Source organism: Hyperolius riggenbachi, chromosome 2, assembly GCF_040937935.1.
Source record: "Hyperolius riggenbachi isolate aHypRig1 chromosome 2, aHypRig1.pri, whole genome shotgun sequence".
NCBI lineage: Eukaryota > Metazoa > Chordata > Amphibia > Anura > Hyperoliidae > Hyperolius > Hyperolius riggenbachi.
In genome coordinates, this window is record NC_090647.1 from 153,232,162 (window position 1) to 153,304,250 (window position 72,089).

General features: G+C 43.7%; 1 long non-coding RNA gene across 1 annotated transcript; it reads left to right on the forward strand.

The window, feature by feature from the left end:
* Window positions 1–13,975: 13,975 nt before the first annotated feature.
* LOC137544134 (uncharacterized) lies at window positions 13,976–53,230 on the forward strand. The gene is made up of 3 exons (XR_011025732.1): window positions 13,976–14,018; window positions 44,084–44,289; window positions 53,162–53,230. It is a non-coding gene; the product is annotated as an uncharacterized lncRNA (long non-coding RNA).
* Window positions 53,231–72,089: the final 18,859 nt, after the last annotated feature.

Below are 72,089 nucleotides of genomic sequence, written 5' to 3' on the forward strand. Positions count from 1 at the left end.
GAGCCATAGCTCACAATGTCGTGATATCTACTGGAAGACTCCTCCATTATATGGTTCTGTGTTGGACCTGTCATAATGTAAAGCCTGGTAGATCTCTCGTCTTCCTTCAGCCTCTACACCCCAATCTTAATACCACGCTCTTCACCTATACACCAAGCTTCCGCATGAACGGGAGACCAGTACGCCTACTCAACTACGGTTACCCCGCAGGACTTCAGCGTGGGTATAGGGACTGGTAAAAAACGGGGCTGACCAACATCAATCTGCACAGGCCTGTTGCTTTCACTGTCCATGGCGCTCTCCCGTCGCTGAAGCTCACTCGCTCTATTATCGCTATGACAGCAGAGCGCCGTGAGTCGGTCAGGAGCCGATTTCATTGGCTCCTGAACCTGTGATCACTGTGAGCCAATGTGACTGGCTCACAGTTATCACAGGGTCAGGAAAGCCAAATAAATTTGGACAATGATCACAGGGTCAGGAGCCAATGAAATTGGCTCCTGACCGGCTCATGGAGCTCTGCTGTCATAGCAATGGCAGAGTAAGTGGGCTTTAGCGGTGTGCGAGCAGTGCGATTGGTGGTAACGGTGGGAGCGTGCGGCATGGTATTTGAAGTCACCCTGGCAGGGATAACAGTTCTCAAACACGGCATAGATTTCAATTACCAAGGTCCGGGAGCAGGCTTTTTTACGCTCTAATCTTGTAGTTGAAATTTTTGTCTGCAGATGGATTTTAACAATTACATATACTTCTATGAAGGTTTATTCAGGCCATGAAATCGCGAAATAAAAAATAGGGTAGCTTAATTCTTGTGTTATAGACACAGAACATATAGAAAAGTGTTTAGGCTGCCTTATTGTTATCCCTGAATGCAGCACTTGTACACAGATATTTGGCAGTTGTTTGGGGAGCTGTCGAAAGTAGTTGAAAGGAAACATTTCCGATTCATATACTTTCTGCACTTAGTAAAACTGTGAAACTTTAGAGTACACTGTTGTAGTGCTGCTCAATAAGGTTCAGTGGGTTCAATGAATCCTAAAGCCAGTGTACAAGCATAGCCATGTAAAAAATATAACAATAGTTCTGAACAAACTCCTGCATGCTCTTATCTTTACTGAGGAGTTAATGCAGCTTCCCCCTGCCTGTTAGTGCCGAAACAAGTAATGCCATGAGGATCCAAGGTGAGCATTACTTAGCCACACAATCTTACTGTATTCACAGTAAACCATCAAACTATGTACAGAATATAAAACCTATTTACACCTAAAAAAAAATGAAAGGTAGGTTCTGACTAGTCAGGCACTGTCCTGTATTGCTGTCCTTTCCTGCTGCTTTTTCTGTGAGTAATATAGCCACTAAATAAACCTTAGGGCTGGATCACACTTGTTAAATAAATTAGACGTTCTGGATGTTTTTTTAACCTCTGCTCAGCGCAGAAGTGGATCCAAATGTTAAAAATAGTATTCACTTCCACTTGTTAAAAAAAGGATCCCTTGTGGGAAACAGAGCACAGATTCTGCACTTTTGCACATTTTACTGCACTGACCGGAAAATGGATGCAATGAAAACTGTCCTTTCTTCCTAGGCTAGTCGCCGCGTTCACTTAGATCACCGCCGTGATGTCAATACTCGAGTGTCTCCACGGTTCCGATGCTAGTCCTTTGTTCAGTCCCAGGAAGCAGATCGGTGGCCAGCAGAAGCATGGGGATCTCCATTGGGTTGCAAAAGACCAATGAGAATCGTCAGCAATAGAGAGAACTCTCATTGGTTCATGGTGGACCACTAAAAGGTCTCCCTGTTGCTAGGGAGAAAAGGTCTGTTGTATCCTATAAAGAGCCCCAGGCACCTACCAGCCTCCGGGCTGTGTACTGAGGGACTGAGTGGCAGCGATCGGCGCCACGACACGTGAGTGGCGATCATGTGAAAAGCAGATAGGCGGACAAGCAGATGCAAAGAGGATGGAGCAGATTGCTACAAGCCAATGCAAAATGGCCAGAGTGGATGTGGATACACTTACTGTGCCCATTTTGCATCCGCTCAAGTGTGAACCGGCCCTAAGGCTTGGTTCACACATAAAAAGGTGCCCAGTTCTATCCCGTCAGTTTTCATAATTTTTGTATGTGTTTTTATGGAGTGTTCACACATAAATCTGTACATTTCCAGGCGAGTCCTGTCAGTTTTGTATCAGTTCTTGCAGATGCCCACTGCCCAGTACAGAGAAGCTCGGTCAGGAGCAGAGCCATGAGATACATATTCAACAAGTCCTTGTCGAATATGCTTAGAGGGACTATCCAGAGGCTTCCTACTACTGAGGTAAGTATCTAATTTGTATTTTTACTTTTGCTTCAGGTATGCTTTAAGATATAAGTGCATAAGGCCATGCACAGCTCACTACCTATGATGGGAGTGAGCAATGCCGAGCAGTGCTGAGTTAGAAATTTTACATTTATTAGGACTTTAAAGCGGACCCAAACTCATGCACAGCATGCAATAAAAAGCCTTTATTCCACTTATAGCTGAAGAAATTCACTTGTCTTTGTTTATTTAGGAAGATCATTGTGTCTAATTAGTTCTTAGTTCTTATCAGCAGCTGTGAATAGGCTGCAGGAGAGCTCTGCTGTGGCAGCTCACCACACAGTAAACACTGAGGCTTAAAGGGATACTTAAAGAGAACCAGAGACAAAAACACATAGTAGATTTATACATACCTGGGGTTTCCTCCAGCGCCCATCAGCATGGATTGCTCCCAAGCCGCCGTCTTCTGCCGCCTCTATCAGCGGTACCGGGTCCTGTCACTTCTGCCAGACGTGGCCAGTTGTACGCATCCACAGGGACTCCCTCCGTCTCCCCGACACCTGCTTTACGCATGCACTTGCGCAGTACGGAGGGAGCGCACTGCGCTTGCGTCAACTGGCCCTGACTGTCCAAAGTGACGGGACCCGGTACCGGCGATAGAGGCGGTGGAGGACGGTGCCATGGGAGCAATCCATGCTGATAGGGCTGGACTAACCCCAAGGTATGTATAAATGTATTACGTTGTTCGTCTCTGGTTCTCTTTAAAGAGAATCTGTACTCTAAAATTCTTACAATAAAAAGCATACCATTTTATTCATTATGTTCTCCTGGGCCCCTCTGTGCTGTTTCTGCCACTCCCTGCTGCAATCCTGGCTTGTAATTGCCAGTTTTAGGCAGTGTTTACATACAAAAGACATGGCTGCTAACAGCATGTGATAGGCTGAGAGTAGCTCAGTGTGTGAGTCATACAGAGCTTGGAGAGGGTGTGTATAGCTTCTATCCTATCACAAGCAGACCAGCACATTCCAGCCTGAGTGTCTAAGCCCGACAGAGCCGACAGAGGAAAGAAGATTAGATTATATAACAGAGATAACACAGCTACTGTGCAACTAGGAAAGGCTGCAGTAAGCCAGAGCACATTAGAACAGGTATAGGAACTTATAGGATAGAATAAATAAGGCTGAACATTTTGTTACAGAGTCTCTTTAAACCTGGTGTAAAAAAATTCAGTTTTACTCACCTGGTAGAAACCCTAGGTGAGTAAAACTGATTTTTGTATGCAAGGCTTAAATATCCTTTAATGCTTTCAGTGTTCCCACAAACAGTGAAACCAATTAAAATTTCAGAATTTTTATTTTTTTTAGGATTTCCATAAATTGTAATGAATAAAGAACAAGATGTTGTGGCTAATCTTTTAGAGCAGAGAGGAAGTTCTGAGTTTAGTTTCACCAAGTACATCAGCAATCAGGATAAAAAAGCACACACAGAAATGTCTGACGCCAGCTTATGAGTACTGTTTTGTTCTTTCCATGTTATTGTGAAGTGCAGTTGTGCATACTCTGAAGGTTACAAATTTGTCTCCAGAGCTGAGATCAAGCTTCTGGGCATTCTGTAGATGGAAGGAGGCTTCACAACATGGTGCTAAATATCTTTAGCACATATTTTTTGACTAAATTTCGCACATTTTCAGAATTAGCCTTAAGAAACACTTTGGCTCTCTCTGTGGAGTTCTAACACCAAAACCAACATGCCATGTCAGTTTAGCAGTATCTTCATCTAGAAACCTTTTATCTTCATCATTGAAAATGTGCGACAATAACGTCTGCTTGGTACCAAAACTCCCCCAATTAATGGACCATGTAACAAACAATAGTGCAATAATCCTTCCCATACCTGCAATGACTGCAATAACAACATTCGTTATTTCCCCATTATGATTATAACTGGAAAATGATAATGAACTTTTTTTTATATGCTGTCTGCTTCCAGGTTTAACATTAGGACGGTATGTATTGCTCTACCTCCTGTACATAAGAAAACTAACCTTATACTGGAAGGATCAAGTCTGGATTAAAGGACAGCTGAGAGAGTTATATGGAGTCTGCCATTTGTTTTCCCTTTTAAGCAATACCGGTTGCTCGGCAGCCCTGCTGATCCTCTGCCTCTAGCATGCAGCAGATTAGAGGTTTCAGACATTTTTGTCAGATTCAAGATTCAAGCACTTTATTGTCATTGTCTAACACAATGAAATTACTTTTTATGACAGCCCCATGGTGCATATAGGGAACATAGCGATAGTAACAAAGGTAGAAATAGAGGAATTATATAAGTATGCCAGGTATTTCAAATATTTAAACAATTTGTATACAGCGTTAATTATTTCAGAGAGGATTCAGAGTTTATCAAGTTTATAGCAGATCGGGAAAAAGCTGTTTTTCAAGATTAGTTTAGCTGCTTGTTTCGGGTGTGTGGTTCAGACACTACCGATGCCTAAATGATCAGCAGGACTACCAGGCTACTAGTATTGCATAAAAGGAAATAAATATGTCCCTCTCAGTTCAGTTGTCCTTTAAGGGCTAGTTCACAGGTATTAGAATAATTCTGCATGTCGACATAACTTCTCACTTGATTCTATGGGGCTGATAACAACAGTACTGCGCTGTAACGCATGCAGACTTTGTATTAAAGTCTATGTCCGGTCTCCTGCAGTTCACACTCATAACGCAGTCATTATGCAACGGACCACTGTGAATCTTAGGCCACCTTATGGCGCTCCTTCTATGTGCAGCAGCCCTCCTATTCCAAGTACAGCCCCCTTTTCCTTGTGTTACACTCATATACAGCAGCTTCTGTCTTTCATGTATAGCTTCTTTGGGCAGCAGCTCCTCTCTTCCTTGTATTGCTCCCAGTTAGCAGCCCCCCTTTTCCATTTGCAGTCTCCTCTTCCAAATACAGTAACCTGCTTCCTTTAGGTCAGCTAGTTGTTAAACACATAAAGGATTTAAAGATCTGTATACCCGCTTTTCTGTCAACATTTGGCAAATCGATGTAATTTGACTTCTTTGCGTATTAGCAGTCATAAACACGATCCAACTTTGTGAGTTTTCACATGTGAGTCACAAGCATGTGTGGGCATATGACAGTTAGGCATGACCTTTAAGTGCTTCCAAAGGCTATAGGTCATCATTCACCTTGTTAGTTAGAAAGAATATCTGTCCTGCACACTTGCCTGTTCATTAACCTTTAAGTCAAGTCACATCCTTCTGCTCCTTTCAAGTTTACTACCAGATCAGGCTATTAACAGATTATATTATTTACAAAGCGGTTTACATCACACCATTGCAAGGAGATCTTCATACACCAGACTTGAGATATTGCTAAGGAGAATCTGGCCTGGGAAATGAGGATACAAGATTCTATTGTTGTACAGAACTGGACTACACGATTGGTGCATGTGTGAAATGAAAAAATGCCGCATACGTTTTTTAATTAACTTTTACTTAATCGGGAAAGAATTTCTTACACTGTTTACCCGCCATCTTCATAGCTCCAAACCTCTCCCTTGGAGATCCCCCGCATGTGTCCCTCTCCTCACCTCTTAGATTGTAAGCCTATATGGCAGGACCCTCCCTTTGCGCTCTTCTGCACCACCATATGGACTCAGTGATTCATCTGCCTGATATAGATGGGAAAAATTGTTAAAAGTATGGCCACCTTTAAACACATTGTTTTACTAATGCACATTGCCAGTCTGATCTAGCTGGCTATAGATGGATAATGTATTGTCTTTGTATCATGAGAGCTGCCATTTTGAGCGATTCAAATTCTAAAAATGGCAATATGTCACAGGAGCCCTAGTGGCTGACCGCACTTAGCCTTCTAAACGGTGCCAGCGCACGGATCGTGCGAACTCTGGTCGCAGTCAATGCGCAGGAACCGTTAAGAATTAGCCGCAGACAACTCAGAAGGGAGCCTGTGAGACACGGGTAATTACAACGTACACACGATTCCACGGTATCTGCCACCACCACTGGTATGGACCAGTGGACCCGATTTACTGACTGACTAGTCCTGCGAATAAAACGGTTAAACACACGGTATTCTGTCTAGCCAACAACAAACAAACAGTAGCGTATCTTCAGAGACCCGGGATCAGTTCTGTGTGTGCTGATAAGCAGGGTAGCGGAACAGTGAATGACTTGGAGGAAGTCTTTTATTCACAGCAATATAAATAATTAATATATACAGGCAATTATTAAAATCAACAATTATTAAAACAGTAATAGCCAGTATAAAAAATAAAAGAAGGGAGAAAAATACTTAGTTCCTGGAAAGATGTCCTTTTTGTGGGAAAAATCAGAGTTCTGGGTTTCAATCAAAGTTCAGAGTTCAGACCAGGTGGATGCCAGCATATCCTCAAGCTGGCACCGATGAGTTCAAGATGTTTTCAGGGTGGAGGACTCAAGCCCGCCTGCTGGCTCTGTGCTTTTGATGAAGCTGTTTTGGGGGTGTGGCAATGCCGGCCCCCTCTGAGCTACCAGCAAATGACAGTTCATTCCCTCTGAGAGATTTTAGAGCTAAACTTATGAATTGCTGTAACTCCTGAACCATACACGTTACATTTAGGGGGGTAACAGCTTCATACTTGGAGGAAAATACAGATTAATATGATATCCGACATGGCTAGTGCAGCAGATCAGGGTTCTGGGTAGATTCATACCTGGGTTGTAGGGGCCCCGGGCCCCTCTCGACTGGTATCAAGAGATCCAGCATGACCCTACGGATCCAATGATACCGCTCTTATAACCACCCTATTTATTGTATTCTGTAAATGGGCAAAAGATTATATAGTACATTCATTTCTTCCTGCTAAGGCTGGAGTCAGCCTGACTGGAGTCCAGCTGTGTCTGCTTCTTGGGATCTCCGTCTATGAAAGGCCCTGTTGACTCCTTCAATTAACATCTGAATGTGAGATCTGCTTAGACAAACTTTGAGTTTACACCTCTGGCTTAATCAGCAGTCACAGGGCCAGTCTTCCTGCCAGCTGCTAACAGGGGAAAAAAAACTTCCTATTTAAAAAAAACCCGGAATGTCAATCTCTAAATCGCTGGCCTGACTACCATCCAGGGCGATCGGCGCAATAAACCGATTGCGTTCTAGTTTCTCACGGCTGTTCCGTGACACAATACTTCCATCAGACACTATTTTCTAAGGAAGAATTCACACTTGTCTGTATTGTAATGTTCGGACACTATGGGCTCGATTCACTAAAGCGTGATAACACATTTATCACGTGTTAAAGCTTTTTACGCGCAAACAAAACCATTGTGCGCGCGTGTTGCGCGTGAAAAGTTTAGCGATCGCGTGATAATATTTATCATGTGTACGGCATTGTGCTTCATGCAATAAGTGCGCTTTTCACGTGATAATTAAGCAGATAGAGTTTGTTGCTGAAATCAGCAATGGTGCTGTGAAAACGTGAGCTAATTCAATACGGTGTAATTCATTGCGTGCAATATTCTTTACGCGCAGTGTGTAATTTAGTTTCCTACTGTTTTCAATTGGACTATTTAGCGTATGTATAAAAGGTTTTTTTAGTTATCACGTGCAAACTTTGCACGCGTGAAATCGCGCGCAAAAGCGGTTATCACAGCCATGATAAGCGTTATCACGCTTTAATGAATTGAGCCCCTTGCGTGTCCATTTGCATTACAACATGCACATTTTCCAACACTACCTAAATGACTGTTAATGAGAAAATGTGCACGGTGTGCCGAACTATGCTGCAGACTGTACGTTTTCCACCAGCATGACTTATGTTGGTTGTAAGTTCTGATGTGAATTTGCATGCAGGAAAACACATGAAAACCAGCCAAGTGTGAACTCTGCATCCAAACAGTTAATTGCCACTTAGGCCCCGTTTACACTTAATCAGTTAGTGTGCGTTAGTATGCGTTAGTACGCTTAGTATGCATTAGTCTGCAGCCTTTGATACAGTTGACCATGACATCTTGATAAACAGGCTACAGGAACACTGCGGCATTGATGGCATAGTTCTTCAGTGGTTCCAATCCTTCTTAAGTGGCAGAACCCACAAAGGATCTATGGGGCCATTCCTGTCCACCCCTGTATCACTTAATATGGAGTGCCCCAGGGCTCAATCCTCTCTCCCCTGATTTTCACGATTTACATGTTACCGCTTGGAAAACGAATCCAAAAACATGGCCTGACATACCACTGCTATGCAGACGACACCCAACTATATCTTTCCTTCAAGCCTGGTGTGACAGACCCAACTCTAACTATAAACGCCTGCTTACGTGAACTACAGCAATGGATGAAGGACAACTGGCTGAAACTAAATGCAGACAAAACTGAAGTCCTTCTGATTGGAGGGCAGAGCATGATAACAAAACAACTTAACTTGCAGTCTTCACCACTGGGAATAGGAGGCACGGATCTACGCAGCTCTGACCATGTGCGTAGCCTGGGAGTTCTTATTGATGGAGAGTTAAACTTCAGAACTCAAATCTCCGCTGTAATGAAATCATCCTATTTTCACCTGAAGAACATTGCAAGAATCAAGCACCTCATCCCCCCAGAAGATCTGCCAACCTTAGTCCATGCCTTCATCACATCCCGACTGGACTACTGTAATGCTCTCTACACTGGCCTTCCAAAAAAGGTCTTGCACCGCTTACAGCTGATACAGAATACTGCTGCCAGACTGCTAACCAACCAACCCCGTCACTACCACATAACGCCAGTCCTGCACTCCCTTCACTGGGTACCTATAGAATGGAGGGTCCTATTCAAGATCGGGCTACTGACATTTAAATCCCTGAATAATCTAGGCCCTGGATACATGAAAGATATGTTGCAGCTACGTAGCCATCCCCACATTCTCAGATCCACAGGTTCTAATAATCTAGTCATACCCAGAGTCCACTTGGAATCTTTTGGTCCCAGAGCCTTCTGTCATGCTGCCCCTACGTTTTGGAACTCCTTACTTCAACAGATCAGGACAGCTCCATCCCTGGACGTGTTTAAATCCAGACTGAAAACCCACCTGTTCAGCTTGGCATTTGCAGAAATATAACTTTTGTTGTGTGAATACTTCATCCTACTACCAATTACTGAATCTGAGAGAGCCTAAGCGCTTTGAGTCCTATGGGAGAAAAGCGCTATAGAAATGTTATTGTATTGTATTGTATTGTATTGTTAGTGCGCGTTGGTATGCGTTTTCTCCATAGCAGTGCATTGGGAAGAAGATTTCAGTTAAAACGTGTTAAGTGTGAAAGGTGCCATAGGAAAGCATGGGCATTACATTGAAAATCCGTTTTCTTTCAGTTTTAACTAAGAGCAACTGATTAAGTGTAAAAGGGGCCTAAGTGTCTCAGACATAACAATGTTTACACAGGAGGGAGGGGCCAGTATAGTGAGCTGGCTTCTATTGCCAACTGGAAAGGAATCACAAGACAGGAAGTGATCATATCTGAAGAATGATTAACCATAGCCATAAACTAAAATAAGTACTGTTTATAATCTTGTTTCAGAAGAGAACACAAGTGGCTTTTATTTTATTTTTTAAAAATCCAGAGTTGATTTTCACTTGAACCATGTTGATATGATTAGCTGTACAGGTAAGTTATTACTATTCTTTTCACTTACATCACATGACTATTAATGACATGGATCTTTGCTCCAAAAAGCAGAGCAAACAAGGTTCCTTCTTTCAATCTTGTTTAGAAAAGGAAATCTATACTGAACTTTGTTCTCAAGTGTGATCACCTCCAGAGATTGTTATTTGGATACAGTAATTTTCTGCTGCCTCCTGTTCTGCACCACAAAACTTTTTATTCTTAATGCAAGGATCCACCATGCCCATCCATCTGTATGATGTACTGTAAATATCTGTTTTGCTAATGTACTCATAAATTATATTCCTTCAAATGTTTGTAATTGACAAATGATCATCTGTCTATTTTAAATCACACAATTTTTCTTATTTTTGTCCTACTAGTCTACTACGGTACTTTAACCGAGGTTGCCAATTGCCATAATAAAAGTACGAAGTTTGGATCCTTTTTCAATCCAGATCACCTGTGAGCCCTGTTTATGTTTCCGCTCCCTCTGATAGACATACAAATATTGGGTGAGTTTAATCTATACAACAATAGTTACAAAAGTCAAAGTAATGTATATCCACTAATAGCATAACTTCTTTATAAGTATTTGATTCCATCTCAGTCCATTAAATCATGCTTGAATGTTGTTGTCAACACTAATTTTTATAATAAAATTATAATCAAATGTCAATTGGCTGGTCTTAGGGAGAAGAACCCGACCACAGTGGGATTGTTTTTCTTTGCCCTATTGGACTTATCTTTATGAAATAAAATAAAGAAGCAGAGTAGTAATGCTGCCTGTTCTTTCTTACATCTTAACATTCACACTTATTTCCTGATTCATGATTGCACATGAAAAAATGTAGTAAACAAGTGAAGCATACCTGAACTAGGACATGATGAGATAAACTTGGGCACATTTAGTACCAAACCTACTTAGAACTTGCCTGTGTTCACTTATTTCTGTTTTTACATTGCATGGAGTTTGAATGTTCTCCCCGTGTCTGTGTGGGTTTCCTCTGGGCACCCTGGTTTCCTCCCAAATCCCCAAAACATACAGATAAGTTAATTGGCTTGCCCAAAATTGGCCCTAGACTATGATAAACATATGACTATGGTAGGGATTAGATTATAAGCTCCTCTGAAGGACAGTTGGTAACAAAACTATATATACTCCGTAAAGCACTGCGGAAGATGTTGGCTCTTTATAAATACTAAATAATAACAGTTAATAGACCAATTTTATGTACGTTGGTGAGGCAGTCAAGCTACAAAAGAATTCGGACAAGGTTCTTCTGAAAAGTAAACAGAAGCCAAAACACTTTTATCTGGCTGTGAAACAGCCCTTATCCAGATCTGCAACGGTGTTTCATCCTTATTCTGCTGGGTCTTGATACAGGTGCCATAACATATTGCTAAGAAGGTTACTGTGATATCGATGGCTTAGTTCTCCAGTGGTTGCACCAAAAGATAACGTTTTCATACCAATTCTTTTTGACTGGCAAAACCACTCTGTAACCACTAAAGTACTGTATGCCCTAGAGCTCAATCCTGTCCCTATTGCTACTTACAATATACATAGTACCATTTGGCAAACTCATCCAAAAATATGAACAGACAATGCACTACTATCCTGATGACTCTTCTTACCCGAAATGTCTTTTGTTAAACCATAAATGTCTGCTTAGTCAAGCCACAGGAGTGGATGCAACAGGCTAAAACTAAATGCTGACAAGATTGAAGTTCCTTGTCATTGTGATTTATGATCTGGCAGCAAAACAGGTCCACTCCCATGTTCACTCCCATAAGGAGAGGTTTGGTCAAGCTGCCACTCACCAATAGTCCTAATAAGGGATGAGGGAGCATGGGCAAGTCCACACTTTGGCTTCTAATTACATTTCAGGAGAAGTGCTACGCATTCAGCTTCAGTTTTACTGCCTTATCTGCATAGATAATGCGCTGTTATATTAACCCTTACAATGAAGAGCAAATAAAAGAGTCACCTGAGAGAGGGCATAGACGTTAACCCAACCCCCCTTGGTGTCTGAATTCTGTAATTATAAGCACAAGCCAGGGCTGATCTCGCTGATGTGAGGTTTGGTATCAAAAATTGGAAGTAATAACACCAGCAATGACTATATGGCAGGGCAGGCTTAGCACAGTTTTGCACAATGGATGGAGGAGTGGGAACTTCTTTCGTCGGACATGGCCAAAGCCTCCATCAACAGCCTTACTACAGAAAGAAGTTATAGAATCTTATATGACTGGTATAGGACTCCATCTCTCCTCTTATCACCCTCTGAAAACTGCATTAGGGGCTCCTGAAAACTGCTTTAGGGGCTCCGGCACTCCCGACGATCAATTGCATTGCTGGTGGAGCTGCTTCCCAGTTCAGAAGCTGTTGGCAGATTGTTTTAATTTAGCCCCCGCAGTTATTGAGGTTGCTTTGCTCCCAGCACTATGGGTTGCTTTGTTCTGCAAGAAAGCCCCATCCCTTCCCAAGTAACAGAACCTATCACTAATGCAATTATGTAATGCAACCAAGGCCCTCACTGCTAAAGAATGGAGGTCCATCCAGCATGCAGGATGTTTGCAATCGGGTTAAATCTTATTACAATCAAATCACACTAGTCTAGAAGTGTCCTGCGATTTTTTTCATCCTATTGGAAGATAGCCTTGTGTTTTTCAAGTTGCATGTGATCGGAAAGATTGAAAGTGTGTAAAATCATGCATAGTATAAAGGCTGGTTCACGCGCATGCTTGTGGGGTGGTAAACAGCCGAGCCGCTAAATGTTTCAAATGAATAGACAGTGCTTGGTACTAATGTTTACCATCAATTGCTGTTGTTCGCTCAAACACTGTATTTCGATCCTGATTTTCCCGTTGTTATGTTTTTTTTCCTGGACGCAACCTGCAGCATCCAGGATCTGCAACCACAGCAATTCCGTCCCCCTGCAGGGGCCAAAAACGTGATGCACAATGGGAACGTGGAAAGCACAGCCAAAGGTTGCCAAGCGCTTTTCTGCATGCTTGCATAAAAGTATTTTAACAAGATCCAGGCAGGTGCAAGCTGCTGGTTCAGATGCCCGTTTGAAGCAGCCCTAAAGGAGCCCTTAATGTAGATGCGTGTACTGAAAGGGCATTTCTGAGGGTAGTTGCTGCTGCTGTGGTGATATTCAGTCCTCAAGTACTGGAGGCAGGAAGTCTATTGTAGCTTTATCACACACCTTACGTTATGCTGTTATTCAGCTAAACAACTCATCTGTAGTAGTGCTTTCTTTACATGGTTTTGGTATGATGACAGTTCACCCGTAAGCATTTCAGCTGCATTTATCTGTGTGGCTGGCATTACTCATTGTGGAAGTCTCCGTTGCCTCGGTACAGATGAAACTTGACACAGGGTGGTCACCAGCATGAATTGGGACACAGACGCAGGAGGGCTGTGCTGTGGCTTTGCCACCGTCAGTCCCAATCTCACTTATCCATCCTTTCCTCTTTGTATCATTATGTGAGAGGCTCATTGTTCATTGTTCAAGTCCATCCCATTGCAGACCAGCCCATTTAGTAAGTTAAAGTTTCCGAATACGCTGACTGGGGGTATCTTTTCACCTTCTGCGCTTTGAGTCTGTCTATATTATGCATATGTGCTCTGGCTGTTGGAACACGATAGCAACACAAGGGTTAAATACCACAGATTGTGAGCAGAAGATGAGAGCAGAACTGGTGTCCCTGTGAAGTGTTTGACTGCCAGCCAGACACAGGCTCATTTCTCCCTGGGAGAGAGCGTTTTGAGGGTTCGCCATTTCCCTTCTATTTTTGGGGACTACAAATCAACAAGTAACAGGTGCTGCCTTTAAAAGCAGCCGTCAGGGTAGTATTGGTTACCCCTTCCAAGGGCATCAGAGTTTCCGCGTGTGTCACAAAAACCTAATGTGTGAATCCCGAGGCCCTACAGGCTTTTGACAGCTATGATCTGCAGCAGAAACCTTATCCCTGGCTTGACAGGTCTCGTGTTGCTAGGCAACACAAACCCCTTTGCTGTTGTAGTAGCCTGCAGTTCATTGCTATGCTGTGACAATAGGTTCTAGCAGATGTGAAGTAAGCCTGCAACATAGAGAAATTGCTGCTATCTTTGTTTTAATGTTGTAGCCGGTTCTTTGCATTTGAATTGTCCACATTTAGGTGAATTTAACGAAATATCTCCATCCTGCATGGAGCAAACATTTCTTGTTTTATTGTATTAATACATGCACAGTGCATGCACAGAGCATAAACAGTATAGATTTTTCGATCTGTATGAATAAATCATAACAAGTTCACCTGTATTCACCCCAGGCTTTTCTCTTTTCTCCAGGACCATCTGAGCCCTACTTTATGCTTCTGTATCAGAAAAAAAGCTGTCCACCAGGGAGCAGGACACAGTGCTGAGAAGCATGGTCTGTAGTAGTGCTCTAGTGGTCAAGGGATCTATACAAAAAAAGGCAATTTTTATGGCTCTTTATATGCCTCGTTCTCAGGGCCACCATCAGTATTTTTTGGGCCCTATACTGGGAAATACTGGGAAAACCTACTGGCCCTCCTCATGCCAAATAACAATCTGCAGAAAAAAATAGTTATTTAAAGGCCTGAAGACACAGGCACCCTTGTGTCCTCTTTTCATCATCTGCAACATTGATTTGTTACTGAAAAGTAACCCTCCCCCCCCCCCCCAGCACACGTCAGTAAGAGCAGCCAGAGCCAGGCAGGCACCAATTCGCCAGGCCCAGGGAAGGTTCTATGTTTTTTGCTGCCTAATGCTGGGCATACACGGGTCTTTTTTTCTTATCAATCGAGCCGCTGATGGCTCGATTGATAATATCCGACGTGTCCGATCAGCGCCTGGTTCGATTCCGCGCTCGATATCCGCGGGCGGAACAATGGGAGAAAACGAGCGGAAGATAAGATGCGCCCGCGGGGACGAGCGGGAATCGATACAGGCACCCACGGGGACGAGCAGGGACGCGCGGGGACGCGGCGGGAGTCGATCCGGCGACTAATCGAGCTGAAGAAACGGATCATGTATTCCCAGCATATAGCAAACATTGTAGTAGGTGCCTATTATATAGGCATCCATTATAAGCATGCATGAGCCCTGAGATCCAAAAACAGCACAACCATCTGTACATACTGTATACAGCACACAAAATGCAAACACATGTACTCCATACTTATGCATACGTCACACACACAGCCAGTATCTCTCACTCACTGTCTCTCTGTGTCAGGAACCGGCCCGCGGCACGCCTGCGTATACGGTTCCCGACTGCGGGTTTGACCAGATCAAGCGGGGAGCAGCCTTATTCGAGCAGGTTGGATTAGGCTCATACCGGGCTACTAACCGTCCCAGGTCAGTACCCAGCAAAACGTTGGTGGGGATTTTGTTAGTTACCCCAACTTCTTTCAATCCGCTGCCGGCCCCCCAATCCAGGTGGACCAAGGCGGTGGGTATGGCTGGGGCGACACCCCCGATTCCTCTGACAGCAATCCTTTTCCCAGGTATGTACTGCTCCGGGTTCACAAGCTGGGGATGTATGAGAGTCACTTCGGCTCCAGTGTCTCTCAGCCCAGTGGCAACTGTACCCCAACCGTGACAAGCTGCAGATTCTCTGCATAGCCAGTGGCATTCCTGGTAGCACACAAAGCCGTTGGGACTTCACTGGGGTTTGAGGCCTCACTGGATTTTGGGGCCTCCCTCTTCCTCTCTGGGCAAGTCGTGTTTGATATGACCCACCCTGTCACATACAAAGCATTTCCGAGTGTCAGTGTTTGGTTGCTTGAATCCAGGAGACAGCGGTGCTTGCCTCCTCTGGGTGCTGGGTGACACAGGTTTAGCAATCTAGTGTACAAGATACAGAGGCGCCAAAAGAATAAAAGGTAATTAAATGAACTTAAAAAACCAACTGGTTAAACAGACGGTGGTCTTACCCCCTCCAAACAGACACAGGAAAGGACTGCGATTCAGACAGTCAACAATTTATTCGGAACTCCTCTTCACAGAGGTGCCGAGCTCGCTGATATAATACAGATGCTGTGACTCCTACTGTATTTTGCCTGAGGAAGCGGGATGTATGGCCCGTGAAACGCGTTGCATTGTTTTTTGGAGTTCCGAATAAATTGTTGACTGTCTGAATCGCAGTCCTTGCCTGTGTCTGTTTGGAGGGGGTAAGACCACCACTGCCTCCTCTGTTTAACCAGTTGTTTTTTTAAGTTCAGTTAATTACCTTTTATTCTTTTGGCGCCTCTGTATCTTGTACACTACATTGAGTCCACCCTGGGTGGAGGGTTGTTACCCTATTTTCCTGTCTACAGAGAGCGACTTTTTATTCCTGAGTGGGGTCAGGATTGTTCTCACCACCTGCCTATACAGTGGTTGCTTATTGGTAACCCTGGTTTGTAAGTATAATTTTAACTTCTCATTTATTTTGTTGTCCCCAAGACGAATTACACTATTGGGGCTCTTGGTGTCCCTCTGCTTTATTTTCTTTCAGGTTTAGCAATCTGTTCCCCCCTCCAGCTGGGCGTAGTAGTCCTCCGGGACTCGGGTGCTTTATGGGCGGTGTAGGAATCGGCCATTTCCGCAGCCTCATCCATTGTCTTTGGTTCTCAATCCAGCACAAACAGCCGGACCTCAACAGGACAGGTGTGTAGGAACTGGTCTTTTATCATCAGCTCCTGCAGGGCGTCCAAGGTTTTGACTGACAGTCCTTTTAACCACTGCTGGAAGGCAGTGCGCAGGTTGCAAGCATGATCCAGGTAGCTGTCATTAGGACCTCGCTGCACTGTCCTGAAACGTTTGTGATACACTTCTGGCGTGAGGTGGTATCGCGCAATAATGGCTTTCTTAATTGCCTCAAAGTCTGTTTCTTCTTCCTGGGGGAGACTCACAAACGCCTCCAGGGCCTTGCCTCTCAGCCCTGGTGTGAGGTATCTTGCCCACTGCTTACCGGGCACCCCATACTGCCGACAAGTCCTTTCAAACCCCTGTAGGAAAGTGTCTATGTCAGAGTCCTTGTCCATAGCGGGGAACTTATCCAGGGTGATTCTGTGGACTTGCTCACCTTCACGCTCTGCGGGTCCAGCAGACCGGTTCTGCTGCTGAAGTTTAGCCAGCTCCAGCTGGTGCTGCCGTTCAGCTCTTTCCCTTTCGGCCTGGAGTCGCTGTGCAGCTTGTTCCCGCTCGGCTTGGTGTCGCCGTTCAGCACTTTCCCTCTCGGCCTGGTGTCGCCGTTCAGCTCTTCCCTCCTCTGCCTGTCGGTGCAGTAGGATCAGCTTTAGGCGCAGTTCAGGATCAGCCGAGTTCAGTAGCTGTAGATCAGCTTCCAGAGATGGCATCTCCGTGTTCGGTGGATCATCCAGGACATCGTCTCCACTCGCATTCTGTGGCGGGAGCGATTCCTCCTCTAGCGTGTCGTGAGCTGCATCCGCTGATGTTGAAGCACGGGCTCGCTCTGCCTCATCATACTCCTTCGAGCGCACAAACTAACTGCTCCTTAGTCTGGCCGCTCACCGTCTCGATGCCTTTGTGCTCACACAGGTTGAGTAGTATCTCTTTGTTTTGCCTTGCATAGCTGGATGCTTTCTGAGCCATCGTGTTGCACAAAATAAAAAGAAAGAAAAAAAAAAGAAAAGGGGGGAAGGGAAGCAAAATGCCAAGTGTGTATCTTTGAATAAAAAAAAACGTATATAGATACTGCACTGAGAAGACTTCTGTAGGCTAGTTGCTTCTAGCAAGCTTCCAGCCTTTAGTACTCAGAATAGCGAGCTAAACTGCGTACTAATGTAGTAAACGATCCCACCACTGCCAGCCAATTATGTCAGACACTGGCCCGCGGCACGCCTGCGTATACGGTTCCCGACCGCGGGTTTGACCAGATCAAGCGGGGAGCAGCCTTATTCGAGCTAAAACAAGGCTGGGACCCCTCAGAACACCTCTCACTGCCACCACTAGTGGTTCGCTAGACACTTCCACTCTGCTGTCGAGTCCTCAGCGCGCAATCCGCGTTTTCGTATTCGGGTCAGCTTTGCGCTTAGGCCGAATACGGGAACGCCACGCACCCACTCACACACACAGTTGCAATCTTACACTGTAGTGAAGCAAACCCACTAACAGTCGTTCCGAACGATACTGTTAGCCACTCTGCTGTCGCTACTCGCACTGGCGTTTTCGTACATTGGGTCAGCTGCGCGCTTTAGGCCAACATATGACAAATGCCCCCACACACAATGCAATTACAATTTCATATGGTAGTGTTGCTCAAGCATACAATTAGGCATGGACTTATACACACTTCAATCTCTTCTAGGCTATGAGTGTTAGTTTAGTACGGCAGAAGTCAAGCTTATTAAATAATAATTTAATATTCCAGGGAAAAAAGTGGAACAATGCAGAACAGAATATATACAAAAGATCACAAAAACAAAGTAAAAAAGTTACAAAGATAAAAGTTACAAAAATACACACACGGATATTTGCGTAAGAATAAACGGGGGAAAAAAGAACGTTACCAGCTTAGGTTAGAACGTTGTTTGACGGGAGGACGCCGTTTCGACCAGGAGTCGCAATCATCCCTAGCTAAAGCGCTACCTCCAAGAGAAGATTATTTCTAGGCATCTGGCTCTGCTTTTTATACTGTGAGATACGCCTGGAGGCTGCAACTTCCTTGGGGAGGGGAGGAACTAGTCTTTAATTAAATCTCAGACATAATTCCATTTCCAGGTAAAAGTCTATACATCAAAAGATTGTAAAGTGAGGCTTTCCAACTCCATTGTTGACCGTATTTCCTAGCTGATCAAAGATAAGGATATAGTTTGCACCTCCACCAATAATTTATTTTCCTCACAACGAAATAGGGTTTAACACACAGAAGGCTCTTCCTGGCTAGTCTAGAGTTCTTGACAATGCTTTAGCAGCCTTCCTCAACAGAAGTGTAAACGTTTCAAGTGTCAATGACTTCAACACTTCACTTCTGCCATTGTCTGATTACCCCAGCTCTATTCACTGAAGTCCTCTTTAGATGCAAATGTAGTACAGCCAGATGACCATCGCTTCAAAGCAGAATACACATGTGCGATATAGCAGACAGAAAAATGACAGAAATATGTTCCTGTATTCCCTAATATCATCAGCACCTCAATATATCACCACACTCTGCCCTGACAAATTCCTTTTAATATCTGAACTAGCATAACTCTAGTTCAGAGCTGTAAACAGATAGCAAGGAGGAGCAGGTCAGGTTATAGCTTTCTTTGCTCTCCCTAAGCTTGGACCCCATTGTCAATATCTACACACTAGTACAATCACATGCACAAATGTGAACAAAGTGTAAACAGGAGTTACAAGCCGAGAGCTTAGCAGCACAGCACGTGGGAAGGGGGGTGACTGAAGTGAATAATGATGAGAAGATGCACTCACAAGGAGGGGGGTATAAGGTGGTCTGTGTGAGAGACAGCAAGCTGGTGCTACTACTGTATAACATTCAGAATCTATATAATACCAGCAAGTATCCCCCTCAGAACTTGCAGCTCTGTTCACGTCTGATAAGTGCCGTCATGTGCTTCAGTAAGGCTGGGCCCCAGAATTCCTTGTATCCCATACACTTCTGTCTCCTGCAATGGTCTATTGGCGGTCCTTCTCGTTCTATAGACACTTTGGTGAGAACAATCTATAGCTGAATGTATGTTGTTCCTGACTTCCCCAAAAACACATGTGCCCAACACACCTCACGGGAGATGTGGTTGGCCAGGTTGGATCTTATTTGGTTGCTTGTTGCTGTCTCCAAGATAAACATTGTGGAAGGTCTCCAGCTACTCTATGTGCTTCTATTTCCATATAAAACAACATTCTCTCTCAGCTGAGCTGAGCTTATCTATTCTCTTGCATTTTTGTAGGGAGCTTGGAAGGAACCCGAGGCGTGAGACCTATGGAGGCTGCCATATTTATTTCATTTTAAACATTACAAGTTCCCTGGCAGTCTTGCTGACCTTTCTGGAGTAAGGTCTAAATCATACACCTGAATAAAGCATGCACCTAATCTTGTCAAATTTGTCATAAACATCTGATCTTGATTAGGGTCTATGGCTTAAAGTATTAGAGGCAGAGGGTCAGCAGGACAGCCAGGCAATGTGAATTATTTAAAAGGAAATAAACATGTCAGCCTCCATATCCCTCTCACCTTGTGTTCCCTTTAAAGGTCTATGGGTGTTTGTGTGTAGGGATCATGCTGCCTGCCTATGCTGAACAACTGGACATGTTTCACAATACACACACAACTTCCTCTCTGCACTCTACTGGCTTCATGGCATGATTGGCCTATGCCTATGGTGATGCCACAGCCATTACAAACATTCGTAAATGGCAGGAAAGGACATTATCTACATTATAAACAATCTGAGTTTTCCTGTACCCCACATACTCTATGATAGTTTTGATGTTTGTGCTCAGTGTTACTTTAAAGTGATATTGAAGCTTTGTAGCAAACCAAAACGACATAAACGTAATGCTGCATCTTCTCTTACCCTACTCCCGTGATGTCTGTGTTGTTGAAGTTAAGGCATTTCTTGTCACCATGTTGTTATATGTCTTTGGACATGGGTGAGTCAGCCAAACACTCAGTTACTTCTGATTAGCTTCTAAACCATGTAGGTGGGGCTTTCATTTAGGAGTAGAGTGTGGCCAGGAGGAGCATAGCCATGTGGCAGAGGAGCAGGGTCAAAGTGGGTCACAAGGTTCGGCCTCTTCCGAGACCGCCTAAAGATGGAGGAGACGACGAGTCAAAAACAAAAGAGAATTTTTTACAGGTAAGGCTGTATCTTTAAAAAAAAAAACACCAACAATGCCCTAGGCCTAATGTAAACATGCATTGTGGGTAAGATTTATAGTGAGCTCATCTGTAACAAGCCCATAGTGAGCAATTCACGTAGCCAGAATTTAAAGTTATCAATAAGAATGAGTGTCAATCCATTTTGTCTATTATCTACCATACAAGCTGTGAATGCTAACGTCTACAAACCTTTTGAACCTCCCCTTTGAAATAATTTCACTCTCCGACTTGCCTATGATGTTGTATTATGAGTACTGGTAGAATTTAGGACTTACATCAACAAGCCAAGCATGTGACATATGAGCTGCAAATAAACCCTTTGACATCCTAGCTCTATATCTTCATTATCATGTAAGGCATGCTTTGAGAATGTGGTATAGAGATGAAAACATCAGAATCTCTTACTGCCCTCTAACAGTCTATTAGTAGTGCAGAGAAATCAAGAAGTGTAAGTTATAATGTCACAGTTATACATCAATCTACGACTTACTAGTATGATAGGTTAAACACTGACATAAGCAGACCGTGATAACTCTCAATCTACAGGGAGATGATTGTGAATACATCTTTCCAAATTCCGCTGTAGTGTCCCCATCCATTAATAATTGACAGATATGGACAGATATAATTCTCCAAGTGTATACTGTATTTCTTTTCCACTTTGTAAGGCTGAAGCTAGAATGATCCTCAAGTGGTTATTAAGTACGGTGTCTCTTTTGTGCTGTTTTTTGCTGCTAATGTTTAAAGTCTTTCTGATGTTTTTTACTACATGCCACCATTCTAATTTCCCAGTTCTTGGAATCCTTGCATTGCAAGACAAGAGTGCCAATTATTTACGTATCATGCTAAAAAAAAATACTGGTGGAGGCGTCCTTCATGATATTCCACTACAAATATTGCATAGATGAGAAGGACAAACCATTGGTTAATGGAAAAGGTAAACTGATAAATGCACAATAGACAACATGTGTCAAAGGTCTTGGCCTGCTTCTTCGGGTCAATACAAGTGCCTGAGAAGTTTTCAGTCATGAGCATGAGGGCTAAAAATTCAATTTTAGGCGCTAACGCTCGTGACCCAAAACTTCTCAGGCACTTGTATTGACGTGAAGAACCAGGCCAAGACCCATGGCACGCATTGTCTATTGTGCATTAATAAATTTACCTTTTCCATTAACCAATGACTTGTCCTTCTGAGAAGGTAAGATGTTACACTTCTCATCTATACGATATTTTCAGTAGTATATCATAAAGGACGCCTCCATCAGTGTCTTTTAGCATAGTCTACACCCCAAGGGATTCTTAGCTGAGAGGACTTTTGAGTCCTCACCACAAATCAAGGAGAGCGACCAACCAGCATCAGCACCAACAAACCTGGGACACCAAGCAGGGATGATTACTTCCCCACAAGTTTTGCAACTCACCCTTGCGAGTATATTACTTACACATGTGTTCTTTCATTACCTCACTGACCAACGATACTGCATCATTGGGCTCAAAGTCTCTCTCATTTCACAGATACTTGGAGGTCACGGGTAACCATCGAGGATCAAAATCCTTCCTACTTACCCATCATGCCTCCCAAATATGCCTAAAGTTGTAAGGACCTGTGTCCACCAAACTTTATTATTCAACAGAAAATCCCACAAAATGGTCCTTGAAATCGAGTTTTGCTATGGACTAGTCTTTAATAAAGAATGTTGATTAAAATAAAGGGCGAATTTTAGAAAATACTAGTGTTGTTGTTTGAATTTGGGAATCTGAATTAAGCTGAACATCGCACTTCAGCACCCAAGCTAGTGGACAGGGTCTAGTGTTGCGATCCATGTTGCGCCTCATGTGACTCCGGTGCTTCCTCCTTTCAAGCCGGAGGTAGAAAGCACATGAAACGTGGTGGGAGTGACCTCCCCATGACCCTGTCCACAACTTGTGCGGTGTTCAGCATAGTTCGAGTTTCTGAAAGTAGGATCCCAAATTCAAACAACAACACTAGCAATGACCTTACCAATCCGTGCCTACAGGAGGAAAAATATTCCCCTACCTTGAGGTAGCAAGTAAGTTGAGGGCTAGGTTTTCAACATATGGTACACAAACCACTGGAGCTACTTTCGCCGGGTTCAGAGGGCTATACTACTTGTCATAGTCAATCTAGTACAATGAGTTTGGGGATTCAAAATTGATAAATGTTGTATAAAAATGCAAGAATAAGTAATTTTAGTTAGTAAAAAAAAATAAAGGAATGTTTGAGAAGCATTTGTACACAAATATGGAGCATTTCTAACAAATATTTGTGTCCAGAGGTACTTGAGATAATGTTATTTACAAAGAAGGAACTTGAAAAACATCATCTTCCATAAAGGGGGACATGATGTAATAATGTTGAGAAATACTCAATATAATACACTATTAAAGAATACGGACAGTTTTCTAACATTCTCCATTCCTTCTTTTCTACACCCACCAATGAGGTGAATAGAATATATCTAAAGGAAAGAACACATTCCAAATACCTTTATTTGTCTAATAGAATCACCATTATGTAACCTTGGCAGAAGTCAAGATTATCAGTTAATGTTGGTGTGTTGCTAAGGATATTTTACGCAATAGGATATTTTACGCAATAAACAGGGAAGTCGTAAGATCGAGCTGTGAACGTCTGTTAGACCCCTAGTCGGAAAAATATGAAAAATCATTATTTTTAACAGTGGTTAGAAAGAGGATCATGAGACTTCCTCTTCTTGTGTGAATTCCTTCGGTCAATTTTGCAATAAGCTGTAATTGCAAAATCGGTAAGTTCAATCCACCTTATTCCTGCTAAAATTGGCAGTGTTGCTGAGTTCTAATGTCAGTGCCTTGTATGACTCGTAAAGAGCACTTTGATGCATTAAACAAAATTGTTCCCAAAAGTATGTCACTTAAAGCAAACCTGAAGCAGTCCTAGCAGTGTGTGGGGCTTCAATGGACCTAAAAGCCCCCTTACTACAATGCTATGGACAACAAGAGATTGCTTTCTTTTGTTTTCCATAGCATTTTAGTAAGAGGGCTTTTAGGTCCATTGTAGCCCCTTTCACACTCCTAGGAGTTCTGGCTCACCATGAGCTTGCTAGGTACTCTATTCATCTGTTTGAAATCATTTTCCCAAAATGTCAGATCAATCATTTTTTTTATCCATTTTAAAGTAAACCAGAGACGAAGCACCCTCATGTATTTTACCATATATATCAATGGGAACATTAGAGAAAACACCTACCCTGCTCTCTGTTTCATTCTTCACTGCTCAGCCTGCTTCTAATCAGCCTTGATAAAATCCCAGACTGAGCATTCAGTCTGGCTTTGCTCAGGAATCATTATAGCTGAGCCAGTAGGGGGCAGGCTTGGGCTTGAAAAGACATCAGAGAAGACAGACTCGGCTATAATGATTCCTGAGCAAAGCCAGACTCCGTCGAGGATGTGTTCAGGGCTGATAACAAGCAGGCTGAGCAGTGAAGAATGAAACAAAGAGCAGGGTAGGTTTTTCTCTAATGTACCCACTGATATATATGGTAAAATACATGAGGGTGCTTCGTCTCTGGTTCACTTTAAACAAAAATCGATTTAAAGAATCGATCAGACAGGATGAAAAATTTACAACAATTGGGGGCAGGTCAAGAGCATTGGCAGATCAAAAGCCTATAGCTTTGCACTGCACCGAACAGTGCAACTCTGCAGTTCGATCGATTTTCAATAGATTCCCTGCTGGAATCTGTTGGAAATTGATGTGCTGTGTATGGTAGGAATCAATTCCTTTTGAACTGATTCTTTTCAGAAAGGAATTGATTGTTTTGGAACATTGGGTGGAAATCTATAAGTGTATGGCCAGCTTTATTGTAATACATTAAAAAAAATTCAATTGTTTACAACCTTATTTACAGTTTGTTAAAAACAATATTTTCTGGTTTGTTTCATTCTGTCTCTCTTTTAAAATAGACTTGGAGTGCTCTTCCAGCTGTGCTGTCAAAGATAAGTATTTTTTTCTCCAGGCAGTAGATGTGCACTGCATACTTTATTTTTCTCTTGTATTTAGAATTGTTAAACAAGTATTTGAACTGGCCATCCTAAAGCCTTGTTCACACAATTGTTAAAAATTGATTTGTTTGGCCACCTAAGGTGAAAATTGGAAAACATTGGTGGGTATTCAATTCACTTTTTCTCGTAAGTTTTCAACTAAGAGATAATTTTTCATCTTCTGATTAAAATAACATTTCAGCACTCTGTAATTGAAAAAAGTACCAAAAAGTACTGTAAAAATTATTCTGAATATTTTCTTGCTTACTGGTGGCATAAAGAGGAACTCCAGTGAAAATAACGTAATTAAAAAAAGAGCTTCATTTTACAATAATTATGCATAAATGATTTAGTCAGTGTTTGCCCATTGTAAAATCTTTCCTCTCCCTAATTTACATTCTGACATTTAGCACATGGTGACATTGTTACTGCTGGCAGGTGATGTCACTGGAAGTAGCTGCTGCTTGCTTTTTTTGGCAGTTGGAAACAGCTGTAAACAGCTATTTCCCACAATGCAACCAGGTTCACAGACAGGAAACTGCCAGGACCATGGTCCTCACAGTTTCCTGTGGCAGGGGTTTCGCCACAATATCAGCCATAAAGAGCCCCCTGATGAGCTGTTTGTGAAAAGGAATAGATTTCTCAAGTAAAAGGGGGTATCAGATACTGAAAATAGTCATCTGCAGCACATGTCTGTCAACTGTATGCGCGGTCCTTGGTCACGTGCCTCCTGATCGTGCTCCTGTGCACGGGAGCGTTCTGCACTTGCACAGTATGTAAAAATTTCGAATACACTTGCGTAGTACGCTCCTGACAATGGGAACACAATCAGGAGGTATTTGCAGAAGCCCATGACTGGCAAGCTTTCAGAACAGCGCTGCGGCTGACTGGAAGGTCGTGGAATGACAGTGAGGGCAGAGAAGGACTTCAGGGGCTGGAAGAAGACCGAGGCAAGGTAAACTTCTCTTTTGTTTCACTTGAAATCAGGGCCGGATTTGTACTTCTTACCGCCCAAGGCCGACTATTACCAGCCGCCCCAACCGAAACAGTATCCTACCACCTCTCTCCACACACACACACCCAAAAAATTTTGGGCCGCTGGTGTCCACTATTGTGGCTAGTGCCGAGGTCTCCATGGCAACGTGAAGTGAATCAATCACGTCACACGGGAGAACTGGTCAATCAAGCGATCTACAGGTGATGGGCGTGGTGGGAGCCGTCCACCACACACACATTGTCAAAAGTGGCTCACAATTGGACATTGGGTGGGGTCAGCAACACGTAAAAGTGAGTCCTGTACCCACTGCTGTCTCCAGGGTAACAGCGCTGGCCAATCAATAATTAAGAAATGTGTACTGTGAGAGGCTGCCTTCTGTATTCTGTACTATTTGCTGGTGCTGCCCCTGGTCCTTTCATCCCCCACACCAAGTGCGTGAGACCCGGCCTTCTGTTATTGCCTGGAGCTGCTGCTATGTCATTGGACAAGGTCTGGCTTTTTGCTAGTCACACACTGTTCACAAACATTTAATTAACGGACTGCAGCTGCCTGTAGCACTGCACAGGCAGATGCCAGCTGGTACTAATAGTGCAGTTATCCTGACCCCTTTCATTTGTTTGGACACTTGCAAATAATGCCCTCCAAATAATGCCCACTGTCTGCAGGCCGCCCCTTATTTATCTGGTGCCCTAGGCCATGGCCTATGTGGCCTTGCCAGAAATCCAGCCATGCTTGTAAGAGTAAGCTTTCGGCTGTGCAGCCTTCTTCAGACTTCAATCACGGAGACACATCTTAAATTGTATCGCTCTTCCTTATCTCAAAAAGCTGGTATGGTTAAATGTTCTGAAATCTTTCTGACTTCACTGGCTGCATGCTTTTTGAGGGTTCCAGCCACAGAAGAAGCCTTCATAGTTTTCTAGCAAAGATTTCTTTAAAATTAAGCCTTTTTCAAGACATATTAACACATTTTTACACTTTTACTGTATATATGTCATGTTGATCATGTGATCTTGAGAACATCGGATCTTGACTTAAGGAAACAGAAATTGGTGTGAAAAATAGGTGGACGGAACATCAATAGCCTTCGGTATGCTGATGACACAACTCTTCTCTCAGAAATGGCGGATTGCCTGCAGCATCTGAATAATCGAATCCAAGATGAAAGTGCAAAGTTCGGCCTCCTCCTTAATATCAAAAAGACCAAGATCATGACAACAGTAGATGATGGCAATATCAAGATAGCAGTTGACAATGAAAAGATTGAGCGTGTGCAGGAATTCTCCTCCCTCGGCTCTCAGATCGATCGAAATGGTGATTGCAGTCATTAAATAAAATGTCGGATAACCCTCAGCAGAAACGCGATGGTAAGCATGAACCAAGTATGGAAAAGCAAAGACAGCATTGCGATCAAATGTGGACTGGTTCATGCCATTGTTTTCCCCATAACCATGTATGGCTGTGAAAGTTGGACCCTAAGAAAAGCAGATAGAAGAAAAATCGACTCCTTCGAGTTTGGGTGCTGGCTACAGTTGCTTCGCATTCCATGGACAGCAAGGATGACGAAAAAAGAGGTATTGGAACGTATAAAACCAGACATGTCACTGGAAGGCAAGATCACAAGACTCAGGCTCACATATTTCGGCCACGTGATGCAATCAAATTCCTTAGAGAAAGAACTAATGCGAGGACTGATCAGTGGCAAAAGGTGACAGACCATCAGAGAATGCGTTGGCTAGACACCATCAAAGCTGACACAGGTTTGAGCTTAAGGCAATTGGCAGAAATGGTACAAGAATGGACAGCATGGAGAGAGCTAACCCATAGTATCACCAAGAGTCGGATACGACTGAATGGATAACATCATCATATGTCAATGTGCATTAATGGTACCTTGCCAGATGTATAAGCTACCGCTTTTATATGCACTTATGTAGCGTACATAGCTCTATGTGGCACGGTCACTTTGGCGCAGGGTGAGCTGAATGACGGATCACCCTGCTGCTCGTGAAAATCTGGGCAGCGTTAATTATTATTCCCCCTTCGAGTCGTAGCAACTTGGAGGGAGTAATTTGGGGTCCGGCAATCGCCGAATTACCCATGGCGGGTTGCAGACTATAGCATTGCTGCAATAGCTACGCCAAACTCAGGCACTATGCAGCAGTGGTGCTCGGATAATTTCCAGGATCAAGAAATAGCCATGATTTACAAGCATTTTTCCACTATTCGACTTCAGAATCCGAATCCGTGATCGATTCTAGATCACGGACTTTGGTCACGGAAATCTCATGATTGGCCATATTCGGAAAGCGATCACGGCTGTGATCACGGCGTAAATTCGTGATTAGGTTGTGATTGGGCAGAAATAAAGTCCCTGGGACAATCAGAGGCCCCCACCCAGGCCCTAGCAACCAATCATAGGAGGGGAGGCTATACCCTCCCCTCCTGTATTTAAAGTGGCGGCCATGATGAAAAGGTCCATCCTTGCTAGACTGTGGCACTGAGTGGATCATCCTCAGACCATTTGTTGCTTCAGCAAGAGCGTTTTGTCATAAAAACATAGCCTTTTTACTCCTATTGCACTTATACTGTAGTATATACTTGTATTCGGCTAGCTAGCCAGTGAGTGATTACTTAAGTTAGCTGTAGTCAGTGTAGTTCAGTGACAGAGTGTAGTGTGATTGCTGTGCAGATTCTACTGCTCTAGTGACTGTATATCCTTGTATTTAGCTAGCCAGTGAGTGATTAACTTCAGTTAGGTGTAGTCAGTGTAGTTCAGTGAGTGCCATTGTACTGTTCTATTAGTGCAGGCAGACAGGCAGACCGCTGTCCAGTAATTTTTTGCACTCTTTATTATTTTACTGTATATCACTTGCATTCAGCTCATTAGCCAGTGATCAACTACAGTTAGTTGCATTCACTGCCACTGTTCAGTGACGAAGACGACCACATTTTGTTACAAAGGTTAAACAAACAGTACACTAAGTTAGAGGTAAGATTTCACCATGATCCAGGGGATCTTAACGAGGTAGAACGCACAAATAAGCAGGTGAGTTCCAGTCTGACCTGGTGGAAAAGGTTTCCGGTGATGTTCCAGGGACACTCGGACTGGGCCTCTGCAGTTCCAAAGTTCTTTCTACACCCACTGGTCGTCTGGATGGGGATGACATCTTTAGGCATCATTATCCAGGTGAGGTTGCGTGTTAAAATTACGTAAAACAAATTAACCTGGTCCAGAGATTGGTGCCTCATAAACAATCTCCTGAACCGATATTTTCAAATTAAGGGATATACAGGGTTACGGGTATAGGTTTAGTAGTACCTGTGATGGAGCTGATTGTATAAAGGCGCTCTTTTAGAAGGCACCTGGCACTGCTCCATTGAGTAACAAACACACAAGTTTCACTTTTCTGTGGTCATGCAAGTTTGTGAGTGATACGCAAGTGACGCAAATGCTGAGCATGTGGTATAGAGGGACTTAGAAGTAGGGCCTCCCCAGAGAGCCTGGTTACAGGAAGACCAAGAGGTCGTGCTCTCTCTCTCTTCAAGGGGTAACCGTCTAGAGCAGAGAAGGTGTGTGAGCACGAGCATCGAAAAGTGAAACATAAAGGAAAGAAACCAGGTACTGCTGGGTTCCGAAGCTGGGATCTGCGGATCAAGCCATTTTAGGGGGGATTGTTATAATTTAAGTAGGCCTCAGTTATTGGGACTGAGTTTTAGGTAAAAGGCTTGTTCGCAGAATATACCTTTAAATAGAGTTTCTCGTGATGCAGGCAGAAGCATCTCAGTGTCTGCTTGAAGCAAATGATACAAGCAGATACTGAGAAGATGTTCCTAGTCCAAGGTCTTAGGCCTACACTGCCCCAGACAAATGGACTACGGGAACAATCAACATGGGCCATATTTATAAAACATAACATTCTTGCAACTAGGGCATAATATCTTATTGAATATTAATCGAGTAGGTGTGTGTCCTGACATCACAAGGGATCTGAACCAATCATAGATGGCTCAGTGAGGTCACATTTATCTCTTTCTGGTTCATATAAAGAGGGAGCACGGAGGGAAAAGGATCTGCACTCTACTTTCCAGCTATCCGGCTCTCTATGCTTCCTAGTTAGAATACTAGCTTCCTGTATGTATGATGTAAATATATGTGATGTACATAGGACATAGGAAAGACTATTTATACTTTGAAGAAATCAAACTGTAACACAAGATGCTTAATAAACCCCTTTGAAAGGTGAAGAAGGCTGTCTCCGCTCTATCTCCTGTATGCTGTCGCTGTGAGTTGCAGCTCTGATGAGTTGCTGGTGCCGGAGCTAAAGGTGATTTATTACACAGGCGTGGAGCTGCAGCCATTGCCTTGTGCATGGGGGCTGTGGGCGTGCGTGCACGTGGGGGCGAACAGGGGCATGCACTGCTAGCGCCCATTTTTGAAACGGGCCTAATTGGCTTGTTTTAAATAAGTCTCCTTAATATTATATGGGTATTAAAAACAGAATGCAATTATTTGCTAATAATTTATTTGCATTTTACACAGTGCCTCAACTTTTTTGGAAAAGGGGTTGTAATACATGGAGTTTATTGTGTGCAGCTGGTGTTTTCATTCTGTAGTATTGGAACTCAGCCATAGAGTTTTTAGGTTTTTTATTGTAAGCAGTAAGTGGTGTTATTTTATTTAGCTAGTGTGCTTTTTTAAGAAAAAACAAACAAACAAAAACACAGTAATGTTTAATGTAGGGAAAGATGTTAATTTTTTTTGTCTCATTTCTTTAGCCCGGAAGTTGAAAACCTCATTTACTACTTTTTACTTTTTTCTGCCATTTGTTTCAGTAGTCTTAAGGTGGTCACTAACGATCCAATTTCTAGCGAAAAATTGTTCGAGCGATCAGAAATTCTGATTGGATTGGTTGTAAATAGTGTCAGTTGATGGGCACAATCGATTAAGAACGATTGGATTTTCATCAAACCAAAATTTGGATTTTCTTGTTGGTTGTGATAGATAGGAAGCAAAGATTGGTTCGTTGATGGTGTAGTGAACAATATTTGCTTCCGATCAGAATTATCTGATCGCTCGAACGATTTTTCGCTAGAAATTGGATCGTTAGTGGCCACCTTTAGTTTCCTGTTTAGCACGAGCTGTGTGGAGTGAGCTTGGACAGGGATGTCTTTCTTGTCTGATATTCTCTTCAGGCTGTACGCTGCTGCAGAACCTAGAAAAGGAAGTCCTCCTATCAAGACTATTTATTGCCGGGCTAGAGGCACAAGGGTGAGCTGGATTAACACCTCTCATTAACCTCGACCACCCCTATATGCTAAATCCCTTTTCTCAGTCCTTAGGAGCTTGTGGGATATGCAATTGAATACTAATGTAATTACTGCAAACCTTGAAAGATGAGCTTCTTCATTTATCTACTCAGGGCAGGGAATAACAGTGTGATGCGACCTTAAAGCAAAATCATCATAAATGCTCTTGACACTGAGCTTCAAAAGTGACCCTTCTTCTAAGACTTGTGCTATTCTTAAACAATAAAATAAAATATAATTTTTAAATGGTATATTGGTTTCACAAAACTAAGGGGTATGTTTATAAAGCAGTGTTAAAGGGTAACTTAAGACTACCTTAAAGGGGAACTGAAGAGAGAGGTATATGGAGGCTGTCATGTTTATTTCCTTTTAATCAATACCAGTTGCCTGGCAGCCCTGCTGGTCTATTTCTCTGCAGTAGTATCTGATTAAAACCAGAAACAAGCATGCAGCTAGTCTTGTCAGATCAGACTTATAAGTCTGAACCACTGAATCACCTGATCTGCTGCATGCTTGTTCAGGGGCTATGGCTAATAGTATTAGAGGCAGAGGATCAGCAGGGCTGCCAGGCAACTGGTATTGTCTAAAAGGAAATAAACATGACAGCCTCCATATACCTCTCTCTTCAGTTCCCCTTTAAAGAGAACCTGAACTGAAAATAAAAAGTCAAAATAACCATACCCAGGTCATACTTACCTCCCGTGTAGTCTACTCCTCGATCTCTTTCGTCTCTCCTGTGTCCTGTTTGTCCACTGCGATCAATGGATATTATTTTAAAAATGTCCATTACCCCCTAACAGCTTCCTGGTCAGCACACTAATATCACCCACTTGAGCCATAGGGAAACATGGACATTACCTTGCACATTCAGTTGTAACTGACAGCTGCTGATATATAACTGACAGCAACTTGTATATTTCAGTTCTGACAAAATATTGTCAGAACTGGAAGGGATCACTGTAAAAAGAAAATGATGAGCTTCTGAGAGGAACTGACGGTGAGATTAGTATGTAATATTCATTTGCAGCTATGTCATGTGTTTATTTTAAATAATTTTCCTCGCTACAGGTTTCCTTTAAAAGCCCCCCGCAGCCGACCTGTGCCCATGCCTTTTCAAAACCATCCTCTGTTTCCACACAGCAGCTCACTTTCACTTCACGCAGCGGGTGTCCACTGCGCAGCCCTGGCCGCACGCGTCGTCGTTCACACTGCCATCGCCGGGAGCATACTGTGCAGGCACAGTAGAGATTTTCTCATACTGCGCCTGTGCAGGACGCTCCTGGCGATGGGAACGCATAAGAGGATACAAGTGAGCAGGGCGCAGTGGATGTCAACTTAGTCGGCTTCCACTGCGTGAAGAAAAGTGAGACATGGCGGGGGACTGGAGGATCGTTTTGAAACGGCGTGGACACAGGTCGGCTGCAGGGGGCTGGCAGAAGCCCCAGGTAAGCGAAACTCTTTTTTTAAGTAGTCTTCAGTTCCGCTTTAATTCTATGTTCTACAGGCCCATATCTTTATGCAATGGAAGAACATCACTGTGGTAAGCAGGAGCGTAGCAATAGCCATAGTAGCCATAACAACTCCTATTGTGCCCTGGAGCAAGGGGGCCCAGGTGGTGCTTAATGTATTCACCATTAACTTTCTTGAGTTTCTCCATTCTCTTTGTCTCAGTACACAAGAACTATGTGCAGTGTTGAGTGCATGAGAATGTAAATTGCCCAATTAAATCATATCCATAGGGTAGGGGCAGGTGGCATTGCTTAAGAACGGCTAAATCTGAGGGCTCCATGAAATTTTTGCTATGTGGCTCTATGATCTCTCTAGCTATGCTACTGATGGTAAGCAGTGACATTTTCCCTCCTGCTGTTAGCTCCCCATTGGCTTTGTAAGGTCACATGACATTTCAACATTATGTGGCCCCAGCCAACCAATGAGAGAGCAGGATAATATCCTTCCCACATTAAAAAAAAGTAGATGCTGTTATGACAGTGAGGTATAATAAACCCCAAACTCGGTGGGGAGAATGAGGTACACAATGCCAACCTCACAAATTCAAACCTCAGTAGCAAGTCAGGCAGTATTCCTGTGAAGGTTCAGATTTTGCTTCCACATCAGGGTACTGTATATCCAAATAAAAGCTTCAACTGGGCACCTTTTTAAAATATATATATATATATATATATCTGCTGTTTTATGAATTGTACAGCATTATACTTTAGAAATATTAACTTATCTGGGATATTTGGCATTTCTGCTGAATGTTATAAACGGGCGTTTCTAGGGTCCTTGGAGATCGGGGGCACCTGTGGGCACCAGGTGGGGAGGTATATGTGCCGCGGCAAAAAATGGGCGTGGTCATGAGGTGAGTGGGCGTGGCCATGGGTGGGGCCAAATGTACATGAACTTAGCAGCGGTGTAAGCTACAGATAATGGGCCTGCCCATCGAAATATTGGATGGAGCCCCCTGTCCTTTATTTAGATAATTTACAATCAGTATAGGCATAGATCAAAGATGTATACGCACATACAATTTTGATTGGTCAATCACTGACCCCCAATTTTACCATCCCCGGGCAGTAAGTGGGCCAACAGACAATTAATTTTATGAACAGAGCTAAAATTGGCTAATCAAAATTGTATGTGTGTACCAGGCTTTACAGCTAATACTGTACATACTGAAAGTAGCAGGGATCAGCATACAATATAGCTGGTTTACAATCAGTAAAGGCACAGAGTAACACCTTACACTGTACACACTGGAGGTAAATCAGCACACAGTGCAGGCACTAGAGAACAGCGTATACTGTACATACTGTAGGCAGCAGAATTCAGCACACTGCAGCTAGCGTGCCAAAAATATGAGGATCACGTTGTGCGGTGTGCTTATCGCGCCGCACCGAAAAATGGGTGGGCCATGGACCAGAATATAGGTGTGGTAACGGGTGGAGACAAATTTACATGAACCTAGCAATGGTGGGACATTAGATTATGACAGTGGTGGCGAACCTTTTGGAGGCCGAGTGCCCAAACTGCAACCCAAAAGTCACTTATCTATCGCAAAGTGGCAACAGCAATTTAAACTAAATACTGTACAAAAGTTTTAACTCATACATGAACATTATGGAAAATCCAATTTGAAAATAAACTGTGAAGATAAACAATTTCCTCCATCCTACTCCTGAAAAATGAATTCAATTTTTTAGAACCTCCCAGTTTTATTTTCTGTTTTAAAAAGCTAAAAAAGTAGGTTTAATGCTATTGTCTCCTATGATAAGGATTCAACTTTTCCCATAGTCTCGCAGTTAGCAATCATGTGACCCCCAACAAGACAAATTCAGCAATCATGAGGCCCCCAACAAGACAAATTCAGCAATCATGAGGCCCCCAACAAGACAAATTCAGCAATCATGAGGCCTCCAACAAATCATGAGGCCCCCAACAAGACAAATTCAGCAATCATGAGGCCCCCAACAAATCATGAGGCCCCAACAAGACAAATTCAGCAATCATGAGGCCCCCAACAAATCATGAGGCCCCCAACAAGACAAATTCAGCAATCTTGAGGCCCCCAACAAATCATAAGGCTCCCAACAAGACAAATTCAGCAGTCATGAGGCACATAAATAGACAGCACTTCACATAAATAGGCAGAATGCCCCCTTAATAGGGTAGCCCCCCAAGTTAGGTAGTGAGTGACAGGGACCCCCAGGTTAGCTAGTGAGTGTCAGGCACCTCCAGTTAGGTAGTGAGTGACAGGGACCCCGATAGTGAGTGACAGGGAGACCCTTTAGGTAGTGAGTGAGTGCCAGGGTGCCCCTTTAGGTAGTGAGTGAGTGCCAGGGAGCCCCTTTAGGTAGTGAGTGAGTGCCAGGGAGCCCCTTTAGGTAGTGAGTGAGTGACAGGGAGCCCCTTTAGTTAGTGAGTGAGTGCCAGGGAGCCCCTTTAGGCAGTGAGTGAGTGACAGGGAGGCCCTTTAGGCAGTGAGGGCCAGGGAGCCCCTTTAGGCAGTGAGTGAGTGCCAGGGAGCCCCTTTAGGTAGTGAGTGAGTGCCAGGGAGCCCCTTTAGGTAGTGAGTGAGTGCCAGGGAGCCCCTTTACGCAGTGAGTGAGTGCCAGGGAGCCCCTTCAGGCAGTGAGTGAGTGCCAGGGAACCCCTTCAGGCAGTGAGTGAGTGACAGGGAGGCCCTTTAGGTAGTGAGTGAGTGCCAGGAAGCCCCTTTAGGTAGTGAGTGAGTGCCAGGGAGCCCCTTTAGGTAGTGAGTGAGTGCCAGGGAGCCCCTTTAGGTAGTGAGTGAGTGCCAGGGAGCCCCTTTAGGCAGTGAGTGAGTGCCAGGGAGCCCCTTCAGGCAGTGAGTGAGTGCCAGGGAGCCCCTTCAGGCAGTGAAAGAGTGCCAGGGAGGCCCTTTAGGCAGTGAGTGAGTGCCAGGGAGCCCCTTCAGGCAGTGAGTGAGTGCCAGGGAGCCCCTTTAGGCAGTGAGTGAGTGCCAGGGAGCCCCTTTAGGTAGTGAGTGAGTGCCAGGGAGCCCCTTTAGGTAGTGAGTGAGTGCCAGGGAGCCCCTTTAGGCAGTGAGTGAGTGTCAGGGAGCCCCTTTAGGCAGTGAGTGAGTTCCAGGGAGGCCCTTTAGGCAGTGAGTGAGCGCCAGGGAGCCCCTTTAGGTAGTGAGTGAGTGCCAGGGAGCCCCTTTAGACAGTGAGTGAGTGACAGGGAGGCCCTTTAGGCAGTGAGTGCCAGGGAGCCCCTTTAGGCAGTGAGTAAGTGCCAGGGAGCCCCTTTAGGTAGTGAGTGAGTGCCAGGGAGCCCCTTTAGGTAGTGAGTGAGTGCCAGGGAGCCCCTTTAGGTAGTGAGTGAGTGCCAGGGAGCCCCTTTAGGTAGTGAGTGAGTGCCAGGGAGCCCCTTTAGGCAGTGAGTGAGTGCCAGGGAGCCCCTTTCGGCAGTGAGTGAGTGCCAGGGAGCCCCTTCAGGCAGTGAGTGAGTGCCAGGGAGCCCCTTTAGGTAGTGAGTGAGTGACAGGGAGCCCCTTTAGGTAGTGAGTGAGTGACAGGGAGGCCCCCTCTCTAGCCGCCGCTCCCCCCCTCACCTGGCAGTGTAGTCAGACCTCAGGATCAGCGGCGACCCGACCAGTAGTACGAGCGGGCGCCGGACGCACCCGCTCTATATGCGGAAGTGATGTCACTTCCGCATATCAGTGCGGGCGCTGGGTCCTAGCGCCCGCACGATTGGTCGCCAGCTCGCCGCCTGATCCTGAGGTCTGAGTGACGCGGTGGCGGCGGCTGGAGGGAGCCGCTGAGATCCGTGGCACCCCAGGACAGATTGGAGGCACGTGCCACCCCAAAATAGGGCTAGCGACGCCCCTGGTTATTAACACTGTACTACACCTCCATCACATCCTTCAGGCTCTTTTTATTGCGGCGGGAACCATGTGACAACTGAAAATGCCACTTAGATTTTTGGGATAAGGAATATTGCAGAGCAGTACAAAGCCTCCTCTACCATCAAAACTGCTATGGATTACTGAAATCACTCATGAAAGCCCAGTGGCTTTTACAACTTGTTGGATTGTTATACCCTGTATGCTGTTGTACAGCACCTCAGAAGATGCTGGCGCTATAAAAATAATAATTATTTTATCAATGAAAATGCATTTCAAGTAACCAGCAAGCAAGAAGATAAATTTGACAGTACTTTTTTTACCTACTTTTTAATACTTTTTGTACAACTGACTGAAATTGATCTTGAAGTGATCCAGACTCTGAACTTTATCCAAAGACTAGGTGGACTATAAACTAAATACCTTTCACCCTTTTTCTTTTTTTATTCTTGCATGTGTTTGTTTTATAAAACTTTTTCTGTTAATATTTCTGCATCGTTTTTCTTTTCATTAAAACAGTATTTAACAATCATTACACTGAACCTCTGAAATGTTCAGACTAGATTTTAAAGAGGACCAGGGTTACAAATAAGGGTGGACAAGCCTTTAGTGTAGAGCTCTGTAACAGAGCTTCAAGGATCATCAGGTGTCAGCGGAAGTACCCCACCTGCTTCCCGCAAATCATTAGAAGGTCTGAAACGCCACCCCCTCCATTTGTAAGACAGCCCAGCAATTTTTATCTGGACTTCTCCAAAGCTTTTCAGCCACAGAGCTTTGGAACACTTTAGATAAAAAACAGCAGGATGGTTTAGGCGGGAGAGGGTAGGGTTGGGAGTGAGTTTAAGATCTCTAATGAGTTACAGGCATCGGACCAGTGGGTGAGTTACTGCAGCTGACTCCAGCTAATCTTTGTAGCTCTGACTTGGAGCTTACACGAACTGTTGTACCTATTTAAAAGATGGGTACTAAGACAACTTATTTGAAAAAAAAATACTTTGCACTTTGTAAAATCTGCATGGATTTGCCAGTGACTTGAGGTACCTTTCACACTGCCTGCATTCCATTTTGCTTTTGAAAAGGCTTGTGATGTTCCAAACACAAGTACAGTAAAGTTACAATTGGAATCGTGAGAATGCATTCATACTAAATGTATTTCCGATTTTCTAAAAAGACAGTCATAGTTCTGCTGCATTTTTCCACTATTTCGATTGAGGCCAACATAGTGAAAATCGCAAAATGCGAAATGCAAAACACGTAAGTTTTGATTGCATTTTACGATTTTTGGTTTGAAAGAGTCCGCACACAGAGATTTTTAAAAATCAGACTTGTAGCAGTGGTTGCTGTGAATGACATGTGTTTCTTTTAAAACACGTTGTTTGTGTACGTTGAGGGTTTACTGCTAAGATGACACTGCTAAGTGATGGCTACCATCACCCTGCCAGCACCTAGGCCCGCTTCATACTTACATTTGGTAGAACAGCGAGGAGAACGCCAGCGCATACCACTAAGGCTGCACCCGAAATGACCACCAGCTCAGTGTGCAGCACCTATATAGACTTTCTACACACTTCGCATTCAATTCAGATGCAAATCATATGCAAATCTGCTACTACTTATCATGCAAACAGGAAACTCAGGAGGAGGGGCTGAATTGAATGCGAAGTGTGTAGAAAGTCTATATAGGTGCTACACACTGAGCTGGTGGTCATTTCAGATGCAGCCTTAGTGGTATGCGCTGGCGTTTTCCTTGCTGTTCTACCAAATGTAAGTTACACATTTTTTTCTGCTTAGCTGCTCCCGAGGTTTTAAATTTAGGTTAGGTCACTTGCCCGGAGGTCTGCCTCACCGTGGCGCAAGTGTCTAGTATAATATACTTTGCATGCAAACCATATTGGATGCTAAAGTACCTCCTAGTTTAATAAATGTTAGCACTTGTCTTGGATGCAGGGCATGCATTTTTCAGTCTGGCAGAGGCGGTGTATGCCTGTGCGATTAACCATTCAATTGCAGCATGTGTTTGGGGATGCGCAGCCTTTCCCCCCCACCGCTTCATACTTGTTTTGAAGTGGCAAACAGATCCGTTTCCCAATCACCGATCATTCGGATCCATTTTCACTCCGTTTTTGTTCCGCTGCTTTCATTCCGTTTCCCCACATCCGCCCCCCAGATCCCCAACACCAAAGTGTATTTTTCTATTTAGAATAATTCATTTCTTCACTAGTGTGAAGAAACGTTCCGTTTCCTCTTTGCCCCCAATGTAACAATTCAGCCTCCGTTTCAGGTCCGCTGGGCTGCTGTGTCCGGAAAAATTGGTGCTGCGAGAAACTTGCAGTCTGTTCAGTGGAACGTACGGAATGGAACCCTTTGAATGGACGGATGTGAGTGGTTCCATAGGTTAACATTCAAACCGTTCGCATCCGTTCCGTTTGTACAGTATCCGTTCCATGAATGGCCTTTTTTTAAACGCGAGTGTGAACCAGGCCTTAGATTGTTCTCCAGCAAGCTGAAAAATCTCTGTGCAAGGTGAGGCTGAGAGTCTGTTACTATGATAGCTGGGAGTGGGAAAGGCTGAAGTTTACTGGATATTATAAAATGGCACCATAGCTATGAATAGCATGCAACATCTAAAACACCTAAAAGATGGTTAAAAAATTCTTATAAAAAATTCAATGCAACACTTTCTTCAGCACATCATTAGAAGTGGGATGGCAGCAATTTTTAACTCTCATTTATAATTTGGCCCTTAAATAAAATTATTATTATTGATTTATATGGCACCATCATCTTCCGTGGTGCTGCAAACCGTAAGAAACAGACATGAATACATAAATACAGACATTGTTCATACTGTAATATACAGTTAGTAGGATGGTAGACAATATAAATGTCACAGTGACTGACTAATACATTGTGACTGTGACTAACACAATGGGCTTGATTCACAAAAGCGTGATAAACTCAGTTATCACGCCTAAAAACTCAGTTATCACGCCTAAAAGCTTTGCATGTGCAAACTAGGGTGCTAGGTAGTTTGCACCCTAGGTTGCACATGTAAAGCTTTTAGGCATGATAACTTAGTTACTTCCCTTTTGTGAATCAAGCCCAATGTGTAGCAAACTACTAGAAAGAAGACAGAGAGAAGAACCTAGCCTTTACAAACTTACAGTCTTAAGTAATAATAAGGAAAAAATGGGAGGTGAGGAAATGCATGAAGTATATATCTGGAAATGGTGTATTTTTAAAATTAGGCAATAGCCTAGGTTAGATTACATGTTAGTCTGAAAACAAGGTGAGTTTAACAGAAACCTGAAGTAAAATAAAGGTAGCCAGTTTAACTTACCTGGGTTTATTCCTGCCTCTTGCAGTTCTCCTGGTCCTTAACTATCTTTCTGCATTCTTCTATTTAGCAGCTGTGCCCTTCTGAAAGATGCATGTGCAGCCCGGGCCAGTATCTACGGGCCACACGCCTCCAGATTGCGCTCCTGTGGCTTGTGCAGTTCCTTTAAATTGCTACCGTGCATGTGCCAAACTTTCCCGGCCATGGGAGTACGATCAAGGAGACGAGTGGCCGGAGCTGCCCATGCACAGTAGCCGCGATTGGCCCAGTCAGCCAGCTTTCAGAGGGGCACAGCTGCTGAATAGAACAGAGCGGAATGACGGTGAGGGACCAGTACAACTATCGGGACTGGAAGAAGCCCCAGGTTAATTAAACTGGCCACTTTTATTTCACTTTAGGTTCGCTTTAAAGGTTTGGAAAATGATGGATGTATAGTATGGAAGGGAATTGCAGAGGACGGGACAGGTTCAAGAGAAATCCTGCATTTGTGAATTTGAGGAGATAATTCTACAGGAGGACAGGAGAGGGTTGTGTGCAGAGTGGAGGTTATGGAGGAGATGTACGAGAAAGGGATTGTGAAGGGCTTTGTAGGTTACAATTAGGATCCTCCGGTTAATATATTCATGTATATTGTAATGAATCCCACAAAAGCCTTGAAACAGACTAAAGACAACCTATAATGAAATAAATGTGAAGACTGCCATTTGATATTTATCTTTTTTAATGTTTTACATTTTCAATGTTCATTTTGAGCAATTTGTTTTTTAAAAATGTATTCTTCATTTATGTACCTTTCTTATTTCTAATTTTTTTACGCTCAGTCCAGCTGTTAGAGATTAGACCTGGCCATAGATAGATTGTGGCTTGAGATGCATAGTGATATATTTCTAAAATCACGGCCAAACTGCCAGCATCACGGCCAGCCAGCCAGCCAGCTAGCATCATGGCCAGCAAGCCAGCATCACGGTCAGCCAGCCAGCATCGTGGCGAGCCAGCCAACATCAGGGCCAGCTAGCATCACCACCAGCCAGCCTAGGTTACACTGCTGTTAAGTTCATTTGGCTATGTGGTGGAAAGTGGGCATGGTCAAGGGTGGATCCATGCCCACTTTCCACCACATAGCCATGCCCATTTTTTGCCCAGAGGTGCCCCGGATCTCCGAGGACCCTAACAACGCCCCTGGTGCATTGTAAAAACAACATGGCATAAAGTGGAATCTTCTTTTACCAGAGTTGCATCTTCACAGGTACAATAGGATTGTGAATCTTACCGTACCCTAAACTTTACCATCATGCAAAACTAACCTCTAAATTATGCATGTTTATTTTTAATAACACAACAAAACAAGGATGGTTTCCTAGCTTTTACAACCATTTGAAGATTCCAGTGTATTTGTGTTTGATGTTCTTTCGGAGAGCTAAAGCCACTTGACACGTTGGAAATAACTGTAAGTCATAAGACACCAGCTTTCTAGTGATCACTTACCTTTTCAAGTTAAAGTGGGGAGTATGTCATGCACAAAAAATTCTGGCTTGATAACTGGCGTGAATTAGGGGCCAGGATCAGCTTGTTGTGGTGCTGGGGTGAATGCCAACTAACTTACAAGTCAATAGTGGAATAATGAGCCCTGGTCTTGAATTCCAGTTCGTTGATGTGTCAGCAACATTGGTATTGCTCATTAATCTCTGCTAAGATGTCTGCACATAAATGTCTGCACATAACCACTTATTTGAGAGAGTAAAATTAATTTTAGTTTCAAATAAACATATATTTTTTAAGACATGATGCATAAAATACACACAAGGTATCATGTTGTGTAACATAATGCTAAATAATTCAAGCAGTGCTTTGAAAATCCAAATAAAACTGCATAGGCAATGGTGCTTCTCCAAAATCGCAAGACTCGTAACTATGAACATGCCATGCTGAGATGGGAAGCAAAACGATTTGATAAGTATAATTTTTATTTTATCTTATAATATCTCAAAACTTAGCTTGCCGTAAAGCATAAAATCAAAGACGGCCAAAAGACAGAAAACCAAGTCAGAAAAGAAAAATAAAACAAGAGGAAAATGATAATGACGAGGAAAAGAAAAAAAGGGAAGAATGACCTCCTCCATCTTAAATGGTGATATAAATATTGCAACACATTACTTTAAGGAATTTAAGCAAAGAGGTAGTCAAGAGATAGATTACTTCCACACTGTCAAAATGGTTGAGAATTTCTTGTTCTATTTTCTATATATGCAAAGAGCAGAAAGGTATTAAGAAATTATACATATTCACCCCGGGTAACAAGAATCTGATACACAGATATATTGACTAAAAAACAGAAATAAATATATATATATATATATATATATATATATATATATATATATATATATATATATACTGTGTATATATATATATATATATATATATATATATATATATATGTACTGTGTATATATATATATATATATATATATATATATATATGTACTGTGTATCAACTAATCACAATAAAATTTATATCTTTTTTTTTTTTTTGCACAAATTAGGCTCTCTTTGGGTGGTACATTATGCTAAGAATTATTTTATTCTAAATGCATTTTAATGGGAATAATTAAAAACAAAATTAAAAAATTAATTATATCTCAGTTTTCAGCCAAGATAGTTTTAAAATAAATCCATATATGATTGATTTTGTTACTACTGTAATAATTGTGAATTTATACATTTTTGTGATGGTTTAGCATATGGTAAAAAGTATATTTGTGTGTTTTTAACATGTAACAAAATGTGATTTTATTGGTTATCGAATGAATTGACTCAATATTTACCTACTTAACCCTTGATCTATCTAAGAAAGTTGGATTTCCCTAAAAATCCCTAAATTAGCATCTTGTTTGGCATATGGGGTTATCAGTTATATTAAAAAATACGAGTTATTGTTTAACCCATGTGATCATTTGATCGGAATATTAGGTGGTTTTGGTTCAAATCATATGGTAGGTTGGCGTGTACTACCACAAATCAACCACTAGACTCAATCTTTAGGTTAGAAAGGAACCTTACTTTAAAAAATTGTTGTTGTTTTTTATTTGTTTGTTAACAATATTCACTTATAAATTATTTAGTCAATGTTTACCCATTGTAAAATCATACCACACCCTGATTTAGAGTCTTAAAAACAAGGAACACCAAGAGCCCCAATAGTGTAATATGTACTGGTAAATGGTTACTAGATAGAGTAAATATTAATACTTACAAACCAGGTGTGAGGATCCGCTGGGCTGCCTGCGCAGACAGGCAGCCTTTTGACCACTGTTCAGGTCTGTATTCTGCAGGTCTCTGGAAGAGAGACCTTTTGTCAGTATTGCAGCTTGCTGCTGAGGAATTTGGATACTCCCGTTATGCAAATCCCCTACCTGCTTCCTTTGATGACTGGCAATATAAAGAGCTATGTTTCCCAGAGTCCTTTGCTGGTCATAAGGATTCCTTCCTGTGAAACACTCCTGGAGGAGTGTCAGCCTTACTCTTTGTTTGAAGATCAGCTTAGAGTAATTCCTGAAACTGCGCTAGGCAGGTTTCCCTAGTGCAGTTAGGATTGCTTATCTGTTTTGTTTGTCTGTTGCGATTGTCCTGTCCCAGCGGTGGTCGACAGGAAATCGTTCTGTGTGTCTGGGTGCTAACCGGAACAGCGGTTGTTACTGGTAGCCCCTTCTGATCTGTCTTACTTGGATCGCACTAGCCTCTTTTCGCTAGTGCTGTGGATCCTTCTGTTCTGCCTCCCTGGATCACACTAGCCTCTTTTCGCTAGTGCTGTGGATCCTTCTGTTCTGCCAGGCACTTCTACTGACCACATATGCTATTGCTCCGTTGTTATTGCCTGATGAAGCGGGATCAAACCTGCGAAACGCGTTGCATATTTGGAGTTCATAAATAAAATATATTGACTGTGTTTACTACAGTTGTTGTGTGTCTACTTGGAGGAGGTAAGTCCACCACTACCTCCTCTATTTACCAAGAATTTGGTTTTTAAGCTCATTTAGCTTCCTTTTATCCTTTTGGCGCCTCTGTTCTCCTGCATGATTTAGAGTCTTGTCAGAGATCACCTTTACTGCTGGCAAGGTAGAACAAGAACTTTACTTAATGTAACTTAATAAAATTGCTTTTATTTTACAATTTTCATTTATAAATTATTTGGTCAATTGTCAACCATTGTAAAATCTTTCCTCTCCCTGATTTACATTCTTAAATGTTTCACAGGTGGTGACATCTTTACTGCTGGCAACCTGCATCACTGTTCTGAAATGCGCAAAAATAACACCTAGTCTCCCAGAGTGCTTTGGGGCCGAAGGCCGCGTAACTAAATAGCCTAGGATAAACATCACCAGAAGGGTCGGTTACATACTAATATGCGACAATATATACATCGAGGACGTTTTTCTTATGCGGAAATGAAAATAATCAAGGTAATTGTGGGTATCCCGAATAATGTATTACACTTCACTACATGTCACTGCAGTGCCTCTTTGAGTGAGTTGTACTTTTATTGAGAACATGCATTGCATATCAAGTAGGTTTGAATAAAGCTCTATAAATTGTGGAAGATATGAAAGTCAGCTATGGGCCCAATTAAATTCACTTTTTCCCCTAGGTTTTCTCCTAGATATTTTCACATCTTATCAACACATCTGCCACTCACCTACACTTCTTATTCTTTTTAGGTGCAACCTAAAAACTCACCTCTTCAGGCAAGCATACTCTCCTAACTAGGACACTTTGCCCACTGAACACCATTTATACCACTTCATACACAGCTTCCCTTTACCTACTGTCCTATACCTTCAGCTTTTACTGTATATACTGTATGGCCTATTGGCCAGGGTTCTCTTCCCCTTTTTGTGTCACAATGCTGTGTAATGTGTTTTCCTACCTCCCACCCCTGTACAAATCTGTAGTTGATTGTTCACTGCATCAGCTGTAATTTACCATTATCTTGTATTAACTGTTGTATTGTTTATTTTGGATTTTTGTACCCTGTATGCTGTTGTACATCACCACGGAAGATGCTGGCGCTATAAAAATAATAATAATTATTGTATCAATAAAAATGCATTTCAAGCAACCAGCAAGCAAGAAGATAAATTTGACAGTACTTTTTTACCTACTTTTTAGTACTTTTTGAAAAGCGTTGAAAAGTTATTTTAAACAGAAGATGAAAAACTATCTCTTTGGAAAAAGCTGAGGAGAAAAACTGAATTGGATGGAGTCCTATGTCTCTAACTTGTGCTAGAATTCAAAATGTGTATCTGAGCCCACATGATGCATTCTTTGTTCATCTAATTGCATACAGAGCATTTGTGTGCCCGAGCATCAGCATTAGGTAACACTTAGCCAAATACAGTATGTGCATACCACATAACGACCAGCTAACGGCTATAGGCGGCGGCTGGTCGTTTGTGGATTTTCATGGAAACAGCCGCTCGTTCGAGCGGCCTTTCCATGTCAGTTCATGGAGGGTGTCTCCATGAACAGCCTGCGAGCCTCCGATCGCGGCTCGCAGGCAAAATGTAAACACCCGGGGAAGAAATCCCCTATGTTTACATCCATACGGCGCTGCTGCGCAGCAGCGCCGTAAAGGAGATCGGCGATCCCTGGCCTCTGATTGGCCGGGGATCGCCGCCGTGTGATAGGCTGAAGCCTACCTATCGCCCTCCTGTGCCGCCAATGGAGCGAAGGGGAGGGAGGGAAGGAGAGGGAGGGAGGAATCGCGCTGCGGAGGGGGGCTTTGAGGAGCCCCCCCCCCCGCTAGGCACATGTGAGTGGCGACGATCAGACCCCCCCAACAGGACATCCCCCTAGTGGGGAAAAAAGGAGAGAAGTCTGATCACCCTGCAGCAATGACGATCTGTGCTGTGGGCTGGAGAGCCCACGCAGCACAGACTTAGGAAAGCAGCCCCGGTCCTTAAGTGGCAGTTGACGATCCCATTGGAATTATTAAAACATAACTTTTACTTCATTATATTAAAAAAGTTTGATTTCTTGGATTGTATTTCAAAATAGATTACTGGGGGTGTCTCTAACTGTTAACTCACCCATGTATTTTGAAATACAATCCAAGAAATCAATCTTTTTTAATATAATGAAGTAAAAGTTATGTTTTAATAATTCCAATGGGATCCTCAACTGTGTGTAATATATAAATCAGATTTGTGTATTGCAAATATGTGCATATGCAAAGATGCATTGGGTGAGGATATCTCTGCCATTTGCGCTGGCAAGCAATATACTCCGTAAGCACCACATTAATGGAATCTACATAGTGACTATGATAAAAGTAGATGTTATGTTATTAATAACTGGGCAGTCCAGTTTTTCCACTGTCACAATATCTCTTGGCAAAAAGCTGATGGTGTCAGTGTACTGTCCTATGACTACCGTAGCATTATCCGGGTGTAACATGTAAGTGAGAATCTTCTTTGCTAAAACATCTCCTTGATGGGAAAGTGCAGAAATGATGAGTGATCATGGGGTAATGTCAGTGGACCCATTGCCTGGTCAGCAGGCAGGTTCAGCACAAAGCAACACAGTAAAGGTCATTTATTCAAAGTCCGCAGTGGTGCTTATCACTTACAAATTCCATGTTGGGATCTGTATTCATGTAGAGTTTCTACTTTAAAGGCTTTGTGTGGCCATTTGAGAAACTGCAGTCCTGGGGTATATTCCTTACAGAGAAAGTACAACTATTGACAAAATGAAAATTATTGGAGAGGATTCATTAACATTAATGACAAGCAAAGGTAGGTAAAGAAGGCTTGGCGTGTACAGTATATCTTATTGCCAAGTGTGGGTACCTCCTTCACCTAGCTTTGTCACAATTCTGATGTGTGTTATAGAAGGTAGAACACTGACATAATGAGGTTTGCAGTGTAAGGCTCCCTGCACACTGCAAATCCGTTTTGGGATTCCGATTCCGTTTCCGATTTGCAATTCCGATTTTCCCTGAATGCAATCAACAGAAAAACAGAGGAAAAAAACGCAGCATGCAGTAACGATTAAAAATCGGAATTGGAATCTAAATCGCATGCAGTGTGCAGGGAGCCTAAGGCCTGGAACCCACTTTTGCAATACTTGCCGATTACCAGCAACTGACAAAGCGCTACAATAGTGGATCCCTATGGGTATGATCCAGCATGCAGTGGAGCAATTGCAAATCACTGCTTGCAGCATTTTGGGAGTGATCTGCATCACTGGCTGCAGTAGCCAAAAATTGCGATTGCTCCTGGAATTGCTTTGAAAATGCATCAGTTCTATAATTTGACAAATCACAGGCACTTTACGATTTGCTGCAAAGTACCCATAGTGGGTCTCAGGCCTTGCTCTGCACATACACACAGCTTACTGCATGCACAATTTAGTATTGACATAGGAGTGAATGAGGAGGCTGGCACTGCACCCATACATTTTACTGCAATTTATAGAGACACATATGAATGTAGGAGAAAGTATGAAATGTAGCATGTGTAGTATGCTGTCTACTTACCTGCTTGCTCTGCAATCATGTAAGTGTCTCTTTGATTTGCTGTAAAATTGGTGGATGCAATGCCACCCTTCTCTCTCACTCTTATGCCACTATTACATCTCATTCTATCGGCCTGAGCTCATCCCTCAGCAAGCCTGATGTTACTACGTGCCCTCATAGTCGTATCAGGAGCTGGAGAGTCCTGGTTGTCTTTTTTCCTTAAATTTGTAGCCTAGGAAGCGCACCATGGTGCTGAATATGTTCAGCTCTGTGGTATGCCAGAAAATAATTACCATGACCCATCCCTCTAGAGCTATACCAGCCTCCCCTCCCCCCCCCTCCCCCCCCCAACTGCAGTATATGTTCTTGTAACACTGTATGAGCATGGGGATCACCTCCCAAATTTTATACCATCCTGTATATACCAGCAGTGGGTTGAAGTGTGGTTGTGAATTTAAACTTTATCTTCTGATTTTGTGGAGTGCTGACTTTTTTTGCACCTTCTGCTGCCTGGATTGTCTGGCACAGCTGTCCACCACCAAATTACCAGAAGATGTATGCAGATTACTTTATACCAATAATCCCCTCCTCCTCCCAAAGTGCAGTACTTAAAAAGACTCTGTAACAAATTTTTCAGCCTTATTTCTTCTATCCTATAAGTTCCTATGCCTGATCTAATGTGGTCTGGACTACTGCAGCCTTTCCTAGTTGCACAGTGGCTTCATTATCTCTGTTATATGATCTAATCTTCTTTCCTCTGACGGCTTTGTCGGGCTCAGGCACTCAGGCAGGAATGTGCAGCCCTGCTTGTGATAGGATAGAAGCTATACACACCCTCTCCACGCCCCCTGCAGGCTCTGTGTGAGTCACAGACTGAGCTACTCTCAGCCTATCACATGCTGGTTAGAGGCCATGTCTTTTGTTTGTAAACACTGCCTAAAACTGGCAATTACAAGCCAGGATTGCAGCAGGGAGTGGCAGAAACAGCACAGAGGGGCCCAGGAGAGCATAATAAATAGAATGGCATGCTTTCTTTTTATTGTAAGAATTTTAGAGTACAGATTCTCTTTAATGCTGGTTGGCATGGCAGCAAATCAGACACCAACTGGGACAATGGTGTTCTAGTAATTAGTGCCAATGGTTACAAATACTACACTACTACCTCAATCAGTTTATTGATTCTGATAGTCTTTTGGTGTGTAAGGGATCCCAGGAGACCCATGTAGGCATTAGTGGGTGTGCTTATCTGATTGCTTTGATTTGGTGGACAATTAAACAGTATGATGAACTCTTGCTGCGGTAAACTCGTCCTTCACCCCTCCTCTGGAATCCCCTGCCACAACATATCTGTCACTCTCCAACCTGAAAATCTTTAAACACTCCCTCAAATCTCACTTTTCTGACAAGCATACACTGTAACTTTGGCCATTCCCCTTTTCATCACTGGCCAGGTTGTACTTCTTACTTGATAACCTAAAAACACACGGCCTCTAGGCATGAATATTGTACACTACCCCACCTCTGGTTTCCCCCCAATTCCTTTAGATTGTAAGCTCACAAGGGCAGGGCTCTCTCCCCCGTTTGTGTCTTGGAATTTGTTATACATTTTATTAATCAAGTTACTTTTGTCACTGTCATTACCAGTTCTGTATTTTGTATCAACTCTGTATTTCGTATCAACTCTGTATATTGCATATTGGTGTATACCATTGTCTGTATTGTTTTGTACCCCATGTTTGTTTCTTACTTTGTACAGCGCCACGGAATATGTTGGAGCTTTATAAATCAATAATAATGATAATATTTTCTGAACAAAAAGGCAAACAATTAACCAGAACTAGGGCATATACAGTATATATGTATGAAAAAGTTTATTTTTAAAAGTTATCTGTAATATACTGTATGTATAGAAGAGACATGTTGCGATATGATGATTTGTCTAGAAAGGGATAATCCCTTGCCCTTAAAAACAGAAAAAAAGCAGAACTTGTGTTGTTATGCAACTAAACTAAAGCATCCTACGCAATGTTTTGGTAGTGGAAGGGAATTTACCACCATTAAGAATTATTGAATAACGTGAGTTATTTTGTGATGTCAAGCTTACAGGGTACTGAGAGTACTAAGAGGACAGCAGCAATGCCTTTCGGACATATAGCGGGTTGAGGATGTATAAGAGGTACACAGTAATGTACCCAATTCTTCACAATCTTGATATAGGTGGGGCAGTTTAGCAATAGAGTGTGGGTTCACTGATATTTAATAAGTTTAGTGCAGAATGGTCATCATTGACTCAATCTGAAACTTCCCTCTTCTTTGTAAGGAGAAGTAAGAATCATCACCATCACTTATAGAATCCACGGGGCTTTAAATGAACAATACAGTCTTTTAATTATTCGCTGTACAAAATTCTTTCAGATTACAGGACAGGCATGCGGACTCAAATTCGGATACTCAAATCACAAAGGGACTGCCTGACATGTGTTTCACGGCCAAACGCCGCTTCCTCAGAGGCACACAGTACACATACACAAAAGATCTTTTCACTATTCATGGATGCATGTCTGCGTCCATGTTATCGGTGGTGATTGCTCACCTTAGTCTTTGATCAGATTGCGGACTGGTATCTTTGAGGGTCCATACTGGATGTGTATGTGTACTGTGTGTGCCTCTGAGGAAGCGGCGGTTGGCCGTGAAACACGTGTCAGGCAGTCCCTTTGTGATTTGAGTATCCAAATTTGAGTCCGCATGCCTGTCCTGTAATCTGAAAGAATTTTGTACAGAGAAGAATTAAAAGACTGTATTGTTCATTTAAAGCCCCGTGACTTGTTTGGAATTTGTGTAGTAATTTTGGGGTGGAACATCATTACCTGTTTTTTTATTGTTATTTGTATTGCATCACTTATAGAATGTTTGAGTAGATAGGAACAACGAGCACTTCTGATGGTTGGACGCAATCCTTATCACTCTTTATGGAAGGCATGCACAGCCTCATCAAAAACAATATTTCAGCGCACATCCGTTAATATAAGTCCTTCAACACATCAGTCTATAAAATACATTAAAATATTCAGCCTTTAATGTATTTTATGGACTGATGTGTTGAAGGACTTACAGTATATTAACGGATGTGCGCTGAAATATTGTTTTTGATATTGGAAGTGGTTTACCCTAAGACCTGATTGAAGTGCACTCTGGAAACGCATTTGATTTTTGAATAATTTTACTTCGCTGGTGCGCTTTGATATTGATTAACCATGCACATTCATATTTACCCAAGCTGTGCATCCAGGATCATAATGAAGACACGTATGGACATCCTAAGGAAATTTATTGAAGAGAAAAATGATTCCACTGTCAGCATACACATTGCAAGGCAGCTTGTCTGAAGTAGCATCTGAGTTTAAAGCAAAACCCCATACAAATATAGTAATTCATATCTGAAATACGGATGCCATCACTGTATTTAAAAACAGTCAGCAGTGTTTGGGCCTGTTTCCATTATGTCAGAATCATTGCGTATCACCACATGCAAAAACGGACGGCCTGTTGAAGTCAATAGGCTGCTGTCTGATTTGCAAGCGGGGGAAATTGAAAAGCATGCAGCAAAATATGCATTGCATATCCAAATCCCAGAAGCTGTGCGATGGCTTGGCTGGAGGGATTCAGATGCATACTTGCATCACTGCAAGTGCTGGCGTTCGTCTTTCAAGAAATGGACCCATAGGCCTCCTTTAAAAAGCGGCATGCTGTGTATTCACTGCCTGTCCACTGCTCCTGTGCACGGGGCAGGCACTTGTTAGAGCTTTGTATGGGCAATGAAGAGGCATCTGTTGTATGGAGTCACATCTGAGCACAGCTGCAACCACACTCAGATGTGATACTATGCGGTTCTTTGCTACACAGTAACCACACCGTGTGTTGGGCGCTGATATGTGTGGGGTTATAAATGCCGCCATTCTGCTCTATTAAATTGCAGCTGTAAGGCGCTCATAAACTTGCAGACAGGGGCGTTGCTAGGATCCTAAGAGATCAGGGGCACTTTTTGGAACTCCAGCTGAAAAAAATGGGTGCTTCAGGATGTGGGTGTGGCCATGGGTGGGGCCAAATTTACATGAATTTAAAGGACAACTGAAGTGAGAGGTATATGGAGGCTGCCATGTTTATTGCCTTTTAACCAATACCAGTTGCCTGGCTATCCTGCTGATCCTCTGCCTCTAATACTTTTAGCCTTAGACCCTGAACAAGCATGCAGCAGATCAGGTGTTTCTGACATTATTGTCAGATCTAACAAGATTAGCTGGATGCTTGTTTCTGTTGTGATTCAGACACTACTGCAGCCACATAGATCAGCAGGGAAATAAATATGGTAACCTCCATTTCCCTCTCACTTCAGGTGTCCTTTAACAGCAGTCTAAGTAGGCCTACCCAGAAAAATGTTGGATGACGCCCCCCTCTCTATTAATACAGAAAAAAATAAAATGCAGCATATAACATAAATAAGCAGTGTCACATAGTGGCAAGCTGGGTGTTGTGATGACATGCTGGAAGCTGTGGTGCCTGGAGCCTCCATAGGGAGCATGCAAGGTTGTGTATGTCCTCACTGTTCCTCCCCTGACCCCCCCCCCCCCCCCCCCCAAGCAGTGTAACACAGCAGGAGGAACTACCCATCTCCTCCATCCGCTCTCTATGGGCTGGTGCACACCGAGCGGCTTTTTGGGCGTTTTCAGATCCGCTTGCGGTTGCGGATCTGCTTGGTCAATGTATCTCAATGGGGTGGTGCACACCAGAGCGGGAGGAGTTTTGCAGAAACGAAAAATGCCTGGGTGAGGCATTTTTTGGATTGTGGATGCGTTTCTGCCTCAATGTTAAGTATAGGAAAAACGCAAACCGCTCTGAAAAACGGCACTTCAGAGCGGTTTGCCAGGCGTTTTTTGTTGCAGTAGCTGTTCAGTAACAGCTTTACTGTAACAATACAGGAAATCTACTATACCAAAACCGCTAGACAAAACCGCAAAACGCTAGCTGAAACGCTACAGAAAAAGAAGAAAAAGCGTTTCAAAATCTGCTAGCATTTTGCGGATCTGCTAGCAGGTTTTGGTGTGCACCAGCCCTATGTCTGGAGACATCCTCTGTAGCTGGCGATTCTCCCCCTAGCATCCGAGAAGGGGCTCTAGCATCTGATTCATTCTCAGACACTATGGGGAGAAGCCCGGAAGAGAAGAAGATGTCTGCAGAATCTGGAGACCGAGAGGTGAGTACTGCTGTCTCCTGTCTGGGGGACATCCGGGGCCCCCCAGAGTAGATCCGGGCAAGTGCCACTGATCTTTGGGGCTAGCAACGCCACTGCATGCAGATCAGAGGCGGAACTATGTGTGGTTGACCAAATTCACAAGTCACAGACAGTAATTAAAAAAGACTTTGAAAGCTTTCAGACCTGAAAAGCCAAAGATAAAAACCCTCCCTCCCTCATTTCTTCCCACAAGTTAGAATCACCACTTTTATTTTTTTCACTGTCCCTCATTTCCTGTCCCAGGATTTATATCCATGGAATTGTAGTTGCTTAAAACATCAACATCTTTATATTTTGGGCACCAAATGACCTGATAATCTATTACACCATGCATGAGTAATTATTGCTTTTATGTGAAACTTGTTGCCCTGCACTTTTTTTGCCAGTTTATACATGTGGCTGGAAGTTGGCGCATAATATTGATGGTTGTGCAAATTTAATGTGAAAGCTGATAGTCGCCATAAAGTCTGTACCCTTCAATTGCATGAAAACTGCACGCATCAACAGTCTCTCTAATATTCTTTCCTAGAATACGCAAGGAAGAAGATTCATTCAAGCAAGAAGTGTAACATGGAAAAAAGCTGTTGAAGTCTGTAATACGTACTTGTGCCTGACAAGGCAAATAAACCTAGTAAAAGTTACTTGTATGTCAGCGAGCTGATATTTCCACATATTTCCACATACAACTAAGTACGTTTTTCATACTGTATCTGTATAGTCTCATTACCCTGTCACCAGCCATTTATTGTCTCTTACCGGAGGTTGCCCGCAGAGGTAGCTAGTATGGATGGGGCACAGTGCCTGCTTTGTAATGCGGCTTGCCATACTGCAATGCACCACCTATGCGACGTTCACAGTGCAGCAAGAGTGTTGTGGTATAAATGCACATGTCTGCACTGCATGCAAAGTAAACCTGTAACAAAAAAAGTGCCCCTATGGGGTACTTACCTTGGGAGGAGAAAGCCTCTGGATCCATTCCTAATGAGGCTGCGCTGTCCTCTTCAGCCTTAGAGATCCAGCATTGGCAGCCCATAAATATCAAGCTTGTTGTCAGCGGGCGCACAGGCACAGTAGGGGCTTCAGTGTGTGGCAATATTTATCAATCCGTGCTACTGCGCAGGTGCAGTACAAGCTTTACCTCGGCCTCCGGTGGAAATAGCAAGTCCGTTCGGATTGTCTCTACTGAGCAAACCTGATCGGGCTTGACTATTCCCACCAGTGCCCGGGGGAAGCTTCTACTGCGCCTGCGCAGGAACGCGGATTGGTAAATATTGCTACAAGCTGTTTGGGTGCTGCCAGCACTGCATCCCCGAGGCTGAAGAACATAGGGGAAGTTGCATTAGGATCAAGAGGCTTCCCCCTCCCAAGGTAAGTACCCCCCAGGGGCATTTTTGTCCCTTACAGGATTAATTTATCAGTAACACTGAAGCATAATTTTCTTATTGACTGTATGCAGCGCAACATGCAAATAACATGCGGTGCTTTTTTACTGTTTCATTGTGTTCCGGCTGCCACAGGGATCACTACGCTCACTGTGAAGGTAGCCATAAAGGACCACTATCGCAAACAAATTAAAATGCATGATAAACATATACAAATAAGAAGTAGATTTCTTCCAGAGCCATAAATTACTTTTCTCATATGTTGCCGTCACTTACAGTAGGTAGTAGAAATCTGACAGAAGTGACAGGTTTTCGACTAGTCCATCTCTTCAATGGGGAGTTCCGGCAAGGCTCTTATTCTTTATAAAGACATTTTCTGAAAAAGATTTATACAATAATGCTGGCCAGCCTCCATGCTCGCTGCACACCTTTTTGGCAGTTGGACAGAGCAACTGCCACTCACTAAATGCTTTTGAAAATAAATAAAACCCTGAGAATCCCCTATGAGAAGATAGGCTAGTCTAAAACCTGTTGGTCCTGTCAGATTTCTACTGTAAGTGACAGCCACATAGGAGAAAAGTAATTTATGGTGTATTTTACTCTGGAAGAAACATACTTCATATTGGTATGTGTTTACATGTATTTTACATTGTATGATTTTCACGATAGTGGTCCTTTAAGGAAAAGTAGGTGTGATAGTTACTGAGTGATTTTTTTTCATAGCTGTCATACTTACTGAGTGATTACTTTATAAGCATCATATTAACTAAGTAATTATTTCAGTGCACTATAAAGCAGACGTTCAGCAGCAAGTGGAATGAGCACACAGGCTTCCCATCAAGAACATATTGGCTAAGCCCGTACTTTTTTTCCCTAATGCAAATCCATGAAGAAGTGCTGCCAAGTGAAATGGCTGTTCTTTGGGGGGTCCGTATCTATCTGTTCAGCTAGGTCAATGTCAGACGGTCTGTTAGGAAGCTGGAATTTTCCTAATAGAAATTTGCAGCATCCTGAGCTGGTAACACGACACGAGCCCAGCATGCACTTCAGTGGAAATTGATTACCACCTTTCACATAAGCATGAGGCCAGCCACATAAACATTTGCAGAAGATGGTGCAGAATGTGTTTTCCTGAAGCATCACTCTCCCTGACGTGTGAAAGCATTCTTACATTTTCAGATGATTTATTAAACATCAATGTTCAAATAAGGAAAATGTAATATCATCCAAAGAGAACCATCAACCCATATGTGATATCCTTCAGAAGAAATGGCCTACAGGCCCTCTGTATGGCAAGTCTACTGGTTTTAAAAAGACATCATTTTGACTGACCAATATTATGAAAATAGAAAACAACAAACTACTAAGAACAAAGAGCAGGAATAGCACAATAAAAATAAAAAGAGGCACCGTAGGGACATATAGTAGAATGTAGTAAATTATTCAGGATACCCGTTTTATGTTAATTATTCAGGTGTCAGCTCCAGAAACACTTCCTAAATCTATGCACAGCTGTATAATGGTATGTAACCCCGCCTTCCCACAGAGGCGTAGCTAGGGTTGTCAGCGCCCGGGGGCAAAGACAGTTTTTGAGCCCCCATCTGGACAAAATGGGCGTGGCCACACATCAGGTTGTGGTCATGGGTGGAGTCAAATGTTGTTTAGATTGCCAGATGTGTCCTCTTTCCCCCTTTTTAGATTGCCAGATGTGCCCCCTTTCCCCTGTTTAGATAGCCAGATGTGCCACCCTTTTAAATAGCTAAATGCGCCCCACATTTAGATAGCCAGATGTGCCCCACTTTTTCTGCTCCTGTTAACGCTTCTGCAATCCTCGGCACAGGGAGGGAGAGCCGCCTCTCATGCATGTTGGTTTGCAGCAGCCGTGCTTAGCGCCCTCACAGTGCTGCACCCGGGGACATTTGTGCCCCCCTTGCCCACCCATAGCTACACCTCTGCCTTTCCGTGTTATGTCACAGTCTAGGCAGTTTAGCATTCTTTCTGCTGCCTTTGGAATGCACAAGAAACAAACATTCCACAGTGATGCACCTGGCAGTAGTAAAGATGTCGCATCCTGTGATCAATTTCAGAATGTAAATCAGTCAAAGGAAAAATCTTTCAGAGGAAAGATGTTACAAAGGGCAAACGCAGACTAAATAATTGATAAATTAATATTATAAAACGTAAACAAATAAGCAATTTTATTCATTACGTTTTTTTCGGTATGGTTCCTCGGATCTGACATATCATCATCATTATTATGTCTTTAAACCTTGAAAGTAAATAGCTCTATTGCAGAGCACAACAACATCTGTTTTGTTACCACCTATCTCTGTACAAATAAATGTTAAAAGTAATTTGTACTTTTGAGTCTGTCTTCCACAGCAGCCCCTGAACCATAGCGTAAATATGCTGTATTAAGCTAGCCCAATTAAGGGACGATATGTTAGCAGATTTGTCCTTATCTGATTGGGATTCGATTGGCTAGTGCAGTGTTTCTCAAACCTCTCAAACAGTGCATGTTTTGCAGGCAACCTCACCTATTCACAGGTGGGGTAATTAGTGTCTCAGCTAGGTGGATTCCATGTAGCTGAGATACTAATTACCCCACCTGTGCATAGATAAGGCTGCCTGCAAAACATACACCGTTGGGGAGGACAGGATCACTAGGACAGGTTTGAGAAACGCTGGGCTAGTGATTGAATCCTACATCATGTGGCAAATGCAACTTCAATGCATTTCAGCAGAAATCCATTTAAGAGAATCTGTACTGTCCAATTTGTACAATAAAAAAACATACCAATCGAGTCACTGTGATCTCCTGGATCCCTCTTTACCATTTCTGCCGCTCCCTGCCACAATCCTGGCTTTTGATCGCCAGTTTTAGGCAATGTCTATAAACAAAAAACATGGCCGCTAACCAGTAAGTGATGTATGTGTATATATACTGTATATCATGTTACAGTATACTACAAGTTTTTATTACATAGTGAATTATCTGCACTCCAGTCAGGTATTCTCACAGTTTCTCAGCATCGACAGCTCCCTTCCCCCTCAGACAAGCTGAAATTGAGAGCAGAGACCTGTCTGTGAGGGATAAACAAAGCACACACACAGAGCCTGCAGGGGGCGTGGAGGGGGCATGCATAACTTCTCCCTAATACAGCAGAGGCAGTGCATTCCTCTCTAGGTCGATAAAGCTTGACAAAAAAAGATTAGATATATTACAGAGACAGTGCAAATAGAAAAGGCTGCAGCTATCCAGAGCACATTAGAACATGTATAGGAACTTATAGGATAGAAGAAATAAGGCTGAAAATTTTGGGTACTTATCCGTTAGCCGGGCGCATCCGGCAGGTGGCGACAAAACTCCACCAGAGTTACATCTTTCCCTACTATCCATGTCGGCCTGGAGGGGGAATAGTAATTAGCGCCACCTGCCGGATGCGCCCGGCTAACGGATAAGTACCAAATTTTGTTATAGAGTCTCTTTAAGCACTGATAGAACTGCAAGCATTCTACTGCTTATTGCAGAGCAAACCTATGTGGCCATCGATCCCCCACTGTTTCCTCCTTCATCGTGGCCCGCCCCCTCCATCATCCATGAGCCCTCTCCATGAGCTGCAACTAATTGTCGCAGGTTTGCACAGCCGTGATCACGGCTGTGCATTTTCGGAGCATCCAGTCCCGCCCCCTCTGCAAAAATTTCCAATCAGAGGCAGCAATAACGGGCATTATTGGGAATAACGGGCAATTTTGTAATGAAGAGCACCTGGTCGAAATGTGTGAGATGAGTGGGGAGCATTACATTAGAGCAAGAAGGTACATTTGCCATTATTTCCAATTTTGCAGTGTGAAATATATTTTTTGTATTATCCTGCTGAATGCATTGCTAAGGGGCTTCCAGGGTCAGTTAAAATGCTGGGAAAAATAGGAATAAAAATGCATTTTTTGTCCAAACAACTGTACATGGCAAGAAACAACAGTACCAGCCACTTACTTGAATGAGCAGTGCTTAACCACTTGAGGACCTAGGGCTTTACCCCCCCTTAAGGACCGGACACTTTTTTTCCATTCAGACCACTGCAGCTTTCACGGTTTATTGCTCGCTCATACAACCTACCACCTAAATGAATTTTGGCTCCTTTTCTTGTCACTAATAAAGCTTTCTTTTGGTGCTATTTGATTGCTCCTGCGATTTTTACTTTTTATTATATTCATCAAAAAAGACATGAATTTTGGCAAAAAAATGATTTTTTTAACTTTCTGTGCTGACATTTTTCAAATAAAGTAAAATTTCTGTATACATGCAGCGCGAAAAATGTGGAAAAACATGTTTTTGATTAAAAAAAACCCATTCAGTGTATATTTATTGGTTTGGGTAAAAGTTATAGCGTTTACAAACTATGGTGCAAAAAGTGAATTTTCCCATTTTCAAGCATCTATGACTTTTCTGACTACCTGACATGTTTCATGAGGGGCTAAAATTCCAGGATAGTATAAATACCCCCCAAATGACCCCATTTTGGAAAGAAGACATCCCAAAGTATTCACTGAGAGGCATAGTGAGTTCATAGAAGATATTAATTTTTGTCACAAGTAAGCGGAAAATGACACTTTGTGACAAAAAAAAAAGTTTCCATTTCTTCTAACTTGCGACAAAAAAAAAAAAATGAAATCTGCCACGGACTCACCATGCCCCTCTCTGAATACCTTGAAGTGTCTACTTTCCAAAATGGGGTCATTTGTGGGGTGTGTTTACTATCCTCGCATTTTGGGTGGTGCTAATTTGTAAGCACCCCTGTAAAGCCTGAAGGTGCTCATTGGACTTTGGGCCCCTCAGCGCAGTTAGGCTGCAAAAAAGTGCCACACATGTGGTATTGCCGTACTCAGGAGAAGTAGTATAATGTGTTTTGGGGTGTATTTTTACACATACCGATGCTGGGTGGGAGAAATATCTCTGTAAATGACAATTTTTTTAATTTTTTTACACACAATTGTCCATTTACAGAGATCTTTCTCCCACTCAGCATGGGTATGTGTATAAATACACCCCAAAACACATTATACTACTTCTCCTGAGTACGGCGATACCACATGTGTGGCACTTTTTTGCACCCTAACTGCGCTAAGGGGCCCAAAGTCCAATGAGTACCTTTAGGATTTCACAGGTCATTTTGAGAAATTTCGTTTCAAGACTACTCCTCTTGGTTTAGGGCCCCTAAAATGCCAGGACAGTATAGGAACCCCACAAATGACCCCATTTTAGAAAGAAGACACCCCAAGGTATTCCGTTAGTAGTACGGTGAGTTCATAGAAGATTTTATTTTTTGTCACAAGTTAGCGGAAAATGACACTTTGTGAAAAAAAAACAATAAAAATCAATTTCCGCTAACTTGTGACAAAAAATAAAATCTTCTATGAACTCACCGTACTACTAACAGAATACCTTGGGGTGTCTTCTTTCTAAAATGGAGTCATTTGTGGGGTTCCTATACTGTCCTGGCATTTTAGGGGCCCTAAACCGTGAGGAGTAGTCTTGAAACAAAATTTCTCAAAATGACCTGTGAAATCCTAAAGGTACTCATTGGACTTTGGGCCCCTTAGCGCAGTTAGGGTGCAAAAAAGTGTCACACATGTGGTATCGCCGTACTCAGGAGAAGTAGTATAATGTGTTTTGGGGTGTATTTTTACACATACCCATGCTGGGTGGGAGAAATAACTCTGTAAATGGACAATTGTGTGTAAAAAAAAATCAAAAGATTGTCATTTAAAGAGGTATATCTCCCACCTAGCATGGGTATGTGTAAAAATACACCCCAAAACACATTATACTACTTCTCCCGAGTACGGCGATACCACATGATTGGCACTTCTTTGCAGCCTAACTGCGCTAAGGGGCCCAAAGTCCAATGAGTACCTTTAGGATTTCACAGGTCATTTTTGTTTCAAGACTACTCCTCACGGTTTAGGGCCCCTAAAATGCCAGGGCAGTATAGGAACCTCACTAATGACCCCATTTTAGAAAGAAGACACCCCAAGGTATTCCGTTAGGAGTATGGTGAGTTCATAGAAGTTTTTATTTTTTTGTCACAAGTTAGCGGAAATTGATTTTAATTGTTTTTTTTCACAAAGTGTCATTTTCTTGTGACAAAAAATAAAATCTTCTATGAACTCACCATACTCCTAACGGAATACGTTTGGGTGTCTTCTTTCTAGAATGGGGTCATTTGTGGGGTTCCTATACTGCCCTGGCATTTTAGGGGCCCTAAACCGTGAGGAGTAGTCTTGAAACCAAATGTCGCAAAATGACCTGTGAAATCCTAAAGGTACTCATTGGACTTTGGGCCCCTTAGCGTACTTAGGGTGTAAAAAAGTGCCACAGATGTGGTACCGCCGTACTCAGGAGAAGTAGTATAATGTGTTTTGGGGTGTATTTTTACACATACCCATGCTGGGTGGGAGAAATATCTCTGTAAATGACAATTGTTTGATTTTTTTTACACACAATTGTCCATTTACAGAGAGATTTCTCCCACCCAGCATGGGTATGTGTAAAAATACACCCCAAAACACATTATACTACTTCTCCTGAGTACGGCGATACCACATGTGTGACACTTTTTTGCAGCCTAGGTGCGCTAAGGGGCCCAACGTCCTAATCACAGGTCATTTTGAGGCATTTGTTTTCTAGACTACTCCTCACGGTTTAGGGCCCCTAAAATGCCAGGGCAGTATAGGAACCCACAAGTGACCCCATTTTAGAAAGAAGACACCCCAAGGTATTCCGTTAGGTGTATGGCGAGTTCATAGAAGATTTTATTTTTTTGTCACAAGTTAGTGAAAAATGACACTGTGTGAAAAAAAAACAAAAATCAATTTCCGCTAACTTTTGACAAAAAATAAAATCTTCTATGAACTCGTCATACACCTAATAGAATACATTTGGGTGTCTTTTTTCTAAAATGGGGTCAGTTTGTGGGGTTCCTATACCGCCCTGGCATTTTACGGGCCCAAAACCGTGAGTAGTCTGGAAACCAAATGTCTAAAAATGACTGTTCAGGGGTATAAGCATCTGCAAATTTTGATGACAGGTGGTCTATGAGGGGGCGAATTTTGTGGAACCGGTCATATGCAGGGTGGCCTTTTAGATGACAGGTTGTATTGGGCCTGATCTGATGGATAGGAGTGCTAGGGGGGTGACAGGAGGTGATTGATGGGTGTCTCAGGGGGTGGTTAGAGGGGAAAATAGATGCAATCAATGCACTGGGGAGGTGATCGGAAGGGGGTCTGAGGGGGATCTGAGGGTTTGGCCGAGTGATCAGGAGCCCACACGGGGCAAATTAGGGCCTGATCTGATGGGTAAGTGCTAGGGGGTGATAGGAGGTGATTGATGGGTGTCTCATGGTGTGATTAGAGGGGGGAATAGATGCAAGCAATGCACTGGCGAGGTGATCAGGGCTGGGGCCTGAGGGCATTCTGAGGGTGTGGGTGGGTGATTGAGTGCCCTAGGGGCAGATAGGGGTCTAATCTGATAGGTAGCAGTGACAGGGGGTGATTGATGGGTAATTAGTGGGTGTTTAGGGTAGAGAACAGATATAAACACTGCACTTGGGAGGTGATCTGACGTCGGATCTGCGGGCGAACTATTGGTGTGGGTGGGTGATCAGATTGCCCGCAAGGGGCAGGTTAGGGGCTGATTGATGAGTGGCAGTGACAGGGAGTGATTGATGGGTGGCAGTGCCAGGGGGTGATTGATGGGTGGCAGTGACAGGGGGTGATTGATGGGTGATTGACAGGTGATTGACAGGTGATCAGTGGGTTATTACAGGGAAGAACAGATGTAACTAATGCATTGGCGAATTGATAAGGGGGGGTCTGAGGGCAATCTGAGACGTGTAGGCGGGTGATTGGGTGCCCGCAAGGGGCAGATTAGGGTCTGATCTGATGGGTAACAGTGACAGGTGGTGATAGGGGGTGATTGATGGGTAATTAGTGGGTGTTTAGGGTAGATAACAGATGTAAACACTGCACTTGGGAGGTGATCTGACGTCGGATCTGCGGGCGATCTATTGGTGTGGGTGGGTGATCAGATTGCCCGCAAGGGGCAGATTGATGGGTGGCAGTGCCAGGGGGTGATTGATGGGTGGCAGTGACAGGGGGTGATTGATGGGTGATTGACAGGTGATCAGTGGGTTATTACAGGGAAGCACAGATGTAAATATTGCACTGGCGAATTGATAAAGGGGTCTGAGGGCAATCTGAGCGTGTAGGCGGGTGATTGGGTGCCCGCAAGGGGCAGATTAGGGTCTGATCTGATGGGTAACAGTGACAGGTGGTGATAGGGGGTGATTGATGGGTAATTAGTGGGTGTTTAGGGTAGATAACAGATGTAAACACTGCACTTGGGAGGTGATCTGACGTCGGATCTGCGGGCGATCTATTGGTGTGGGTGGGTGATCAGATTGCCCGCAAGGGGCAGATTGATGGGTGGCAGTGCCAGGGGGTGATTGATGGGTGGCAGTGACAGGGGGTGATTGATGGGTGATTGACAAGTGATTGACAGGTGATCAGTGGGTTATTACAGGGAAGCACAGATGTAAATATTGCACTGGCGAATTGATAAGGGGGGTCTGAGGGCAATCTGAGCGTGTAGGCGGGTGATTGGGTGCCCGCAAGGGGCAGATTAGGGGCTGATCTGATGGGTAACAGTGACAGGTGGTGATAGGGAGTGATTGATGGGTGATTGATTTGTAATTAGTGGGTGTTTAGGGTAGATAACAGATGTAAACACTGCACTTGGGAGGTGATCTGACGTTGGATCTGCGGGCGATCTATTGGTGTGGGTGGGTGATCAGATTGCCCGCAAGGAGAATGTTAGGGGCTGATTGATGGGTGGCAGTGACAGGGGGTGATTGACGGGTGATTGACGGGTGATTGACAGGTGATTGACAGGTGATCAGGGGGATAGATGCATACAGTACGCAGGGAGGGGGGGGGGGGTCTGGGGAGAATCTGAGGGGTGGGGGGTGATAAGGAGGGGGCAGGGGGCAAGAGGGGGGATAAAAAAAAATAGCGTTTACAGATAGTGACAGGGAGTGATTGATGGGTGATTAGGGGGGTGATTGGGTGCAAACAGGGGTCTGGGGGGTGGGCAGGGGGGGGGGTCTGAGGGGTGCTGTGGGCGATCTGGGGCAGGGGGGGGGAGAAATCAGTGTGCTTGGGTGCGACATAGGGTGGCTGCAGCCTGCCCTGGTGGTCCCTCGGACATTGGGACCACCAGGGCAGGAGGCAGCCTGTATAATACACTTTGTAAACATTACAAAGTGTATTATACACTTTGTATGCGGCGATCGCGGGGTTAACATCCCGCCGGCGCTTCCGTATGGCCGGCGGGATGTTGCGGCGGGTGAGCGGTGACAGGCGCCGGCGGAGGATCGCATCACGGATGACGCGATCGTTTCGCCCATGCCCCTACAAGGACCGCCGCCTTTGGACATGAGCTGGTCCTTGCGGGGTCCACTTCCCGGCCGCCTCTGTGCGTTAGGCGGTCGGGAAGTGGTTAAATGGTAAGCTCTGCCAACATTAGGAAATGACGTACAACCGTCCACGTAGACCAGCCCTAGAGACTCGTACACACAATGTGTTTTTGTGGTGATTTTTCCTGTGAAATGCGCAATAATACTGTTATATGCGCTTTATCATCTTATGCGCTTGATTTCTCCCCATCTGGTTGGTTGGCTGGTCCTTGGAAAGCATGTCTTGCATCAAAGCGGTCCTCGGGATCAAAAAGGTTGGGGACCCCTGATCTAGACTGTTGTGGATTGTTGGTTCCTGTTGTTGTGGCTGGAGATACAGAGCAAAGCCACTGTTTTATGTGGAGAGCTGCTGAATCCTGTAAATAAACCTAGTTCCAGCTAGGTTACTGAATATTTTAGTGAATATAATAATAATAATAATAATAGTAATAATAATAATAATATTATTAATCATAGTACTTTTATAGCATTTTTCACCCTGGGGACTCAAAAAACTGTGACCCTGCAATCTGCAGTCTGAAAAGCTTGGGAAGAGAGGTGGGTCCTTTCATTAAAGCTTTCCAGAAATAGGCTTCTCGCACTGATTGTGGAAGTGATTTCCGTGGAATAGGGGCGGCTTGGGAAAAGGCCCGAGCACACCAAATGTTTTTAAGCGGATACTGAGAATAACCAAATTTGTCTTATTTGCAGAGCGGTGGGTGTATGGAGGGACGTATAGTTCCAATAGAATATGTAATGAGCACATTTTAGAGCATTGGCTGCAGATCGTGTTGATTTACAGTTAGTGCAAACAAGGCAAGATGCTGGAGGTGCAGACAGGGTGGCATTTACATACTGGGGCTTTCCTATCTTCGCATATTTCCAGGCTGCTTTTACACCTGGCTCATACGTTTGCAGTGCAATGCTCCACCCCCATCGCATCTCACTACAATGTACAAAATATCATTCATATGACCCTGCAGCATAGTGCACCGCCAGTGTCATATGCATAGCGTCCTCCCTGCACGCCCTCTGCCCAGTGACGTCATCTTTGCTGGACAGGAAGTATGTTCCTGTAATTCCTGGGTTTCCCTGTCAAATTCCCGTTGTTCTGCACATGCATGCGGCACCACTGCCGCCAACATTTTTAAAATGTTTGCGTCACCCATTGACTTCCATTACTTCCTCCACCGCGGGGTCACTGAGGAAGTCCGATGGTAACACGTTGCTGACTTTGCATTGGGTCGGCAACCGATCAGGCACTTCCATCGCAACGCAACACTGTAAGTGTGCTAGGCCCCATTGCCTTGCATTGTTGTTGCGTTACCCTGTGGCAAAACAGGATAACACAATGCACACTTGCAAGGCAAGTGTAAAAGGGGCCTTAAAGAAACATAAAGTTATCTTTTTACATGTTTTGTGGGGGAAAAAAACTCTAAATTTTGTTACCTTAGCTCAGTTTTTTTTCCTGTACTTCTATCTTTTTTTTTTTTTACTAATAAGCATGCAGGATTCTGATCAGTGGTATTGCCTGAGTTAACTGTCGCCACAATCCAATTTGCTTTTACTGTTTGAGAAGTGAGTCTGAGTTTCAGTATTGGACTCAGGCCTGGAACACCCTTGGCACTGACATGTGCCAACAGCCTGGCCAGAATTTATGCTTGGACACCAATGTGATCTAATCTTAGTTCATGCTTCCCCTGAGCGTCTCATCATCCTGAATCAGCTGTCTTACAGAACCCTGTATTGATGCTGGAAGAGATTTGATCTTGTCTGCTCTCCTTAAAGTATCAAAACCAGCTTCTCCTGCATAGCATAGACATACTGTAAGCATATTTCTAAACATTATAAACTTTTTGTTCATGGGATTCAACTGCATTCACTACATTTGTGCACCAATCAGAAGACTACATGTATAGGCAAGTTTCTGCTTCCCAATCTGATTTTGTCAAAGTTATTTTTAATTCACTTATTGTATGATACTCTTGAGTAGGGGAAGAAAATGAGTCTTCCTGTTCATTCATTTGCATACATATGATTAAGCCGCTGGGAGATTTGGGCCCAGGGCAAAGCCGAAAAACATCTCACCTCGCTCCTGCAAATTCCCGGCAGCGCTAATTACTGTTCCCCCCTCCAGGTCGCCATTGTAATTCAGCTTCCAGTCATTGCTGGCGGCTGAATTACAGTGTTTTTTATAGTAATTTGTGCTCCGTGTTTTTTTTACGCAAATTACTCACTGAGCGCCACTATAGCCGTAATTCCTATTACAGCCTACGGCGGCGCCGGCTGCACCCAAATCTCCAGCGCTGCATTTACAGTGCTCCCAGTAATTTACCCATCGTCAGCTATTTTTTGCAACTGGAATTGATTCATTAATATATTTGCAATGAACAGTAAACTAACAGCTAATAGCACCCCCATGTTTTGTGCAAGCTCTGACTGCCCACCCAAAGACTGACAAATGTGTCTAAGACCCTTCCAAGTCCAGATAGTCATAGATGCTCATTTGAGTTCTACTGCATCCACTTGTAAATATTCTGGTCATAAACAGTACACCAAATTATGAAGTGCAAGCGGATTCATTGGACGTCCATTTTATCTCAGTGACAATAACACCTCCTACCCCCATCCCTTGGAGGATACTTACCTAGGGAGAGGGAAACCTCTGGATCCTAATGAGGCTCCTCTATCCTCCTAAGCCTCAGGGATCCAGCCAGGGCCGGTTTAAGCAACAATGGGGCCCCAGGGCAAAATAAACCTGGGGGGCCCCCCCAACATATACCCCGGAACAAAAGTCGGCATTAGGGGACCTTTTTTGCAGCTGGCCTATAACAGGGTGTGAAGTCCCAATCGGTCGGAGCTCCACATTCTGGCTATCCCAGCCTGCATGGGGGACAAGGGGTTAAAAAGTTTCAGGAGGGGGGACCCCACATAATTTTTTTTTAAAAAAAATTCCCACGCTCTAAACATAAATTTTTTCGGGGGGAAAATAGGAAAAAATGCCTGGGATCTTCATACAGCCATATTGCGGCTGTATAGTGATCCCTGGCCAAAGCGTTGCGGCTGCGTATAGACCCCCTGGAAACCCTGTCAGGAAATTTATTGCGCTTTCGTTTGATGCATGTAAAATTACACTACCATTAGGTTTGCTACTAAAAGTGACATTTACCGCATTTAAAAGTATACTTTTTTCCTTCGAAACTTTAAAATCGATTTTATCAAAAATTATAAGGTCTTTTTGAAAAATTGTTTTTTCCTCTTATTCATAATGATCTCCTTAACATATCCTGCAAATTTAGGGTTTCTAGCATTTAAGGTGGATTTGCTATTAACCATTAAAGTCGGTAGGTTTTTAAATGTGTATTTTTTTTTCCCTTTGAAACTTTAAAATCGATTTTCTCAAAAACTATAAGGCCGATTTGCAAATTTTTTTTTCCTCTTGTAGCTACTGGGGGCCCCTACAAGCTCTGGGGCCCTGGGGCAGCTGCCTCCTTTGCCTTAATGGTAGCGCTGGCCCTGGATCCAGCGCTGTCTCCCCCGAAAGTACAGCCGGCAAGGATGCCGGCTGTGGTACAGGTGCAGCACCGCCTGCGCAGGTGCACTAACAGCTTTCCAATCTTGCTCAGGTGGAAATAGACGAGCCCAAATGGGTCCACTGCCCAAATGGGTCCACTGCTTCAATCAGCTACCTGGCTCACCCGTTGAGACCTCACCCAGTGCACTTGGGGGGTCCCTTTGTGCGACCACTGCTGTACCGCTCTGTGCCGTGCTGGCCCAATTGCAGCCAGCTCTCAATTCGCCATATGGAAGTTTTTCCGGGCGGGCGTCCCCGCACCTATGAGTAGTTGTTTCCGGCACTCATGGTACCGGGCCACGCCACCTCGACACACACTCCGCTCTGGCTGTCAGGCCGATTGCGTGGCTGGGGGAATGGCAAATCTCCCGCGGTCTCGTCACTACGGTGGCCTGGATGGACCAAAATTAACCGACGCGTTTCATCGAATTACTTCGATTTTTTCAAGGCAAGCAAGAGAAATGGCTCACAACTCCATCTTGTGGGCATATTTATAGCTGCAGGCACTTTTACCTTCAAGTAAATAGACGCTTTACTCCATATCTTGTGGGTATTTTTGAAATTGGTTGAATTTTATCTAATTCCAGTTCACCTGAATGATTTTGATGGTACATCTTTTTGTATTCAATGCCTGGTCCTTCCAATGATTCTACCAAGATGCAAATCTATTTTTAATAACTTTTTTTCACAGGAAATCAAACCTTTTATTATACAGGCCATCTTACTGCCAATTTTTGCCCATTTTCACAAAGATCTGCTCCTAATGTAATGAACATGTGTATAAATGACATCGTGGGGGGAGAGGACCCAGGGATACACCCCAGACAGCCACCACTGCACTCACTTCCTCCTAACTTTCTTTTCTTAGACTTATTAGACGGTTCAGGACCTGGATTTTCACATTTAAAGGAAAAACCCCAAATTGAAATCCACATTTAAACCCACAGGGGTTCTTGTATTGCATTTGTATATCCACATACATTCCTTCTGCAATAAAATTCTATCAAAGTCCCCTCCCCTAGGACTTACATTAAGCTTATAAATCCCTCTGAATTTCAAACCTTTTGCATCGCTATTATGAAATTCCGAAAAATGTTGTGCTACTGCACTATCAGTATTTCTACCCTTAATATTCTTGATATGTTCCCCAATGCGGGTCTCCAAGTCCCTTCCCGTCTTACCAATGTAGATCTTATTGCAAGGACAAATCAATTGATATATCACCTTTGTGGTTGCACATGAGACATAATCACGTATTTTATACTCTGCAACACCTTGGCTATCATAAAAAGTGTCCCCTTCCAAAACATATCCACAAAATCTGCAATTCTGGCACTTGAACATTCCTTTCTTTTTCTCATAATCCTTTGTTCTCTTTGGAACTCACTCCTAGTTAGAATGTCACCTACACTGCTGCTGCGTCTCGCCGTCACATGTGGTGTCTCCCCCACTATTGCTGCTAAATCTTTATCCAAAGTAAGGATTCCCCAATTTTTACTGAGTACCTTTAACAATTTCTCCCAATGACTTCCATATCTGGTGATTATTCTGACTGTATCATTATCATCATATTTTACCTTTTCAGGTCCCTTTTTCACTAACAGATCCCTCCTGTCTGTCTTCAAGGCCCTAACATAGGCTTTTTTGATCATTCTGTTAGGGTAGCCTCTGTTCTTTACCGTTTTCTTAATACTGCAGCTTCTTGTTTGTATGAATCTATTGAGGTGCAATTCCGCCTGATCCTAAGGAATGAGCGGTCGCTCAGGGCGCTGGCTTCTAAGGGGGCGTCTATAGCTGGTTGCCTATACTGAAGGCACCTACACCTGATTTCCTATACTGGGAGCACCTATAGCTGGCTACCTTTACTGAGGGCTCCAACACCTGACTTCCTATTCTGGGGACACCTATAGCTGGCTACCTTTACTGAGGGCACCAACACCTGGCTACCTATACTGGAGGCACCTATGCCTGAGTACCTATGGGGGGATGGAGAGTCCTTCATCTGACTTCCTATACTGGGGGCACCTATGCTTGGCAACCTATATTGAGGGCACCTACACATAAGATCCTATACTGGGGGCACCTATACCTGGCTACCTACCTATACTGAGTCTAAGGGCATTTTTTTGAGGAGGCGCACTGTGGCTATAACGCGTGGTGAAAATTGTCAGTGCTGTGCTATCATTCTAAATGGGGGGGGGGCTAACTGTCCCACTGATTGTTTTTATTAATATTCCTGAAAGGTTCTAGCCTTCAGTTTTACGTATATTCAGGATAATGCACTAGTTCCATCCATTTGTGGTTATTAATAGTGTTGGGCGAACATCTAGATGTTCGGGTTCGGGCCGAACAGGCCGAACATGGCCGCGATGTTCGGGTGTTCGACCCGAACTCCGAACATAATGGAAGTCAATGGGGACCCGAACTTTTGTGCTTTGTAAAGCCTCCTTATATGCTACATACCCCAAATTTACAGGGTATGTGCACCTTGGGAGTGGGTACAAGAGGAAAAAAAAAATTTAGCAAAAAGAGCTTATAGTTTTTGAGAAAATCGATTTTAAAGTTTCAAAGGGAAAACTGTCTTTTAAATGCGGGAAATGTCTGTTTTCTTTGCACAGGTAACATGCTTTTTGTCGGCATGCAGTCATAAATGTAATACATATAAGAGGTTCCAGGAAAAGGGACCGGTAATGCTAACCCAGCAGCAGCACACGTGATGGAACAGGAGGAGGGTGGCGCAGGAGGAGAAGGCCACGCTTTGAGACACAACAACCCAGGCCTTGCATGAGGACAAGAAGCGTGCGGATAGCATGCTTTGTACCACCATGCAGTCATAAATGTAATAAAGATAAGTGGTTCAATAAACAGGGACCACGCGGCAACGCTAACCCAGCAGCAGCACACGTGATGGAACAGGAGGAGGCGCAGGAGGAGAAGGCCACGCTTTGTGAGACACAACAACCCAGGCCTTGCATGAGGACAAAAAGCGTGCGGATAGCATGCTTTGTACCGCCATGTAGTCATAAATGTAATAAAGATAAGAGGTTCAATAAACAGGGACCACGCGGCAACGCTAACCCAGCAGCAGCAGCAGCAGCAGCACACGTGATGGAACAGGAGGAGGCGCAGGAGGAGAAGGCCACGCTTTGTGAGACACAACAACCCAGGCCTTGCATGAGGACAAAAAGCGTGCGGATAGCATGCTTTGTACCGCCATGTAGTCATAAATGTAATAAAGATAAGAGGTTCAATAAACAGTGACCACGCGGCAACGGTAACCCAGCAGCAGCAGCAGCACACGTGATGGAACAGGAGGAGGCGCAGGAGGAGAAGGCCACGCTTTGTGAGACACAACAACCCAGGCCTTGCATGAGGACAAAAAGCGTGCGGATAGCATGCTTTGTACCGCCATGTAGTCATAAATGTAATAAAGATAAGAGGTTCAATAAACAGGGACCACGCGGCAACGGTAACCCAGCAGCAGCAGCAGCAGCAGCAGCACACGTGATGGAACAGGAGGAGGCGCAGGAGGAGAAGGCCACGCTTTGTGAGACACAACAACCCAGGCCTTGCATGAGGACAAAAAGCGTGCGGATAGCATGCTTTGTACCGCCATGTAGTCATAAATGTAATAAAGATAAGAGGTTCAATAAACAGGGACCACGCGGCAACGCTAACCCAGCAGCAGCAGCAGCAGCAGCACACGTGATGGAACAGGAGGAGGCGCAGGAGGAGAAGGCCACGCTTTGTGAGACACAACAACCCAGGCCTTGCATGAGGACAAAAAGCGTGCGGATAGCATGCTTTGTACCGCCATGTAGTCATAAATGTAATAAAGATAAGAGGTTCAATAAACAGGGACCACGCGGCAACGGTAACCCAGCAGCAGCAGCAGCACACGTGATGGAACAGGAGGAGGCGCAGGAGGAGAAGGCCACGCTTTGTGAGACACAACAACCCAGGCCTTGCATGAGGACAAAAAGCGTGCGGATATAGCAGCAATGCTTTTTGCCGCCATGCAGTCATAAATGTAATACAGATGAGAGGTTCAATAAACAGGGACCGGAAACGCTAAACCATCCCAGATGTTCATCGGTCATGTTACTTGGTTGGGGTCCAGGAGTGTTGCGTAGTCGTTTCCAATCCAGGATTGATTCATTTTAATTTGAGTCAGACGGTCTGCATTTTCTGTGGAGAGGCGGATACGCCGATCTGTGATGATGCCTCCGGCAGCACTGAAACAGCGTTCCGACATAACGCTGGCTGCCGGGCAAGCCAGCACCTCTATTGCGTACATTGCCAGTTCGTGCCAGGTGTCTAGCTTCATGCCCGGTTTCAGGTCCAGCGGTGCCAGCCACAAATCCGTCTGTTCCTTTATTCCCCTCCAAATTTCCTCCCCTGTGTGCTGCTTATCCCCAAGGCAGATCAGCTTCAGCAACGCTTGCTGACGCATGCCAACAGCTGTGCTGCACTGCTTCCACGATCCTACTGCTGCTGGTGCTGGGTTAGCATTTCCGGATGAGGTACAGCTTTGAGATGCGTTGGAGGAGAAGGAGTCAGAGAGGTAGGTGCTGCTGTTGTTATCCAGCTGTTTGCGGCGTGGGCAACACCCGCGCCGTAGCAGGTGAGGAATCGCTGCCAGGCTCCACAAGGTTCACCCAGTGCGCGGTAAGGGAGATGTATCGACCCTGGCCGAACGCACTCGTCCAGGTGTCAGTGGTGAGGTGAACCTTGCAGGCAACGGCATTCTTCAAGCTTCGGGTTATTTAGCTGACCACGTGCTCATGCAACTCAGGCACTGCAGAGCGCGCAAAGTGGTAGCGGCTGGGAACCACGTAACGTGGGATGGCCACTGACATCATGCCCTTGAAGCTGTTTGTCTCCACCACTCGATATGGCAGCATTTCGCAGGCCAGAAGCTTGGCTATGCTGGCTGGCTGTTACTGCCACGGCCCGGGGGTCATTTGCTGGCAATTTCCTCTTGTG